Genomic DNA, 72,089 nt, shown 5'->3' with positions numbered 1-72,089 from the left:
CTTACTTTTCCTAATGTGTTGAGAATTTCTATCATGAAAGCATAATTAATTTTGATAAGTGCCTTTTCTGCATTTATGATCCTGTAATTTTTATTTTTTATTCTGTAATTTGCTATATTGATATTGTATAATAACATACATTAATTTTAAAAAGTTGAACCATCCTTATATATCAGGTATAAATCCCAATAATCATAGTGTATGATTCTCTTAATGTTATGTTGGACTTAGTTTGCTAGTATTTTATTGAGGAATTTTGTATCCAAATTTACCAAGGATCTTGGCTTTGTTTTCTTTTTTGTGATGCCTTTGTCTGGCATTGGTATAAAGGTAATGCTGGTCTCATAAAATGCATTTGAGTGTTCCTTGAGGTATAAAGTTGTTAATTAATATCCTTCCTCTTTATAATATAGTCATTCATACTGTCAACTGCCCTCTTGGTACTGCTTTCGCTTCATTTCATTACTTTTGGTATGTTGTGCTTTTGTTTTTGTGGGGGAAGGTAAAGCATTCTTATAGTTTATAAATCTGTGTGAGGTTTTGGGTACGCCTGTGCTTCAGGACTGTGAACTTCGCCAGTGATTCTCAGTACTTTTTTTCCCTTAAGTGAGACAGAATGGCTAGAGGGTACTGGAATTGGGTATTTCCCTTCCCCAGGTAAGTTAGACTCTGAAAAACAAACAAAACAACAAACCAAACAAAACAAGAAAACAGCAGGTTAGGCTCTGGTAAAATAGTTTCTCTTGAGTGCAGGCCTTTTTAAAGGACAGAATGCTATTGTGAATTCGAAATGTTTATTTTTTCCCTCCTTCACTGGAAGCACTAGGAGATTTTTCTCAGATATTCACTATGAGAACCTGGTAAGGTTCCTGGAGGTAAGACTCAAGAAGTGTGGGGATCTGCCTGTGGCTTAACCTCCCTGAAAATTTTAACTCTCAGACTGGTTCATACTGAGCCTCCAGCAATTAATCAGTTATAGTTCATTTCTAAGTACTAATTTCCATGGAGATTTCTGATCATGTGTTTCTGAGCTTGCGAAGCTCTGTATTTGCCTGTCTCTCCAATTTTGGGTGTTAATAGATTACCCTATGACTTCACTTCTCTGATGATCTAAGGGGAGTTATTGTTTATTTTGTTCAGGTTTTTTACTTGTTGGGATAAATTTGTAACTTCCAACCTCTTTACATGCTAGACTAGAAACCAGAAGCCCAAAATATACTTTTTTTCACTTAACAACAAATTATAAACATATTTCTCTCAATGAATATTTGTTTATTATTATCTCTAAAGGCTGAAAAGCCTTTCATCATTATTTACTTAACTTTTCCTCTCTGGTTGAACAGTTAAGTTATTTTCTTTAAAAAAATACTCTGGTTGTAATAAGCCACGCTATGGGAATATTCTTATGTCTAAATCCTTAGACATTTGTTCATTTGTCCTTTATAGGATACATACTTCTAAGTGGAAAGGGATGCACATTAATGTTTTCTCATTTTCTAAGGCCCCAGCAGTGCATGAATGTCCTCATTGTCCCACCCTTCCAACATAAATGATGATTTTAATTTTTAAAACTTAAATAGAAGAAAAATGCAGTTTATTTATTACTAGGTCCGTATCTTCTGACTCCAGAGATTCTTCATGTACCTTGTATTTTGATAGTATATAATAATGTTCTTGGTAATTTATTATAAATTAATTGTTTAGGATCAAAACAAATTGAGGTCAAACTTGTTTCATGACTTCAGTGAAACACTTTTATTAGCCAAAGATAGCTTGTATTTTCTACTAACTAAAAAGCCATTTTTTAAATTTATGATCCCTAAATACTTATTCTCTGAAGCTCACATCGACCCTATTGTCTTGAAATATTTTGTTTTGAAAAGCAGGGATTTCTTTGTGACAGCCTTATCAGTATTGAAAAGAAAATTGCCCCGCAGAGATAGTTTAGCCAGAGTGATAGTCTGAGTCCTGTTTGGGTCATACTCACAGGATTAAATTTTTTCTATTTCTATTTTTACTTTAGCTTCAGTCCAAAAAAAAAAGGCAGGAAAAACCACTAATCTCATATTAGCTTTAGGGCCACACTTTAATACCACTTTATCTAAATTTAGCTGCATTCCTTCCTCGTTAAAATGTTTGTTTATAGCAGCTAAAAAGTAGGCATAAAATGCTCATGGTTTTACTATGAAATATATACACAAAGATAATTAGTTCCTTTCTAATTTAGACTTTATAATGGGGACCAAATGACATTCAAAATATATTTTAAGAGAAATTAACAAGTGTGACAAAATACTAACTCCTTAGCCCCTTGTGTTGTTAAACTTTTGTTAAACTTTTTATTCCTTAACAACTTTATGCAAAAGATAGTAAAGGAACCTTCTTTAGACTTGTAGTAATTAGATATCTTTGCTACTAAACAAAATAAGCCATTTCCTTTTGTCAGTATATTATTAATAATATGATCAAAATGTCATATAAGGTGAAATTATTTACATTCGAAGTTTCCTTCTGTAGAAGTTTTTCTTTTAATTAAAAGTAATATGTACCATTTTATTAATTCTTATGGCCCTGGACAAAAATTATGTCACTTTTAAAAATAATGCTTTTAAAAATTTATTAAAAATCCCATTCCCAGAAAACTAGTCATTTGTTGAACACTATTTCAGACTTTTTTCTGTGCATCCACATGAATGCAAATTCTAAATATGTCATGAAACAGAGGTGCATGGTGGTAGGACAGAATAAACTAGGGAGACACCATACATTGGGTACCTCTAAAAACTCCCCCTGAGATAATAAATTAGATAAAGGAAGTTTATTTGAGAATTTATCCCTGGAGCATAAGTGAGGTAGTAGGGAAAGTGATCTAGAGAAGAAAACAATTTACTAAAAAGTGAGCTATCTCCATGGACAGCAGGAATTCATTCCTGCTAGAGACCCTTTAAAGCATTAAAGAACTCTGTGTAACACATATCAGAATTGTCCCACCAATATATGAGGAATCTGGGATAGTTTTCCACTGATTCTTTCTTTTTTCTCACTGGTCAAGATTTGCCTCTGGGGCATTGAATTCTAGGCACCCTCAGGTTGGTCAGCTCATAGGTTAAAAGCCCCAGTAGTTCCCAAGCAAGCCAGGAAAATAAGCAAAAAAAAGGACACAGGCACCTGAAGTGGGAAAAGATCAGTGTGCACAGAAACTGTCCACTCAGCTACAGATCAACTCAGAAGTGGATGGGGTTGTAATTTAACAATATGTGCTACAGGAAAATGGATCTAGTGATGAAGGCTTGAAAAGATTCCCCCAAAGGAGAAACATTGAAAGTAATAACAACATTCGTTTTTGTAATAAAAGCAATGGAAGCCATTAAAATGTTTTAATCAGTGGCTTACAATGAATAAACATGTATCTTGAAAACCTTAATCTGGCTTCAGATTGAAGATCCAACATGATAACAGCCAGAACCAATAAGTATATGCTCCTTCCAAGATTACTGTAGTTGCCTAGGCTGGAGGCGACTAGGTTCTTCGACTAATATAGTACGGAGTTTAAACATATATAGACTTGCACCAGTCTGCCCCGGTTTGTACCTCTCTGTGCTCCCTTGTAGTAACTCACATAATCTACTATGTCAAGATTCATTATTTGTAACATAGTAATAAAAGTAAAATTAACCTCACAAGTAGTTGAGAAAATTAAATGGGTGAGTGAATATAAAAAGCTTTTAGAAGAGTGCTTACACATAGTAAGGTGCTCTATTAATTTTAGCTATTACTTTTAAGGAGGTATAGTTGGAGATAAAATGGAAAAACAGGATATGTTTAGGAAGAGTAGTCAGGGTGACCTGATAGATGTGACTTTAGGTATAAGGAAGTTTCAAGACAGATTTCTGGGTTGTGCCTTAAATAATTGGATAACAAATGGTGTTAGTCATTGAGACAGTGAAAACAGGAAGAAAACAAGATTCAAGAGGAATATTTCCTGGCTATATTTGGGACATGCTGGATCTGAATTAAGCTGGAGATATCCAAGAGGAAACACCAAGTAGGCAGTTGCGTATAGAGGCTTAGCGCTTAGATGAGAGATCTGAGATAGAAATACAAAGACAAAGTTGTGAGTCATCTAGATAGAATTGGGAATTGAAAGGATGGTGTAGATGGGCTGAGTACAGAGAGAGAACAGAAAGCTGCATGTAACAAAGAAATGTTAATAGAACATAGCATTAGGTTTAGGCAAAACTGTGAAGTATGTACAATTTTGGGTTTTCTACTCAAACATTTCTATATTTCTTATTTCCTCCCTTTATATTGATAGCCCTTACAAATTTTTGAATGAATTCATATTGCTTTTAGCTACCCATTTATTTATTGAGCAAGAACTTATGGAACAACTCCCATGGACCAGAGACCATCCTCCATGCTAAGTATATAGCAATGGACAAGACAGAAATATTCTTTACTCTCATGAAGTTTGATAAATATCATATAGTGAAAAAGCTAAGCAGAGAATGAAAGTAAGGTGTGGTGGTAGAATATGACTGACTACATTAGTTTGGGTCAAGAAAGGTCTCTCTGAAGAGATGGCATTGAAGTAGAGATTTCAAGGATAAAAGAGATGGCATTTAAGCAGAGATTTCAAGGATAAGATGGAGGCTGGCATTTGTTCACCAAGTAGAAGACCATTCCATATAAAATTCATCCACTCTTAAAAACAAACTAGTGGACTAAAGGAGCAGAGAAGGACTATGTGGCTATAAGGAAAGAATTATGGGAAATAAATTTAAAAGGGTGGTCAAGGACTAGATTGTGTAAAGCCTTAAAAACAAGACGAAGAAGTATGATAATAAATACATACAATAGTAAAACAGTGTAGAGTTTTAAGCAAAAGAATGATGTGATCCAATTTATGTTTTAAAAATATCACTATGGCTGCTCTATGGGCAATATGTTACAGAAAAGATAGAAGCAAAGCAAAGAGACCATCTTAGAAGGCTAGTGTTATAATCCAGATACAAGGGATGGTAACTTGTACAAGATTGGAAGTATGCAGTGTAAAACAGAGAGAATTAAACAGAATACACTGAATAATTAGATTTAAAAAGGAGAGAAATCATACATAACTCTTAGATTTTAGGCATCTGTAACACAATGGTGCCATAGACTGAAATAGAGAATACTGCGGGAAAATTACCTTACCTATAGAGAGATATGGATAAGAATAACAGTAGATTTTTCAAAAGAAACTATGCAAGAAAGAGTGGACTGAAATATTTGAAGTTTTGAAAGAAAAAATCAACCTAGAATTCTATATTCAGTGAAATATTATCCTTCAAAAAGTGTACCTAGAAAACAAAGAAATTCATCATAAGCAGAATGCCTTTGCAAAAAATGTTGAAATTTCTTCAGGCAGAAGGGAAAAGATATAGGTTAGAAAATTTGATCTGTGTAAAGAAAGGCATGGCATCAGAGAAACAATGAAGAAGGTAAAATAAAATGTATTTTATTATTTGTAATTGATTTAAAAGATAACTGTTAGCTTAGAGCAATAGTAATAGTAAGTATTGGGTGATTATAGGACATGGTAAATCAAATGAATGATAGTAATGCCATAATAGATGGGAGGAAGAAATTGAAAATATGCTATTATCAAATAATTGTGCCGTATTGAAATGGTAGAGTATTTTTAAATGGGCTGAAATTAGTTAAGAATGTATATTGTAAACTTCAGGGAAACTACTAAAAAATCTTAAAATAATTACAACTGATATGGTTAGAGAAGAGATAAAATTGAAATAGTAAGTTTTTACTTAAGAGGAGGCATAAAAATGACGGGTAGGGGAAGAACAAGTAATAAATGTAATAAATAGAAAACAGTTACAAACAGAACAATTTCAATAATCACTTCAAGTCAATTAAAAAACAATGATTGTCAGAGTGGGGAAAAAAAACAAGACTCAACCATGTATTTTGTAAGAATCCCACTTTAAATAGAAATACCTAGTTACATTAACAGTAAACGGGATAAAGAGAAAAATACCAAGCTAACACACTAATCAAAAGCAAGCTGAAATAGTAGTAGTAATTTTAGACAAAGCCAAAATTCAGAAAAATGAAGATCACCAGGAATAAAGATAGGCATTACATAATGATAAAAGGGTCAGTTTTCCAAGTAGACATAATAACCCATATAATATATTTACCTAAAAAAATAAGTGTAAAAATACATGAGACAGTAACCGATAGAGCTGATATTAGAAATAGACAAATCCATGATTAAAATCAGACTTTAAAACACTTCTTCAGTGGTTGATAGATCAAGCAGGCAGAAAATCAGTAAGAATATACGTGACCTGAACGGTAGTATCAGTTAACGTTATCCACCTGACAATTACAGAATACTCCATTAAACAACAGAAGGATATGCATTAATCTTAAGTGAACGTAAAGTATTTACTGATACAGGCCACGTTCTCGTCCATAAAGCACACCTTAATGAACTGATGAATGAATTGATGTTTTAGCCTTTATTTTAGGTTCAGGGATATATGTGCCAATTTGATATATAGGTAAATTGTATATCATGGGGGTTTGGTGTACAGATTATTTCATCACCCAGGTAATAAACATAGTACCCAATAGGTAGTTTTTCAATCCTCACCCTCCTCCAACTCTTCATCCTCAAGTAAGCCCAAGTGTCTTTTGTTCCCATCTTTGTGTTCATGTGTACTCAATGTTTAGCTTCCACTTATAAGTGAAAACGTGTGGTATTTGGCTTTCTGTTTCTGTGTTAGTTTGCTTAGGATAATGACCTCCAGTTCCATCCATGTTGCTGCAAAGGGCATGATCTTTTCTTTATCCCATCTATCATTGATGGGCATTTAGGTTGAATCCATGCCTTTGCTGCTGTTAATAGTAATGAAAAGAACATACACATGCATGTAGAATTACTTACATACCTTTGGGTATATACCCAATAATGGGATTGCAGGGTTGAAAGGCAATTCTGTTTTAAGTTCTTTCAGAAATTGCCAGACTGCTTTCCACAATGGCTGAACTAATTTACATTCCCACGAGCAGTTTATAAGCATTCCCTTTTCTTCACAACCTCACCAGCATCTCTTATTTTTGATACTGTAATAGAATAGCCACTCTGACTGGTGAGAGATGGTATCTCATTGTGATTTTGATGTGCATTTCTCTAATGATTAGTGATGTTGAACATTTTCTCATATGCTTGTTGGCCACGTGTATGTCTTCTCTGAGAAGTGTCTGTTCATGTCCTTTGTGCACTTTTTACTGGGATTATTTGTTTTTTGCTTGTTAATTTGTTTAAGTTTCTTATAGATTCTGGATATTAGATCATTTTCAGAGGCATAGTTTGCAAATATTTTCTCCCATTCTGTAGGTGGTCTGTTTACTCTGTTAATAGCTTCTTTTGCTGTGCAGAAGCTCTTTAGTTTAATTAGATACCATTTGTCAATTTTGGCTTTTGTTGCAATTGCTTTTGGCAACTTCATTGTGATATTTTGCCACAGCTTGTGTTCAGAATGGTATTTTCTAAGTTATCTTTCAGGGGTTTTGTAGTTTTAGCACATTTCAAGAAATTTAAAGTAATAGAAAGTATACAAAGTATGCTCTCAGACAAGAATATAATAGAAAATATTAATAGAAAGATAGCTAGAAATTCCCCCCAAATAATTGGAGTTTAAACAACATACTTCTAAATAACATATGCATCAAAGAAATCTCAGAATAAATTTAAATCATATTTTGAATTAAATGAAAATGAAATACCACTTATTAAAATGTGTGAGATGTGGCAAAGTCATGCTTACAATAAAATTTATAACATTAATAAATATATTTTTTAAATAGAGATCTAAAATAAAAAACCTAAGCTTCTTTCTTAGGAACCTATAGAAAAAGAGCAAAATAGCATAATGTAAACAAAAGAAAATAAAAATTAGATAATAAATCATTAGAATTGAACAGGAAACAACAAAGAGAACTAATAAAACCAAAAAAAATGGTTCTTTGAAAAATGTAAATAAAAATTAAAGACCTATAGCTAGGATAATGAAGAAAAGACAGAGAAGGCATGACCTATAGCTAGGATAACGAAGAAAAGACAGAGAAGGCACGATTTGAAAACACTAGCAATAAAAAAGGCACTCATTCCTACTGATGCAATGGAAATGAAAATAATAATGAAAGAATGCTCTCAATAAATGTACATCCAAAAAATTGATAACTTAGAGGAAATGGACCAATTTCTTGAAAGATACAAGCTACCAGATCTCATACAAGGAAAAGTAAGCAATCTTAGTAGGAATACATCGATGAAAGAAATTTAGCCAATATTTATTATCCTTAAAAAAAGGCCCAGGTACTTTTGCAGGTAAATTCTACCAAGTAGTTGGAATAAATAATACAGATTCTATGTAATCTCTTCCACAAAATAGGAGAGAAATACTTTGTGACTTATTTAAAGAGGTCAGAATCATCCCAATACCAAAAGAAGATAAAAAGAAATCAACAGACCAATATCTTTCATAAATATAGGTGCCAAATTCCTCAACATCTTTTGTTTTTTGAGACAGAGTCTTGCTTTGTTGCCCAGGCTGGAGTGCAGTGGTATGATCTCAGCTCACTGTAACCTCTGCCTCCCAGGTTCAAGCAATTCTCATGCCTCAGCCTCTTGAGTAGCTGGGATTACAGGCGCAGGCTACCAAGCCTAGCTAATTCTTGTATTTTTAGTAGAGACAGGGTTTCACCATATTGACCAGGCTGGTCTTGAACTCCTGACCTCAAGTGATCTACCAGCCTCAGCCTCCCAAAATGCTAAGATTACAGGCATGAGCCATCACACCCGGCTACATTGTTTAATATCTATGTTGATGTATAATTTACATGCCCTAAAATTCCCCTATTTAGTATACAATTCATAGATGTCCAACCATCACCGCAATCTCAGTTTAGAGATTTTTGTCACCTCCAAAAGAAACACCATCCTCTTTAGCAGTCATGCCTGCTTCCCAAGCCTCCTAGCTATAGGCAACCACTAATGTACTTTCCAGTCTCTATGGATTTGCCTATTCTGGACATTTCGTATTAATGGAATAATATGTGATCTTTTATAATGGGCTTCTTATTCTGGACATTTCGTATTAATGGAATAATATGTGATCTTTTATAATGGGCTTCTTTCACTTAATATATTGTTTGCATGGTTCATACATGTTTCTACTTCATTCCCTTTTAATATCAAATAATATTTTATTGTATAGGTATATCACATTTTGTTATCCATTACCCAATTGATAGATATTTTGTTTTTTCCCCTTTTTGGCTGTTATAAAAATGCTGCTATGAATATTTGTTGTACAAGTATTTTTAATGCAGCATTGTTTATAATAGCAAAATTTGGCAATGACCAAGACTAAATAAAATATTCTATATTCCTGGGTTATAATAGAGTAGTTTTAACAAAATGAACAAAACTCTCATGAATACAACATGTAAATATAAATAAAATGAATAGAGAATTTGGTGGTTCTTCACTGTTCCAATTTGCATTTCTAACTTTATGTTAACTTGAGATTGTAAGTAAGAATATTATTGTATTTCCTAATCCATAAAATAGTGGATGGAAAGGGAAATATATCCCACCCTGAATAAAACTTTTTATTGAAGTTCATTGTTAACTGTTATGAAAGTGGTTTTCTTTACCACTTGTAATGGTAATGAAAGACTTTTATTTACTCAGAAAATGGAATGTTAAGGAATGTTAACGAAAATTTGATAGCATGTTAAGCTCTCAAGTGCCTTTGGGTTTTATGTGCTTTCAATTTATAGTGGCAACTATGTGCTTGGTTTAAACTGTAATATTACCAGACTTGAATATGCAAGCAAATCTTTGAAATACCCAGTAGATAGATACATAAATTTTTTCTTTAAAAACAATTTGTTATTTCACTTATTTAACCAAAACATATTTAGATGAAAATGAAACTAAGTAAAACTTTTGTATTATAGTGAAATAACTTATTTATTTGTTCTTAAATGCTTTTATTTCAGTATGGTTCTCTATCATTACAATTACGTGTCTCTCAAGAAGAATAATTAAATAAATTAAAGATCAGTAATCAAATACAAAATATATTGTTTCTCTTATTCATGATCACTTAAAATAAAATTTTAATTTATTTATTCCTGATATTAGAGAGCAATAGAATTGTTTTTCTTTCCATACAAGTGTTTTCAAGTTTTTAATAAAGGATGCCAATAAATACCAGAACCTATTGTTTTAGAACAAACATTTAATTTGAATCAGTTATACAGGGTAAATCTATGAATGGTTTTATGAGATTATTTCTATCATATGCCACATTCTTTCTGGAAACATGTGTCTCATATATAAAGAAGTATTAAAAAGAAGGAAATAGAAAAACTGAAAGGCAAATATATAAGTAACTATTTTTATCTGATTATCTGTATGCTTAAAAAAGGAGAGCTAATATGAAGTGTCAGATTCTTTGTAACAAGTTTATATATTCTTTAATTCTTGAAACTATCAACTCTCTTTTCCCTATCATTCATTTAACCATTTTTTTCTTTTCTTGAAAATTCTTAAATTGTAGTCTATTTCTAATGGACCAATGAAAGATGAATAAGGGAGTAAAAAAATGTTTGCAATAGGAAAAGAAGAAAGCTCAAAAGAAAAAAACTCTCATGCCCATAGATAACTCCCTTGAGGGAATATTCTTGGGATTTTGGATTATAGCATATAATTGCATATAATTTTCCAAAGCTGGTAATCAAGTTTCAAAAAATATTAAGATGCTTGCCCTGAGAGTTTTTTCTCTATGCTTGAATGAATTTATCCAATTTATTTCTTCTAACAAAAAATTCATAAGTATATAACTCATAAATATATAACTTCAGAGATATAGAGGATCTAAATTTCTATTTTTCTCATCACCAAGAGGCTTTTAATAAATAATTTCTTCCCAAAATCCCTAAGCCTGTTAAACATGTTAAGGAAAATACAGTCAAACAACTCAACAGATGCAGAAAAAGCATTTGACAAAAATCAACATTGTTTCGTGATTAAAAGCTCTCAACAAATTAGATATAGAAGGAATATATCTCAACATGATAAAGGCCATATATGAAAAGCCCACGGCAAATATTGTTCTCAGTGGTAAAAATCTGAAAGCATTTTCTGCAAGAAAAGTATGCCAACTCTCTCCAGTTCTATTGGGTAACGTAGTAACAGAAATCCTAGCTAGAGCAATGATAAAGGCAATAAAAGGCATCCATATCAGAAAAAAAGTAAAATTGTCTGTTTGCGGATGACATGATTTTTTATATAGAAAACTCTAAGAGTCCATAAAAATACTGTTAGAACTAATAAACAAATTTAGAAAGTTGTAGGATACAAAATCAACCTTCAAAATTAGTTGCATTTCTATATACTAACAACAAACTATCTGAAAAAGAAATTAAGAAAACAATCTCATTTACACTAGCATCAAAAACTAAAACCCTTAGGAATATATGCAACCAAGAAGATGAAAGATTTGTACACCAAAAACTATAAAACAGTGATGAAAGAAGCCGAAGAAGATTCAAATCAATGGAAAAATATCCAGTGTTTATGGATTGGGAGAATTAATATATTAGCATATCCATACTACCCAAAGTAACCTACAGATCTAATACAATGTCTATCAAAATTCCAATGACATTTTTCACAGAAATAGAAAAAAGAATCCTAAATTTATAAAAACCATAAAAGTCTCCAAATAACCGAAGCAATACTGAGCAAGAGGAAGCAGACTGGAAGGATCACACTATCTTATTTCAAAATATACTAGAAAGCTATAGTAACCAAAATAACATGACACTGACATAAAAAACAGATGCATAGACAAACAGAACTGAATAAGGAGCCCAGAAAAAACCCCACGCATTTACAGTCAACTGATCTTTGACAAAATATCTAGAACACACAATGGGGAAAGGGCAGCCTCTTCTAGTTAGCATTGAGAAAACTGGATAGCCATATGCAGAAGATGGAATTGGAGTCTCATATTATACCATATACAAAAATCAACTCAAAATGTATTAAAGGCTTAAATGTGAGACCTGAAACTGTAAAACTACAAGAAGAAAACATAGGAAAAAGCTTCCAGATATTGTTCTGGGCAATTGTTTTTTAGATATAACACCAAAAACACAAGAAACAAAAAGCAAAACTAGACAAATGAGATTGTATCAAACTACAAAAAGCATCTGCATAGCAAAGGAAACAATCAACAGAGTGAAGAGACAATTTACTGAACATGAGGAAATACTTGCAAATTGTACATCTGATAAGGGGTCAGTATAAAAAATATACAAGGAACTCAAACAACTCAATAGCAAGAAAACAACCCAATTTAAAAACGGACAAAAGACCTGGAAGACATTTCTTCAAAAAAAGAAAAAACTTACAAATGGCCAATAGTTATATGGAAAAATGTTCAATATCACTAATCATTGGAGAGATGTAAACCAAATCCACAATAAAATATTACCTCACACTTGCTAGAATGGCTATTATCAAAAAGACAAAATGTAAGTGTTGGCAAGGATGTGGATAAAAAGAAACTCTTGTAAACTGTTTGTGGGAATGTAAATTGGTACAGCCATTATGGAAATCAGTATGGAGGTTGCTCAAGAAATTTAAAATAGAACTACCATATGATCCAGCAATCCTACTCCTGGTTATATATTCAGAGGAATTGAAATCTGGTCTCAAAGAGATATCTGTACTCCAGATTCACTGTAGCCTTATTCACAATAGCCAAGATATGGAATCAATCTAATCCGACAATAAATGAATAAAGAAAATGTGGTATGTGTTATAGATGCACAATGGCATAGTATTCAGCCAAAAAAAGGAAATCCAGACACTTATTACACTGTGATGAACCTGGAGGACATTATTCTAAGTGAAATAAACCAGGCACAGAAAGACAAATACTGCAGGATATCATTATATGTGTGACCTAAAAAAGTGGAATTCATAGAAGCAGAGAATGGAATGGTAGCTTCCAGGGCTGTGGGATGGATGAAAGGGGAGATGTTGATAAAATGATACAAAGTTTCAGTTATCCAGGATAAATAATTTCTGAAGATCTAATGTACAGCAGGATGACTATAGTTAATCATACAGTTAACCCTTAAACAAATGGGTTTGACCTGGGCAGATCCACTTATGTGCAGATTTTCTTCTGCCTCTGCCACCCTTGAGACAGCAAGACCAACTCCACCTCTTCCTCCTCAGCCTATAAGACATGAAGACAATGAAGATGAAAACCTTTATGGTGATCGACTTTCACTTAATGAATAGTGAATATATTTTCTCTTCCTTAGAGTTTTCTTAATAATCTTTCTTCTAGCGTATTTTCTTGTTAGAATATAGTATATTATGCATATAACATAAAAAATGTGTTAACGACGCAGGAACAGAAAACCAAATACCACTTGCTCGCACTTATAAGTGGAAGCTAAACATCAGGTACTCATAGACATAAAGATAGTGACAATAGACACTGTGGACTACTAAAGTGGGGAGGACTACTAAAGTGGGGAGGGAGGGATGAGGGCAAGGGTTAAAAAACTAACCGTTGGGTACTATGCTCACTACCTGGGTGACAGGATCATTTGTACTCCAAGCCTCAGCATCATGCAATATACCCAGGAAACAAACCTGAACATGTACCCCCTGAATCTAAAATCAAAGTTGAAAAAAAATGAAATAAAATACAAATGTTAATGGACTGTTACATTATCGGTAAGGCTTCCCGTCATCAATAGGCTATAAGTAAAGTTTTGTGGGAATCAAATTTATATGTATTTTTGACTGCTAGTTGGGGTCAGTACCCCTAACCCTTGCATTATTTGAGGGTCAGCTCTACTACTATATAGTATACTTGAAATTTGTTAAGAGTCTAAATCTTAAATGTTCTCATCACAAAAATATTAACTATGTAAGAAGACAATTATGTTATTTAGCTTAATCTTGGTCATCATTTTACAATTTATATGTATGTCAAAACATCACATTGTATACCATAAATATGTACAATTTTGAATTGTTGATTATATCAATAAAGCAGGGGAAAAAACAAAGAACTTCATATAAGACATAAGAGAGTCTCAGATCATCACAAATCATGAGAAAGCTGAAAGAAAACATAATTAGTGTGGTAAATCCAAAAATAGAAAATAATGTTCTATATACTTGTCAAGGGCAATGCATTTTTTTTAATAAGAGAATTTATCAACTAGACAAAATACATCATGGAATTTATAGATTCCCCTTTTTCCTTTGATTATAATTATATCATTATTTCAGGACACAAATTTATCTTTGATTATCTTCATCAGAACATGATGTCACCATTTCTGGCAGTAAACAAACATTTTTAACGAATAAGGGTAAATATTTTCTAGCCTATTTGCTCTGCATTACCTAGAATTTGGGAAATCAAAGCTGGCATTTTCTACCTATTCTACAGTTTCTTTTATCTTTAGTACAAAAAAAGTAGATTATAGGTTTACATTATTTAGGTAATCACAGAGAGTATTAACTTTTACAGCTGCAGAGAAAACCAATTCAAATTTCAAAACCACTATGCCATTTCCCTACATTAGGTTACTCTCTTCCGCGAATCTGACAAGTTGGCATCCAAGCAAAATTTAAATGATCACCTTAAGTATCAGTTTCTTTTGTAAATGAAAAAAAATCACAGAAGATGAGTAGTGACGCAGCAAAGACGCAATATTGTCTTATTAAGGGTAATTTTTCTTGATTCATGGTCTTCCACAATTATCATGACCTACTTAGGAAAATTCTTGCAAGATGGTTGTAAACATGTGCTGAGGACAGGTTTATTTGCCTCAAATTATATATATAAAATTCTTCAGTCCTGTGTCAAACAGTGGTTTTAACCTTTCCCTGTAGGTAGGGTCACATGACTCCCAGTGCAGACTAAGCCACAGCCAAATGTTTAAAACTAATCTTGCCCCTTGGGCAAAGGGACTTGAAGAACAAAAGTCCATAATCACAGGGTAAGTATCAGTCCAGTTTTGCTGCCTGTCTGATCCTGAATTTATTTCCGGTTTGCCTTCTTCCCAAGTCCTAGTTTTTGCCCAATTTTTACAACAAAATGTCTGCTTTATTTTCTATCTCAGCCCCGTGACTTGGCAGCCTGATTTACCCTCTGTTTTACTATCAGTGATCTCTTTCCTAGAAAATGAGATTCTCCTCTGAAGCCCAGGTTAAAGACTAGTGCCCTCCAGAAGATCTTGAGATATGCCTATCTGATTGTTCTCTCCTTCTGGGTTCCCACTACTATGTTCTCCTTCCTGCCCCAAACCCTATGTGCAGTTTGAACATCTTCTAATTGCCCATTGCCAAGATTTTAAAATCATATTATAACTACTGAAATTAGCAGTTACAGGTAGCTTACTTATGTATTCATTAATTCATTCATCTATCAATCTATCCATCTACTCATAAATTAATTCATGTACTCACTGATTCATTTATCAAACATTTAAAATACGTCTGTATGCCAGGAATTTTGTTGGGACATTGGAGAGCATGAACTTGTTGACAGATCAAAAAAATTCTAGGAAGACCATAGCTATCTAAATGTTTTCAAAGATAATAGCACCATTAAGAATAACAGACAAGGGGAGAAATTCATTTTTAAAAAATAATAAAATCTATTTGTAATATGAAGAGTTTAAAGTGCCTCTAGACTCTTATTACTCAAAATATTGCTCATGGACTAGGAGTATTGGCCTAAATTGGGAGGGTTTAAAATGCACACTCTAAAACCTTCCTCTCTTCACCTGCTTAACCTAAATCTGCATTTCAAGAATATCCCCAGGTAATTCTTATGCACTTGAAAGTTTAAGAGGGACTGGTTTTCCAGACTGTTTAGGTTGCGGTGTTCAATAAACATCTTAAAGTAATAGTCTGAAATTCAGGAGATAAAGAAATGGAATTCATCAGCACATGGATGGTAACTGAAGTCCTGTGTGTGTTAGACAACCTAAAGAGAATGTCAAAAGAAGACAGATAATTGAAGGCAAAATTTCATGGTTGCCTTTTTCCATCTGCCCTTGAATCTTCCCATATTAGAGGAAAGAGAGATGATAAGGGAAATAAGATAATAAACCTTAATGTTTAATTAACGAATTAAGCATTCTTTAATTCTCTTCATCTTCTCCTTGACTATGGCTATTAACTAGCAAAAGCACTTGTTCTTTAAAGGAGAAAGACAGCATAACATGCAAGCTATAGACTAATGGCTTGGACTTTATCTCAGCAATATTCAAAGGGACATTATTAAAAGGGTAGTTTTTGAGCACTTAAAAAGGAAGCAATCATGAGGAATCAGCATGTATGCATTTAGAACAAGTCATAGTGGATATAGTTCATTTCTTTCTTCCATAGGCTTACTAAACAGAAATGTATTAAGAATGACATATCTGGGCTTCAGCAAACCATTTAACAAGATTTCTCATGATGTTTTTAAGGACAAGATAGAGAGAATGTGGCCAAGTACAACAGCAGTTAGGTTGCAAAGTACCTAGTTAGATAATCCTTCCCCAGATGGTGCTAATTAATGTCGGCCTGCCTAGTGGTTTCTAGTGGCATGTCACTCGGCCCTCCATCCTTCATTCTGTACCTCTGGCTGAAGATTCTGTTCAGTGATTGGGACAAAGACATATTTACCGAATTTCAACACACACAAACTGAAGATTTGCTGGTACGTTAGGTGACACAATTATGATCCAAAGAATCTTGGCAGATTGCACTGTTTAACTGAATCTAATTAGATGAAATTTAATACAAATAAATATTAGGCTGTATATTTTAAGGCAGAAAACCAGCTCTATAAGTACTATAAGTTGGGGAAAAGGAGGCATAGCTGCATTCTGACTATAGAACAAATAAAAAATACTGAATGTCTTAATTGACAGTGAGCTCATTAATCTACGTGCGAATAGGCCACAAAAAATGCAATCTAAATGTAGATGCATTAATGAATAGAGAGCACTGATATTGAAAATGTGTACATTGGATTCTGTTCTGCTCTGACCACTACTAAAATTTGAAATGTTATTATTTTATTATAAACAAAAAAAAAGGCACATTCATTGTTATTACTTAACAGTATTTATGAAGAGATATTTTCATTGCTATGGGAAATATCTGTCCATTGTTCAGGAACTAGGAGATGCAACTGAGATGAATAGTTAAATAGGCTTCTCTCTCACTTTCTTTAGGTCAAAACTGTGATGCACAGATTTTGTTAGCACTTCATATAAATATAAAATATCACTGTGAATTACATAACTTGATGGCTAATTATATAATAAAACGGAATAACAAGCAAAGATGAATAATGGCTTATGCAGTTTTCTCCTTTAGCCATACATTTTATCTATAGTCATGTGCCACATAATAATGTTTCAGTCACTGATGAACCACATAAACGACAATGGTCCTATAAGATTTTAATAGAGTTGAAAAATTCCTGTTGTCTATTATTTGCTATGCTATACTTTTTCATCTTATTTTAGAGTGTACTCCTTCTACTTATTTAAAAAGAGTTAACTGTAAAAAAGCCTCAGGTAGGTCCTTCAGGAGGTATTCCAGAAGATGACTTGGTTATCATAGGAGATGACAGCTCTATGTATCCCTGAAGACCCTCCTGTAGGACAAGATGTGGGGTCAAAAGACATGATATTGATGATCCTGATCCTGTGTCGGTCTGGGCTAATGTGTGTGTTTGTATATTTGTTGTTAACAAAAAAATTTAAAAAGTTAAAAAAATTAGAGAAAACTTATGGAATTGGGATATAAAGGAAGAAGTTTTGTACAGCTGTATAATGTATTTGTGTTTTAAGCTAAGTGTTATTACAAAAAAGTCAAAAAGTTAAAGTCTATAAAGTAAAAAATGTTACAAGAATCTAATTAGCTATTGAATAAGGAAAAATATTTTTTAAATAAATTTAATGTTACCTAAGTGTACCATGCTTATAAAGTCAACATAGCATACATCAATGTTTTAGGCCTTCACATTCACTCACCACTCACTCACTAACTCACTCAGAGCAATCTCCATTTATGGTAAGTGCCCTATAGAGGGGTACCACTTTTTTTCTTTTATACCATATTTTTACTGTACATCTTCTATGTTTAACTATGTTTGGATACACAAATACTTATTGTACTACACTTGCCCACAGTATTCAGTACAGTAATGTGCTGTATAGTTTTGTAGCCTAGGAGCAATAGGCTATGCCATATGGCCTAGGTGTGTAATAGGCTGTACCATCTAGGCCTGCGTATGTACACTCTGTGATGTATGTAACCCTATCATTAAGCGTGACTGCATTCTATTAACATGAATCCCGCCACATTTCAAAATATAACATTTAACATAATTTTCCCTTAGAATGGATATATTAATTAGAGTAGGCTCTCTGCTTTGCTGTTGACTTGAAAGGTATAATGGACTAAACCTTTGTTTGTTTCTTGTTTACGTAGATTCCATAAAAGGGCTCCTGATTAGTGGATGACTTTCCTCCACCTGGTCTTTCCCAAACTTTGTCTCCTTCTACTTTGTAGTCTGCCATCTTCAGCATATTCCAAGATCGTTATTCTTATCTGAATTAAGTGAAGAAGGGAAAAGAAAGTGAGAGATTTTTGGAACATGTGTATGGGAAGTAGCATGCATCACTCCTGCTTATAATCCACTGGTTAGAGCTCAGTGACATGGCCACACCCAGATGACAAGGGAGACTGAGGAATGTCATCTAGCTATAGTCTAGGAAAAAGAGAAAAAATTAGTTTGGAGAACAGCCATCTTGGTTCTGCTTCTATGTGGCTCTATAAACATCTTTTCTAAGGATAAGTAAATAAACTGGATAGAAAGGCTACTAATAGTTGCCAAATTATAAGGCAAATATATAATAAACAGTCTGTGTTGGTCCATTCCTGCAGTGCTATAAAGAAATGCCTGAGGTTGGATAATTTATAAAGAACATAGGTTTATTTTGGCTCATGTTTCTACAGACTGTAGGAAGCATGGTGCTGGCATCTGCTTCTGGTGAGGGGTATTAGGAAGCTCATAATCATGGTGAAAGACTGAAGAGAAGTAGGCCTACCACATGGTAAGAGACAGAGAGCAGGAAAGAAAGCGGGGAGGTGCCACACTCTTTTAAACAACCGGATCTCCCATGAGCTACCTGAGCAAGAACTCACTCATCACTAAGCGGATAGTGCTAAGCCATTCATGAGTGATATGTCCCCAAGATTAAATACCTCCCACTGGGCCCCATTTCCAAAATTGAAGGTCACATTTTAACATGAGATTTTGAGGGGACAGAGATCCAAACCATTTCACAGCCACATGGCCATTAGAATCACAGAATATGCCATATAAATAAAAAAAATTATGAGGAAGTTTTTATTTTTTATTTTTTTGAGGGAGGGTCTCGCTTTGTCACCCAGGCTGGAGTGCAGTGGTTGCAAACACAGCTCACTGCAGCCTCGACTTCCCTGGACCCAAGCAATCCTCCCTCTTCAGCCTCTGGAGTAGCTGGCCCCACATCCAGCTAATTTTTATGGGTTTTGTAGAGATGGGGTTTCACCATCTTACTCAGGCTGGTCTTGAACTCCTGAGCTCAAGTGATCCACCCACCTCAGCCTCCCAAAATTCTGGGATTACAGGTTTGAGCCACCATGCCTGGCCTGAGGCAGCTATTAAATAATGTAAAGAAAAATACCTCAAGAACATGACTTAATGGTAGGAGAGACTATCCAGGATATACAAAGAATTCCTATAACTTGAAACCCCCAAAACAAACATCCCAATTTAAAAATTAGCAAAGGACTTGAATAGACATTTCTTCAAAGGAGATATATACATGGCCAATAAGCCACATGTATAATGTGGCCACCTCCCTAAAGATGCTTAACATCAATAATCATTAGGGAAATGCAAATCAACACCACAATGAGATACCACTGCATACTCATTAGGATAGCTACTATAATTAAAACCAACAAACAGAAAATAACAAGTGTAGGAGAAGATTTGGAGAAGTTGGAACCCTTACACACTGTTGGTGGAAATTTAAAGTGGTTCGGTCTGCACTCAAAACAGCATGGCAATTACTCAAAAAATTAAAGCGAAAATTACCATATGATCTGGCAATTCCACTTTGGATTATGGACCCAAAAGAATTGAAAGTAGAGTCTCTAAGAGAGATACTTGTATAGCTATGTTTATAACAGCATTATTCACAATAAACAAAAGGTGGAAGCAGCCTGTGTCTATTGGTAGATAAATGGATAAACAAAACAGTATCTCATATACATATAATGGGATATTATTTGCCCTAAAAAGGAAGAAAATTCTGACATGCTATGGATGCGGATGCACCTTGGGGACATTATACTAAGTGAAACAAGCCAGTTACAAAAAGATAAATGCTGTATGATTCCATTTATACGAGATACCTAGAGTAATTATATTTGCGCAAACAGAAAATAGAATAATGGTTTCCAGGGGCTGAGAGGAGGAGGGAATGGGGAGTTATTCTTTAATAAGTATAAAACAGAAGGTTATATGAAGGAATAGTGGAAACTTCCTACAAGGGAATGTTGTGGAGAGCATTCAGAAGACAACAGAACAAGAAAGATACCTCTCTTTTTGCTATGCTTAGGAAGGATATTGGAGGAGAATGTTTTTATGAGGATATGTTTGGACATTTGACTCAGAGGGAAAAGGATCATTTCAAAAACAGAAAGTTGAATCTAAGGGGAAGATTTTTGCACCATAAGGGAGGGATTTCTTGGAGGTAGTGGAGGGATTGGCAGTTAGCTCAAATTTGCCTCTGTGTTCTTGGATTATTTATTTTCTATTTGATTCTGGTTTGTTTTCTGCCATATTATGGCCATGATGTGGTGCTTGTTTGATGCTGCAATTCATCTCGTTTTGACACTTTTTATTTTTGAGAGTGGATCTCCTTGACAAACATGCTGATAATGGAGACCATCTCTTACTGAATCTATCACTACTTGTTTTCAGTTTAAACATAAACTAAAATCTTTCTCCTGACTCCTATGATTGTATTAAACTTTTTCTGAAAGGTATTTGACATGTAAGAGAAATATTTATGGGACAAGCAGTATTCTCTCCTGTTCTTAGCTTGGATTCCACAGATTTTATACATGATGGGAGAAAACACTGCCCAACTTGATCTTTTTCAGTAGAGTGCTTACTCATGGGGATTTGTTTTTTCTCCTCCTGCTCTGATTTCAGAAATTTGAACTGTCATTCAAATTGACTTTAGCTGACAGAGATAACTTATCCCTTGTGGGAAGACTTTGGAAAACTCTAGGATTAAGGAGACGAAAGTCCAGTGCTTCTCTGACATATTAATCCAGTGTACCTGATTAATATTAAAGAGAAGCCATGTTTTATAAAAGCCAGAATTTTTTTTTTTAAGACAGAGTCTCACTGTGTTGCCCAGAATGGAGTGCAGTGGTGTAATCTTGGCTCACTGCAGCCTCCACCTTCCAGATTCAAGCAATTCTTGTGCCTCAGCCTCCTGAGTAGTTGAGACTACAGGTGTATGCCACCACACCTGGCTAATTTTTTTTTTTTTCGTATTTTTAGTAGAGTTGGCGTTTCACCATGTTGGCCAGGCTGGTCTTGAACTCCTGATCTCAAGTGATCCACCCACCTCGACTTCCCAAAGTACTGGCATTACCAGAATATTACCTCTTCTGAATTTTCTTAAGAAAATAAAAACTCCTTTCAAATGTTTTCAAAATACAGTATAAGAAAATATTGTACCTGTGCTAAATGTACTTTGATCTACTTAGAAATCAATATAGCCAGATGGAGGTTATATTAATTTTCAAAATGAGTAACAATAGTTCTTAGTAATATTAATGGATATGATCATACAATTGTTAACTGTGTGCCAGACACTGAGCTAAGAACTTTGCAGGCGTTACTTCATTTAATCCTTCAAGCCTCCTGCAGTATGGACTATTATCATACCTACTTCACAGAAGAAATTGAAGCTTAAAGAAGTTAAGGACCTCGTCCAAGGTCAAGGAACTCTTAAGTAGCAGAACCAATTACTTAAAAAAAAATGAAAACATAAATGTCCACTCAAATCTAAGCCCTTTAGTTTGGACTATGTCTTTGCCCATTACTTCTGGCTAGAAAATGGTTTTTTTGTGTTTTTGTTGTTGTTGTTGTTTTTTCCCCTCCCTGGGCAGTTGGTGAGAACTGTCTGAAAACAAAACAAAACAGAACAAAACAAAAACAATTTTCCCACCATGCAGCCTTCTATTTTAGGACTTTGTGTCTTGTGTTGTTGGTTTTGTTTCTCACATCGAGCTTGATTTCAGCCAGATTTGGTGTCTGTTTTCTCATCATATTTGAGCCTTCACTTTCCTTCATCATTGTTGACTTCATGATGTTCTGTTCCTTTAATGATTATTTTTAAGATATGATGCAGAGAATTATATTAAAAAGGAAAGCAGAAGGTATATGCATCTGAGAAGCGGGAAAAGAACTTAAACTTTCATCAGGAGAATCATGAATAGAGAATGATGACGAGAAAAGGAGAGTGGGATATATACAAGGTTATCTACACGAAAGAAAAAGACTGCTCACCTAAGTACTGGCAAGATCCAAAAGAAAGAGAGAAACTGGGGCATTTGACAGCACTCTGTTGTGTTACATACAGAAAGTTTAACATATTCTCAACAAAACCCACCAAAATGAAAGAAAAATCCAAGTTAAGAGATTTACAAAGCTACATTTTATGACCTACTTCTTGACAATTTACGTGTGTGATGAAACCAGAAAAAGATATGAAGGGCAAGATGACAGAGTGATTCACTCCATTAATCACCTCACCCAAACTCTACCAAAAACCAATAATGGTCCTTATTTACCATATAATGTTTACTCAATAGAATTAAATACAACAATCAAGAGCTATTGCTATGCCCATACTGTGAATCAAGCAAAATTAGGAGCGATGAAGTAATTTGTTCCAGATCATACAATTTGTCAGTGGTAAAAATGTCATATGAAGTTAGTTGGTGTTACATCAGAGCTTAATTTCTTAAAGAGTAGGCTGTTGATCAAGGGTCACTCACTTGATATTTCACTATTGCTTCTTTTAAGAGTTAGGTATAGCTAAACATCAGGTTGGGAAAAGTTGATTTTTTTCTGAATATGTAAACCTAAAAAATACTTTAAAAATTATCAAGGTATAAATTATCTGGAGACGAACACGTCATACTTACTTTTTACTAAAAGGGGCTGTAAATCACATTGCCAGATTTACACTGAAAAGCAAAAAGCTGATTCCTATATGCTTTAGGTAGAGCAGGATCTTAGGCTCAAGGGACTCTCCTACCTGTATACAGAATGGTACAGTATTGTTAGTCTAAGCCCCTGTGTTTTTGCATTGTTCTCATCCTTAAGTATGATAGGATGTAGAGTACTTATGTAATGAAACCCCTATTTCTTTCTATTCAACTATGAACTGAGTCAGCACAATTTTTCCTAGCCTGACATTTTTAATGCTGTTGTAGTTTTTGTGGTCCTACAGATATTTGGGTACAGTGGAAGGTGCCCAAATAGCGAGGCCGTAGTAGGCTATGCTGTTTGATGCTCCTAAGTGAGTAGGTTGAGATAAGGGCTGGGTCAGAGACCCAAGCAGCTGGTGAACTAATAGAAGTTGACTGGAGCAGAGAAAGCAAAATGGGCAATTCCATGCCATATTCCTTAAAGAAGATATGAGGAGGCATAGAAGGCCAAAAGAATAGGGATGCCAAAGTCAATTCCTTCACAGTTTTCTGGCATAAAACTGGTTTATTACAAAATTCTTTAGAAAAGTGACTCAATCTCACAAAAACAACCAACCTTAGCCAAATTGAGTGAAATTATATTAACATTTTACCAGTCATCTCTTTGGGTTTAACTGATGATGATCAATTCCTAGTGCATTTCCTTTCATTCTGACATATACTATAAAGTTTGGATGTTAACATAAGGATCAGAACCTCTCTCCAGACAATGGGCCTACAGAAATGAACTGTATCATTTTCAACAGCCATTTGTCTTTTCTAGCCAGAATCACAGTCCAACATTTTTCCTGTTGGTCAGGAAATAGCAAAGTACAGACTTTTATGAGGTTTTTGGCTATTTACTTTCCATTTTTTTGCCAGAATTTAAATATTCTAAATACAGGGATGAGAGAGATAGAGAAAATGAAAAAAGAGAAATGGCACATTTAAAAACTAGCAAAGGAAAAATGGAAGTCATTTGAAGTAGTAAGTGAAGAAGCTAAGAGGAATTTAGCAAGGATGTAAATGTTTTGAGTAGTCTCTGTTTTACATAATTTATATGGCTTAATCCTGGTTACGATTCTATAACATTGATTATTAACAACATTAGAATAAATATTCCCTAAAATTAAACAGTGAATTTTATCACTAATGTGTTTGATACTTTGGATCAATTTTCCTGGATCTTTTTGATAAGCATGATGGTCATTATTATAGCATACTTCAAAATGAGATAAAAGTGATAAGGATAATACTTTTAATATTTCCACCAAAGTGATATTGCCTTAAATCTTAGATAACAAAAGTCAACAGTAGAATCTGGAATATTTCCCAAGCATGCACTGTTTCTAATTCTTTATATCATCTCTGCCTGGAAAAGTTAGAGAATTATAAGTAAAATAGTCTCTAAACCAGTATAAAAAGGGCAGATTCTGAGCAAAAATTTGGATGGCAGACAGGCCTGGCAGCGCCACAAAAATGAAGAACCAGGGAATGCCTGGATAAAGCAACAGACTCGGTTCTAGACACTGTTAAACTTAATTTGGCAGTACCGTATTTGACTTGAAACTTAGTTAAATATCCTGCAGTGGGTGGTTCTGAAAATAAAAATCTAGTTAATCCATCTGGCCTTTTAGCTATGCAAAATATAGAACAATTTGCCTGGATTCTCTCTTTCCATTATTCCCTCTGATGACTTTCATTGCTGGAATCTATTTTTGGCATTTGTATATCAGAAAAAAATAGCTGAGCATGCTCTGAATCCTCCTCTATCAATAGACATTGATAGCAAAGCTTTTCAAGGCATAACACGTTGACAGCCATAGATTAATTATCTTTCTGGGGGAAAAAAAGCACACAGACATTAGAAAAGATGATATTTTTATACTTCCTTTTACTGTAACACAGCTCTATTTTTTTGAAATGAGGTTATATATAGATGCAACTTAGTGCTCTAGTGACTAGATTTTAAGATTCTATAAACTATCAAACCATTATGTAACCCACTCAAATAATGAGTCTTTTAAAATGGAAAACACCCAATCATAAAGTGACAACAATTGAAAGCAAGAATGAATTTAGGTAACATTCATATTTGATGGATATAAACCTCAATGTCTGTGGAACTGAATGCTAAATATAGTTAATCTAATTTACTAAGCAATCTTCTTTAAAGCAATTCATTCTTCTTCAGCAAATTAAATAATAAACACATATCTTTGGAATGCAGTTTTCCTTTGTTAAATGTATCTAGAAAAACCCACAAGGATTAACAGTGAATGAAACAAAACAGAATACATAATAGTCTTTTTAATTTCAGTCACATTTCTCATTTGCTGTGGGAAATGTCTTTTGGCTCATAAATATAAAAATATCTAATATCAATAATATTCAAAGAATTGTACATTTAAGCAATTAGAGACTACTTTAAAAAATCAACTTGAAAAAATATTAAAAAGAACATAAATTACTCAGTATTACTGACGCAATGAAGAAACATGCTTACCCACACACTGTTGGTAAGAGTGTGAAAGGGTAAAAAAAAATTCTGGAGTACTATTTGACAATAAAAATACAAATATTTTTTGACCCAGCAATTCCAAGTCTAGCAGTTTATCTTAATGACGTAACTAAAATAGTATATATGTGTGCATGTGTGTGTGTGTATATATATATATATATATGGCAGCAAGAAGTAAATATTATGTGTGTGTATATACACACATATACACACATGTATGGCAGTGTTATTTCAAAAAATTAGAAACAAGGTAAGCATAAATAAAATGCAATAAACAATGCATGATATAGCCAAAGAATGGAATTATATGAACCAGAAAAAAATCTTGATTTAAATATAGTTTTATTTACATGCTAATTTATTGATGATTATAGTATTGTATTAAGAAAAGGACATTTTGACATTTCCTATGACAATCTTCTGTTTTCGTGTGTGCGTGTGTGAGAGAGAGAGAGAGAGAGAAAGACAGAGGGATAGAGAGAGAGAGAAAAAAAGAGAAGTGGGAGGCGAATAGAAGAAACAGAAATGGTAGAATGTTGAAGCGAAGTAATGAGTACACGAGAGCACATCTTACTAATCACTCTACTTTTGTGCATGTTGGAAAATTTTTATAGCAATATTTTTAACACAAGGTTACACATCATTTTTTAATAGCAATATTTTAGGTGGTAGAATTGTAAAGGTTCCTTCTCTTCTTTTGCTTATCAGTGAACACAGATTACTTGGTAAATGTTGGAATTGAACAATGAGAACACATGGACACAGGAAGGGGAACATCACACTTCGGGGACTGTTGTGGGTTGGGGGGAGGGGGGAGGGATAGCATTGGGAGATATACCTAATGCTAGATGACGAGTTGGTGGGTGCAGCGCACCAGCATGGCACATGTATACATATGTAACTTACCTGCACATTGGGCACATGTACCATAAAACCTAAAGTATAATAATAATAATAATAATAATAATAAGAAAAGAAAAATAAATAAAATTAAAAAAAATGTAAAAGTAAAAATGAATAAAAATTAAGTCTATGGGAAAACACGTTTAGCTTTTTGTTTCCCCAAACCTGAGCTCCATTCAACTATTGTTGACAACTCTACCTCCTCTCTCAGACCTATCTGCTTTCCAAGCCAGTTCTTACCTAGGGCTAAATGGATACAGTAGGTTGTACCTCAGAAAAATCTTTGGTTGAGCATCAGTCTCTTTGCTGATGCTAAAATATTCATTTTAGAGTCAATATTAAATAATAAGAGGATCACAAAGCAAGAAAACTATGTATTGAAAGAATATGGAAGTTCATTCACTTCTTTAGTAAATGTCTAAACAAGTCCATCTCCTGCTGTTCCATTTCTTGCTGTTACATAGAACTGATACTTAATTCTTGGCAATTTCCCTAGGCTGAGCTCTTTTCCTTGTCTAAACACCAATATTCTGGTTTGTACTTCTGTGTGCAGAGTCAGGCACGTCTGCCTGCTCCTCTTCCCCTTAGTCAAACCTCATCCTCTCAAATCTATCCTCACATGGGCCTGTGGCCTTCTGATCTGGCCTTTGCCCTTTGTCTCCCTAGACTCAAGGCATCATTTGGTTTTACTCTTGTTAATTATCTTTACCCAACTGGTTTACACAGCAAGTTGTTCACATCTGTTCTACCTCCTACCTAACCAAACTATCACCATGGACTGCACTGCTCTGGGGCTGCTTAAGTAACAATGAAGCCAACCCTTCATTAGCAGAGAAAATAAAACCAAGCTGTGCCAATTGTGTATATCTGGTCTAGCATTTTTCAGCATCCTTATATTCTTAGAGATTTAGTGTATGATTGGAGGGAAAGGTTGACTGTAGACATAGACCACCTGGAGTCAAATCCTGGATCTGCAACTTGGTAGCTGTGGAAACTTAGACAAATGAAGTGCCTCGGTATTACCGTTTGTAAAGATGGAGTAATATTCTCTGAAGATTAAATAAGCTAATATAAATAAAGCCCTTAGAACAATACCTGATACATAGAAAGACTCAAATTAGTATTTGTTCTAATTACTTACTCTAATATTCATGTTTAACTCCTTTGAACATAGTCATTACTAAACAAATACATATGGGAAAATTTAGAGTGAAGATTAAATAATAAAATAACAAAAGTAAAAAAGTTATGTCTTGGATGAATGTGTAAGTTCATTCCCTCCTTTATTAAATATTTATTGAGTTTCCGTGATGAGGCAGTCACTGTGCTAGATACTGGGCAGATGACTGGGAATGAGATAAATGAAGCCTTTGCCCTTATGCACTTACATTATAATGGAGCTTAAATTTGAATTGATGAAGGAATACATCAATGGTTTTGTGAATGCCAAGGCATATGATTGTAACCTTTATTCTGAAGTGGCTTTCTCTTTGCCAGATAAGAAAAGGCATCTTCGGGCATGGTCAACTATTTTGGAAATTCTGCCTCTGTTCTTTGTGACCTTGGAAGATGATTCATAATTGTATATTTATTAATCATGCTAAAAGTTGCTGACTCATTTTATAAGATTCAATTTTAGTAATAAAATTTCATATGTGATGCTTCACATAGCAAATAAAATATTAGCCCTGATAAAATATTCACCTTTTTTTGGTTTTGCTTCGTTATTCTACAAAAAAAACCCATAATATTATTTTTAATTATTAGGTTGGTGCAAAAGTAATTGCAGTTTGTGCCATTACTTTTGCACCAACCTAATATATATTTTACAACACATGTTTATTGATAGACTTCCAATAATACATAAAATAATAAAGAATAAAATAAAACATCAATGGAAATCCTATTATCTTGAGATTTAATAAACATTATTAATATGTTGTGATTTTCTTTTCATGAATCCCTTATGCACTCAGGTAAAAATTTTACATAAATGGAATGATATTACATAAGAAGTTTTAGCCATTAATACTTTTCTTTACTTTCTTTTCTTTTCGATTTTGCCTCTATGAACAGTGTTGAAACAAACATCTTATGTGTTGATGCTTTCACTTCTTTTCTTCTTTTTCTTTTTTTCTTTTCTTTTTTCTTTTTTTTTTTTTTTTTTGAGACAAGAGGGTCTCATTCTGTCTCCCAGACTGGATTGCAGTGGCTCGATCTTGGTGAACTGCAACCTCTGCCTCCCAGGCTCAAGCCATTCTCCTGCCTCAGCCTCCTGAGTAGCTGGGATTACGGGCACCACCATGCCCGGCTAATGTTTGTATTTTTAGTAGAGACAAGGTTTTACCATGTTGGCCAGGCTGGTCTGGAACTCCTGACCTCAAATCAGCCATCCACCTCGGCCTCCCAAAGTGCTGGGATTATAGGCTTGAGCCACGGCACCCAGCCTGAGGCTTTCACTTCTATAGGTTAAATTCCAAAAGTAGGATTGCTAGGCCAAGGGGTATACATAGTTTTAATTTGTATTGACATTGCCCAGTCACTTTATTTATTTTTTTTTTTTTGAGATGGAGTCTCACTCTGTCACCCAGGCTGGAGTGCAGTGGTGTGGTCTCGGCTCACTGCAACCTCTGCCTCCTGGGTTCAAGCAATTCTCTGCCTCAGCCTTCCACGTAGCCGGGATTACAGGTGCCCACCACCACACCTAGCTAATTTTTTGTATTTTTAGTAGAGATGGAGTTTCACCATCTTGGCCAGGCTGGTCTTGAACTCCTGACCTCGTGATCCACCCGCCTTGGCTGCCCAAAGTGCTGGGATTACAGGCATGAGCCACCCTGCCCGGACTTTTTTTTTTTTTTTTTTTAAATGGAGTCTTGCTCTGTCTCCCAGGGTGGAGAGCAGTGGCCCGATCTTGGCTCACTGCAACTTCTGCCCCCCAGGCTCAAGCGATTCTCGTGCCTCGGCCTCCTGAGTAGCTGGGACTACAGGCCTTCGCCACCACACCCAGCTAATTTTTTGTATTTTTAGTAGAGAAGGGGTTTCACTATGTTGGCCAGGCTTGTCTTGAATTCCTGAGCTCAACAATCAGCCTGCCTCGGCCTCCCGAGGCATAAGCCACTGCGCCAGGCCCCCAGTTGCTTTTCTGAGTAGTCATATCCACTAACAGTCTACCAGCAATTTATGAGAGTTCTCATTGCTCCCTTGCCTTATTAATGCTTGGTATGTTGAGGCCTTTAATTTTTAAAAGCAATTTATTGAGTATAATAGTATCCCATCTTAATTTAGATTTATATTTCCCTGATTCAATCTTCTCTGAATTACCTATTCATTTTGGAGGAGTTCACTGAACTCTCTAAATAGAAGGGCTTTTGTCTTTCATAAAATCCAGAAAATATCTGTAATTATCTCTTCTAATGTTGCTTCTCTTTTATTCTTCCTCTTATATGCTATTAGATATAGAACTTTTCACTCAATCCACTATGCCACTTAACCTTTCATATTTTCTATCTTATTTGTCTCTCTGTGATATTTCTGTGTATTCTGTTCATACCTCAGTTCACTAGTTCTTTCTTCATTTATCCCTAAGCAAAAATATCCTTTCTATTAAGTTTCTAGTTTCAGTCCCGTAGTCCTTTTTAGTAGACTTACCTGATTTTTTTTTCAGATCAGCTAGTTAATTTTTGGTAGACTTTCAGTCTTCATTTTACTTTTAGTACCTTATTTCATCCCAATAAACACATTAGGCATTTTTACCTTATTTTGTAATCTATGTATGTTATTTAAAATCTGTAGTCTGTGTGTATTTTGTTTTGCAGAAATCTTTTTGTAATTGTAATCTTTTAAAAATGTTATTGGCAAGAGGAAGGTTAAGTATTTTGCCATATCATTGGCAAATAAAGATAATTTTTTAAATTTTTCCTAATATTGATACCAGTTATTTATGTTTCCTTCCTAACTGCATTTAGAAATAGCTCCAAAACAATATTGAATGTTATTAAAAATAGTAGCATTCCTCTCTTATTTCTGATATTTTCTCTATTTAATCATATCTCCTACTCCCTCTTGGAAATTCTGAGTGCTAACAGACTTTGTAAATAAACAGCTGAAATTCATCACAATCCACAAAATGCAAACAAAACAATTCATTTAGTATCTAGCAGTCATCTTCGAGGAATTGCATGTGCATGGCATCATTTAAACATTTTTAAATAAAGAAAATTAAAAAATACACAAAAAATTTTTAAAAAGTTATTTCTTCTGCCTTAAATTCTACACAAAAGACAAGAAAGATTGAAAAACATAAGTGCGCAAGGATAAAGCCAACGTGAGAAGACAGTACTACAACAGAGTTTTGGAAACTAGAAAGCAGGTGTATAAATTTCCTATGGCTACTTTAAACAATACCTCAAATTTGGTGACTTAAAACAATGCACATTTATTTTCTTACAGTTCTGGATATCAGAAGCTCAAAGGGTTTCACTAGATTAAACCAAAGTGCTAGCAGGGGTACACTTCCTCAGGAAGCTCTATGATGGAATCTCTTTCCCTACCTTTTCCAAATTCTAGAGCTGCATTCTTTGCATTTCTTGGCTCATCACCCCTTCCTCCATCTTCAAAGCTAGCAGCAAAGCATCTTCAATTCTCTGTTTCCATCATCATATCACCTTCTTCCTCTTTTGTGGTCAAATCTCTGTCCACCCTCCTCTCTCATGATTATATTTAGGAAACACCTGGAAAATTCCCCTCTCTGAAGATACTTAACTGAATTACATATGCAAGGCCCCCTTTTGCCATATAAAGTAACATTCTCAGGTTCCATGAAATAGATCTTAGATATCTTTGGGGCACATTATTCAAGTTATCATTGATGGTAAGAAGCTTAATACCTCAAAGCTGAAAACTACACTATCAGTAAGGAAAGCAACTGACTTTTTTTTTCACAGAAAAATGCTAACTGAGGCTTAGTAATTGAAGGCAGCAGCCAGGTACCTCTGCAACAGAGGGTAATGGGTGGTGTGAAAATTAAGAGAATCGATTAGCTATAGAAGAAGGTACAAGATTCCACAGATCACTCTCCCAACCCTTTTCTGTCAGGTCACTGCCTCTCTCCCCATGTCATGGAATCAGGGACACTGCACATTGCTAACAGAAAGGGTACCACATGGAAAAAAAGGATATTCATTAACCAATCATTGAAGCCCAGTCACCTTTCCCCAGTTGGATCTAAAAATGCTACATAAGATGTATCAGCCTATCAATAGTTGGCTAATAAATGAGTATTCTTTGATAGACAGAGGTTGGATAAGTATTCTTTGCTTGTGGAAATGTACCAGAATAGGAGAACAGCAGACACTGGGAAAGGCAGATCTCCTGATAAAACCAAATTAAGCATCATAGAGTAAATCCCACCAGTAGACAGGGCCTACACAGCCACACATACCTTGAAATCAGATTTTTATTGTCTCTGTCTTAAATCTGAATGGAAAGTCTCATATAGCCAGACATAGAAGCAAGCCTTCATTTAGAGGTCTGAAGCAAGGCTCTAACATAAAGGGTGAAGACTTAAGTAAAACAAAAGGTGGCAGGGGGAGAAACTCATCAAAGAAGCAAAAGAATTTTTAACTTTTCTCATAAAAAATGTTGGAACTTCAGAGAGGTGAGAGTTATTGTACTCATAAAATGAGAACATGAGGTAATTTGTTTTAATGTCATGAATCGAACCCAAAAATCTTGGGAAATAAAATTATTATAATGGTAAAATAAAGTTCAATAAGAAAAGTAAAAAACAAGTTGAAAAAATCTCTCAGAAAGAAAAAAATAGAAAACATTAGGATATTATTCTAGGACTTAAAACACTGAACATTTAGAATTACAGAAAGAAAGAAGAGAGAAGATGGAGAAGAAAAAAATAAAGAAAATGTTTAAAAATGTTTCAGGCTGAAAGATTTGAAGTTTCACATTGAGAGGGATCATCAAGAGTTCAATATAATGGTTACACAAGACCCATGGAAAACTACCTCACTGAGAAATTTCAGAACACTGATTACAAAGAGAAGTCCTAGAAGCTTCTGAAGAGAAGTCAAAAGAGTCCACATTCAGAAATCAGAATTACATCAGACCCTCAATAGAAATGTTAGAAGCTAGACAATAATGGTGTAATATCTTCAAAATTCTCAGAGAAAGTGATTTCCAACTAAGAATTGTATACCCAGCCAAACTATTTTTTAATCAGACACAACAGTTCAAATTAAGGCATGCAACTTTTCAATAATTTTACCACTGATGCAGTCTCTCTCAGGAAGCTAGAGGAGGATATAATTAACTAAAATAAGGTGATTCACTAAGGAAGAGCAAAACAGGTGACCCAAGCAAGAAAGGATCCATTAAAAATATTTCAAAATAAAGACATGATATGAATTCCAAAAAATATGGCAGTAAGAATCCTAGAACAGGTTTTTTCTTTTTTTTTTCAACTGAGGGTAATTTTGTCCCCCAGGGGATATATGACAATGTATAGAAACAGTTTTGTTATCACAAGTACCGGAGTGGAGGAGAGTGCTACTGTCAGCTAGTGGATTGGTGGACAGAGGCCAGGGATGCTGCCAAACATCCTACAATGTGCAGGACAATCTCCTGCAATAAATAATAATGCAGCTCAAAATGTCAATAGTGCCAAGGAAGTTGAGAAACCCAGTCCTAGTAAACAGTAGCTGTGCAACACAGTGAAACAGGAACCAGGGCAACTTAAGGGTAAAAGACTTAGAATTCATTTTGTGGTCAGTTTAGAACCACTGACTTATTAGAGCTAAGCCTCAGAAAGTAGCTTTCAACAAATACAAAAAATTATGACATAATGTGAGCAATGCGGTCAAAGAGCCAGGCAGAAAGAACTTGGGGACACAACTAAGCTATATTCCTTGGTCCTGATCACTTCATTCCTAATTTTTGGCCTAACATAAAGGATTCTTCATGATCTTGCCATGAACTAACATTCCAATTTTATCTCCTGTCAGTTTCTTCCACTATACAATTTATGGGCTTCTGAACACACATAAATTTAATTCTCCATCATTGCACATACCATTTTTCCTCATGAATATCTCTGTCTACTTTGTCCTCTCAAGGAATTTATCACCATCTCCAAAACTAAGCTCCAAAACTCAATAAGGTATGAATCAATTAAAAATGAATAAAATGGCTTCTAAATAATAGTACATTGTTATGTCATTTTGAATATTCATAATGTAAATAATTTGTATATGTATTAGTTAAGGTAATTTCAGCTACTATAATCAAGCTTTCCCAAAATGTACAATAGCTCAGGCAAAATAGAACTTTTTTGCTAAGATGAAATCCAAATCATTGATGAGTAGGATCCTCTCCTCACAGGAGTAATTCAGAGTTCCAGGTATGCTTTATTTTATAGTTCCACCCTCTTGACTTCTCATTTTAATTTGTTCATCAGCATTAAGTGAATGGATGGGTAAAAGTATGCAGAATAACGTGCAGGAGTTTTTATGGTCCAGGTCTGGGTTCATTGCACACATCACTTTTTCTCACTGTGTATCAGCTACATGATTGCACATAACTGCAAGGAAAGCTGAGAAATACTGTCTACCTGCATGCGCAAACGGAAGAGGAAATAGATGGTATATAGCTAGCCAGTCTCTGACATTGTGTGGTTCTAAAAAGCCTTTCTAGCAATGTTCAGAAACAAACAAATGAAGTACAAGGAAATTTGATTATGTGTAAGGCACATCTACAATAATTGACTGTCACATAGTTGTGGAAATCACAGGACAAAATGACAGTAAATGGAAACATTAAGATAGAAACACGAAAGAATATAGGAAAGGTCCCTGAGTTGCAAGATATAAAATGAAGGAAGCAGGACAGATGAGTAAATAGTGTCAATTTCATACACTGAGATGCTGTTAGAAATGGTGGACAGCTGTGAGTTAAATACTGCCATACATAGCAAGAGGATGCTCCTCTTCCTCCTGTGAGTCAGGAGCATTAGAGGAAAAAGCTTTATTGATTATCAAAAGTTAAAAAACAAAACAAAACAAAAAACTAGAAAGCCACTGTTGTCAAGGCGGTGAGAAAGATGCAAAAATGGCATGTAGATAATAGAAACATTGATACTATATTCTCTTTGTAGCAATTATGAAGGGGACTTTGCTCATGATTTGGCTTTCTATTATTGGTGTATAGGAATGCTTGTGATTTTTGCACATTGATTTCATATCCTGAGACTTTGCTGAAGTTGCTTATCAACTTAAAGAGTTTTTGGGCTGAGACAATGGGGTTTTCTAAATATACAATCATGTTATCTGCAAACAGAGATAATTTGATTTCCTGTCTTCCTATTTGAATGTCCTTTATTTCTTTCTCTTGCCTGATTGATTGCCCTGGCCAGAACTTTCAATACTATGTTGAATATGAGTGGTAAGAGAGGGCATCCTTGTCTTGTGCCAGTTTTCAAAGAGAATGCTTCCAGCTTTTGCACATTCAGTATGATATTGGCTGTGGGTTTGTCATAAATAGCTCTTATTATTTTGAGATATGTTCCATCAATACCTAGTTTATTGAGTGTTTTTACATGACGGGTGTTGAATTTTATCGAAGGCATTTTCTGCATCTATTGAGATAATCATGTGGTTTTTGCCATTGGTTCTGATTATGTGATGGATTACATTTATTGATTTGCATATGTTGAATCAGCTTTGCATCCCAGGAATGAAGCCAATTTGATCGTGGTGGATAAGCTTTTTAATTAATGTGCTGTTGGATTTGGTTTGCCAGTATTTTACTGAGGATTTTCGCATCGATGTTCATCAGGGATATTGGCCTGAAATTTTCTTTTTTGTGTGTGTCTCTGCCAGGTTTTGGTATCAGGATGATGCTTGCTTCATATAAAATGAGTTATGGAGGAGTCCCTCTTTTTCTGTTGTTTGGAATAGTTTCAGAAGGAATGGTACCAGTTCCTCCTTATACCTCTGGAAGAATGTGGCTAACACTCCGTCTGGTCCTGGGCTTTTTTTGATTGGTAGGCTACTCATTACTGCCTCAATTTTAGAACTTGATATTGGTCTATTCAGGGATTCGACTTGTTCCTGGTTTAGTCTTGGGAGGGTGTATGTGTCCAGGAATTTATTCATGTCTTCTAGATTTTCTAGTTTATTTGCATAGAGGTGTTTATAGTATTCTCTGATGGTAGTTTGTATTTCTGTGGGATCAGTGGTGATCTCCCCTATATCATTTTTTATTGTGTCTATTTGATTCTTCTCTCTTTTCTTCTTTATTAGTCTGGCTGGCAGTCTATCTATTTTGCTAATCTTTTCAAAAGAACCAGCTCCTGGATTCATTGATTTTTTGAAGGGCTGTTCATGTCTCTATGTCCTTCAATTCTGCTCTGATCTTAGTTATTTCTTGTCTTCTGCTAGCTTTTGAATTTGTTTGCTCTTGCTTCTCTAGTTCTTTCCATTGTGATGTTAGGGTGTCAATTTTAGATCTTTCCTGCTTTCTCTTGTGAGCATTTAGAAATACAACTTACAAGGGAGGTGAAGGACCTCTTCAAGGAGAACTACATACCACTGCTCAAGGAAATAAGAGAGGATACAAACAAATGCAAAAACATTCCGTGCTCATGGATAGGAAGAATCAACATCGTGAAAATGGCCATACTGCCCAAAGTAATTTATAGATTCAATGCTATCCCCTTAAGCTACCATTGACTTTCTTGACACAATTAAAAAAAAACTACTTCAAATTTCATATGGAACAAAAAAAGAGCTGGTATAGCCAAGACAATCCTAAGCAAAAAGAAGAAAGCTTGAGGCATCACACTACTTGACTTCAAACTATACTATAAGGCTACAGTAACCAAAACAGCATGGTACTCATACTAAAACAGATATACAGACCAATGGAACAGAACAGAGGCCTCAGAAATAACTCCACACATCTACAACCATCTGATCTTTGACAAACCTGACAAAAACAAGCAATGGGGAAAGATTTCCCTATTTAATAAATGGTGTTGGGAAAACTGGCTAGCCATATGCAGAAAACTGAAACAACCGTTTCCTTACACCTTACACAAAAATTAACTCAAGATGGATTAAAGACTTAAACACAAGATCTAAAACCATAAAACCCTAGAAGAAAACCTAGCCAATACAATTCAGGACATAGGCATGGGCAAAGACTTCATGGCTAAAACACCAAAAGCAATTGCAACAAAAGCCAAAATACACAAATGGGATCTAATTAAACTAAAAAGCTTCTGCACAGCAAAAGAAACTATCATCAAAGTGAACAGGCAACCTACGGAATGGGAAAAATTTTTGCAATCTATCCCTCTGACAAAGGGCTTATATCCAGAATCTACAAGGTACTTAAAAAAATTTACAAGAAAAAAACAACCCCATCAAAATGGCCAAGGATATGAACAGACACTTTTCAAAAGAAGACATTTATGTGGCCAACAAACATACGAAAAAAAGTTCATCATCACTGGTCATTAGAGAAATGCAAATCAAAACCACAATGAGATACCATCTCACGCCAGTTAGATGGCGATCATTAAAAAGTCAGAAAACAATAGATGCTGGAGAGGATGTAGAGAAATAGGAATGCTTTTACACTGTTGCTGGGAGTGTAAATTAGTTCAACCATTTTGGAAGACAGTGTGGCAATTCCTCAAGGATCTAGAACTAGAAATACAATTTGACCCACCAATCCCATTACTGGGTATATACCCAAAGGATTATAAATCATTCTACTATAAAGGCACAGGCACACGTATGTTTATTGCAGCAGTATTCACAATAGCAAAGACTTGGAACCAACCTAAATGCCCATCAATGTTAGACTGGATAAAGAAAATGTGGCACATATACGTCATGGAATACTATGCAGCCATAAAAAAGGATGGGTTCATGTCCTTTTTAGGGACATGGATGAAGCTGGAAACCATCATTTTCAGCAAACTAACACAGGTACCGAAAACCAAACACCACACGTTCTTACTCATAAGCGGGAGTTGGACAATGAGAACATATGGGCACAGGAAAGGGAACTTCACACTTTATGGCCTGTTGGGGGCTGGGGGGCTATGGGAGAGATAGCATTAGGAGAAATACCTAATGTAGATGACGGGTTGATGGGTGCAACAAACCACCATGGCACACGTATACCTATGTAACAAACCTGCACGTTCTGCACATGTATGCCAGAACTTAAAGTATAATAAAAAAATAAAATAAATATTATTAAAATAAAGAAATTTAAAAAAATAGAACATTGAAAGGGATTTTTTTAAACACATGAGAGATTTATTCATATGGTGTAGAATTGGGTAAGCTGAATTGTATGAAAAAGAACTGCAGGGTAGGGGAGGTAAGGATTCTGTGTGTGAGGCTTTTATTAAGATCATTTGCTTCATAGAGTTGGATGCAGTGACAAAAAAGAGAGGTGGAGTAATTTAAATTTATTTTCATGGTTTAATCATGTGACCTTTTATTGTGACCATGTTATTCAAAAGATCAAGTTGTGCATCTCAAATATATGCAATTCTTGTCAATTATATCTCAATAAAGATGAAAATTATTTGTTTAATTAGGAAACTTTTTTTAAAAAAAGAAATGCCTGGAATGCGCTCCTGCTGCTCCTGTTTCTCAGTTAGCAAACTTCCTTCTGATTGAAATTTGAATGTTACTTCACTGAAACCTTTCCTGATGCTCCTGATAATGTCTGGCATACAGGATCAGGACCCTATACCTAACCTTGAAGACCTACTCACAATGTTGATTGAACAATTACTAAATTAACTTATTTAATATACATATCCCATACTAGAAGAGCTCAGGACACTATCAGTGTTTTACACTATTATGTACTTGGCATCTAGTTATGTATTGTACCCACCAGAGACATTCAATGTAATTGCTGAATGATAAATGTTGGACAGAGTAGAGTAAGAATCCTCTGTTTCTCCTAATTCTGTTGAATAGTTTGCTTAACACTGTCGTTATTTCTTTATTTGGAACAGCTTCTCAGGGAAGCCATTTGGTTTTTGGAATATTCTTTAGGGAACATTTTTTGCCTGCCAACTTCATTTTTAAAAATATTTATAGAACCATTCAGCTTTTTAAATTTTTTCAGTAGCCAAATTTAGTAAAATTCATTTTGTAGTGTAATAGGGGACCTCACTTTTAAAAATCATGCACTTTTTGTTTCTTCTTTCCTTCCCCACTCACTTCCTTCCTTTGAGGGAATGCTCTAGACATTCCCCTCTTCTAGCAATTCATGCTTGCCTAATTATGCTCTCATTTAAGAAATACCAAAGGCTAATCTTAAATGAGGGAAGGAGACCCCATTGTGGAATCTTCCCGAGTAGGGGTAGTCATGAACAATGAGTCTACCACCATGCACGGAAGTCAAGGTAAGACCAACAAGCCCTCAGGAAGATCAATAACCCAAGATAGCCATAGGAACAAGACACACAGACCGTGGATCCTGCACTACTCTTGTATATCTCTCATACCAAGTTTCTCTTTTAAAATCCTATGGTAAATTTTAAAATTTAACATGGTTCTTTAGCATGATAGTTTACCATTTTCTCAGTATGCTGGCTCTCCAATTAAATCTGCTTATCCTCCCACCAACCGTCGCCTCTAATGTTTGCCTTGCAAGTAGTGAGCAGTGGAACCTGGGTCCAGTTACACCACTAATATTGTGGTTTTATCTATTTCTCCTTGCATATGAATTTCAACACCATATGAGAGTGTGCGTGTGTGTGTGTTGTCTTTATAGACATTAAGAATGTGTTACTAGGTATTGACATGGTTTGGCTGTGTGTCCCCACCCAAATCTCATGTTGAATTGTGATCCTGAATGTCGGAGGTGGGTCCTGGTGGGAGGTGATTGGGTCATAGGGGCAGATTTTCCCTTTGCTGTACTCGTAATAGTGAGTAAGTTCTCATGAGAACTGATTGTTTAAAAGTATGTAGCACTTCCCTTTTCCCTCTCTCTCACCTGCCATCATGTGAAAATATGTTTGCTTTCCCTTCACCTTCTGCCATTGATTGTAAGTTTCCTGAGGCCTCCCCAGCCATACCTCCTGTACAGCCTATAGACCTTGAGTCAATTAAAGCTCTTTTCTTTATAAATTATCCATTCTTAGGTAGTTCTTTGCAGCTGTGTGAGAATGAACTAATACAGGTATCTACAAATGTAAAAAGGGTTATATGTTTCTGTTGATGAGAAGCTTATTGTGAAGTCTTCACCTCCAGTAGTAGATTTCCTTTAACTTTTGAACATACATCCCTTCTCCTTTCACTTTAAACTTTATATTCCATGTTTCTTTTATAAGCAGTATATAGATTTTGTACTGTATTTTAAATTACTTTTTTTATAATTGGAGAAAATAATCTATTCATTTGGAAGGTAATTATTTATTTGTGGTTTCATCTATTTATTCTGTACTATTTCTTTTTCTCTCCTTTCTTTTCTTCTACTGGATTGGTCAAATATTTTATAAATATTTCAGTATTTTTCCACCCCACTTGCTTAAAGGCATTATCTTTATTTATATGCCCAATTAATGGTTACCATAAAAATTACAATATAATTTACTTACTTACTTTGTCAAAGTCTAAGTTCAACAATGTCTTTATTCTTCTCCCTGAAAATATGGAGACTTTATTTTCCTCCATTTAATTCAATACAACTTCTATATTATTTGTTTTGTTATTTTTATTACATTGTTTAAAAACCACAGAAAATTAATATCATTATTATTGACCACATTATTTGTTCTCCATTCGTTCTTTTTCTCACATCTTTCAATGGAATCATTTTATTTCTGCTTGAAATATATCCTTTTCAATTTTATTTATTTGCTTATTTATTGACACAGGGTCTCACTCTGTCACCCAGGCTTGAGGACAGAGATGCAATCATGGCTCACTGCAGCCTCAACCTACCAGGATCAAGAGATCCTCCCACCTCAGCCTCCTGAGACTACAGGTGCATGCCACCATGCCTGGCTAATTTTTGTAGAGACATGGTCTTACCATGTTGCCCAGGCTGATCTCAAATTCCTGAGTTCAAGTGATCTGCCTCACTCAGCATCTCAAAGTACTCGAATTAGAGGCTTGCGCCACTATGCCCAACCCTTTTCAATTTCCTTTAATGAGGCTCTGCTGATAATTAACTCTCTCAATTTTTTGAATTTTTGTATTTGTTATTTTTACATAAAAATATTTCTTAGCTCATTCTGGAAATCTATTTTGACTTGGTGTAGAATTCTAAGTTACAATCTTTCAAAACATTTCAAATATTTCTTTGAATTTTGACTTCCATTTTTGCTGCTGAGCAAATTTAATAGCTGCTGTCTTTTTACTCTGCTTTGAATTTGTTTCTATTTTCTTTGTTCTGTGAAATTTCAGCCTCTAGATGTAGATTTTATTTTATTTTTATGCTTGTTGTTTGTTGTGATATTTAGTCTGCAAATTGGTGTCATCAGTTCTGGAAGATTTTCAACCATTGTCTTTTCAAAGCCCCAGCGAAAATGGGATTATTTTCTTTCTGAGGCTGATTAATTATACTGTATACCTTCTCACTTGATATTCTTTCTTTTACCTTCTTCTCTATAATTTCTAACATTTTTTCATCCGTGCCGTATATTAGTTTATTTTTGTTTTTGATGCGTCTACAAGTTTCTAATTATCCCTTCAGCTGTACCTAATTTGCTATTTAAAATGTTCCTTGAATTATTTGTTTTTAATTTCTGAAAGTTTAATCTGCTGAAAATCTATAAACTTACATATCTGCTAAGTTAATATTTTAAGTTGCATATATTACTTGCATATATTTTCAAAATTATCTTTCTCTTATTTAAACATATAAGCATAGTTGTTGTTTTTCCTTCGATACAATAGCCCGTATCTGAATCTGAAAATTATAGTTTACAGGAATCTTTGTGGATCTCTTTTCACTGATGGTGCAGTATATCTTTACGTGCTGTGTTAATTTTGACTATTTGCTGTTTATTCTTTAAGAAATCAAATCATTTTGATAATTTAAAGTACAGATAAATGTACTGTAATATTTTCAAAAAGAAAGTACAATTGCTTTTGCTCGGTGCCTTGGTGCACCTCTAGTCTAGATTCACCTTAAAGCAAATGTGGAGCTGAGATTCCCAGACTGCCCAGACAATGCGAAACCATGCAGCAAGCCCATGCAGGGCTGGTAAGATTTTGGTTCACTCTTATCCTGAGGGTGCAGCCCTTTGCTGTCCTGGATGTTATTGGAAGTAGTTCTCCTCTAAGCCTTTTTACTTGTATGTCCTCTGAGCTTTAATTTATTCCCTTTTGACTCATAAGGCATCAAAGTAAAAGTAAAAATTTGCTAAAATAGGGAAGCATCTGTAATGTAACAGAAAATTCATGCTCTGCTTACCTTTCTAGGTTCTTGTTTTGCCTTTATTTGGCCTAATAACTTCTTACTATTTTGTCAGTAATCCACAGCTTTTGAGAAAGATTGTATCCTGCAAGTTTAGTCATAGATTGTGAGTGTGAATAACTTAGTTTGCCTTTACTAAAAACAAAATCATCTTCTAAAGTCATTCCCTACAGTCCACAAAGAGCCCACAGCTAGAAATAGATCATTTTTCCTTCTGAAAGCAGAACAAAAGAAAATGAAATATGTGATCTCCTGAGTGTCTTGTACAGCTGAATTTCACATGCCTTGTCTTTTTATCTTTCACAAGGACTATCAAAGTGTCTCGCACAGTAGATGTTCATGTTTACAATATGAGTAAATACAATTTACCATATTCATGTGGCTACATTTACCCACAGGAATTTTGATAAATACCTAGAACTATGTGATATGAGCTTAACATTAGATACTAATTTCCCTGGAATAGCAATGGTAGGAGGGGGAATCCCTGGGAGCTTAATTTAGACATATTACTAGAAAAGAGAAGTCAACTTTCTGACAAAGGGGAGGGGAAATTGCATTTTTAGGTTTGGTGAGAGAGTGAGAACCTGAACTCTCAAATTGGACAGATCTGGATTTGAATCTCAGCTCTGCCACTTCCCAGCTACCTGACCTTAGGCAAGTTATTTAATCTCTTATAAGGGAATGATAGTAATATATTTTTCACTAGGTGGGACTGAAAGTCAAATGGGGTAATAAAGGTAATTTTAAATGCACAATGACTGACTCGTAGAAGGTGATCAATAAATATTGAGATTATCATTTCATTTTTTTGTCCTGAGAAATAATTACCATCTCACAACATAATTTGTCACTACTAATTAGGCATACAGAAGCAGAGTAACAAAAATCTTTTATATTAATTACCAATTCTGGTAGTTAGCCATTGGCTGCTTAGAACACAGTGTTGAGAAAGATTCTGAGGAAAGCACATAATGACTGATTATCAGCATCTTCCATGAAATCAGTGATAAGAACCAGGTGCATCAGTGCCTTTTATGTGCCATAATTCACAAAGATTGTTAGAGGGATATAGGCAAACACTCCTATAATAGCACCTATACATCTATAATACAGTATCCTTCAGTCATGGCCAGGATTTACTTGTAAGTTTTTGCCCAGATTGTAACTTTTTCATATATGTAGGCTGTAAACACAGACTTTTTATTCCTTATTCATCAAATTATCTGCTCAGACAACTAAAAGAATCTGTCTGTGTCAGAGAGTTCAGGATATCATCCCAATGTAATCAGATCAGCAGAAGTGAACACTATCTAGCCTGGCCACTTAGCCATGTTTTCAATGACCTTTCCTCTGCTTGCTTCTCCAGTTGAAATTCCCCACTCAATTTGTCATATCCGTTGATTTGCACTGTATGTTGCTGCTACAAATCTATTACATGACTATGCATTTGACTATTTTTGTTTAATCATAGCCTTGATTAGGCCATGATACTATGAGGTCACCAAAAAGCTATCTCAATTTGCAGAAGGTCATTTACCTCTTGTATATGCCCAGAACCAGGCACAGAACTGAGCACATTATAGGCAATGAAAAGTTATTTGTTGCATTTATATGTGGGTAGATCAATAACTTAATTTCTATAGAACAATATTTTTTTGTTTGCTCTTATTGTAATATATTGCTTTTATTTAATAAGCCACAAAATACTTCAAAATGAGACTGCATTTTTTGTATACATTTTATACAGTAATGTAAGTAAGGCATAACTTTATTTGAATCACATTCCAACCCACAATTCTATATTTTAGTAGAAAAGAAGCTGAAAGTTTCAAAATCTCAGAAGGGTCTACTTTTGTTTGAATCAATGCAAAGGCCATGAGAATCTGACATCTTGATCCATCTGGTCAGACATAAATGTCCTTATAATGATACTTTGGAAAGTTACTTTTGAATTCCCACTTGGTTAGACTATGTAATGAGAGTGGCACCAAGGGTTGTGTAGTCTGTATCACATCCTCATTCCCCAGAGATGGATCTTCTTTTGAAGCACTTAAAAACTTAAAAATAGATTTTTATATAGAAGTCCCATTATCCCATCTCATATCTTTACCAAAAACTGGAAGTTGTCGAGATTGGAAATTTTGTAGGTCTTTTATTCTGATTTGTTATAGTAGTTTGAGAGTGGAAGTGCCTTTGCAGATGTTAGGGAAAACACTACCCACTCAATGGGTAAAAAAAAACAAATCTCCCTTCCACTGGACAAGATACTTACTTCATTGAAACCAGGCATGATTCATTGCTATTTTCAGCAATAAAACACCAGTGAGGTAACTGGGCATAAAATATTACTATTTTCTGCTGTTTTTAATCATCATTTGAACCCATGTTCAAGGGGAAGGTAGAGGTAGGAATGAGGGAGGAAGGGAGAGACACAAAAATGAATTGAGGGAGACACAAAAACTACTATGACTGTTCTTTTGAGCTGTGTTGTCTCTAAAGTTAAATATTTCAGTTTATTTCCTCTACAAATCAATCTTACGCCTCTGAAGTCTGGTGCATTCACTTGCCTTTTTGATTATTTATTTAGAACCCAAACTCAAAGATAAGCACTTTTGGAGAAAACAGCTAAACAAATCCATCACTTGCATTATGTCTCTTCAGCATTTACAACTCTTTCAGACAGAAAATTCAGTCCACAGAGATCACCCTGCTGTGTTGCAGATGTTGCAAATGTCATTTCTACTGGATATTTCCCTCTAGGAGTTATTTTGCTTCTCCATAGAGGAAAATGGTTTCCCAAATACCTTCTTTGGCCTAAGCAGTCTACGGGCATTTTAAATCAAAGGCACTGTCTGTGCTGAAGGAGGCAATAATGGCTCCCACTTGTTAAGGGAAAAGGAAGATTCATAAGCAGTTCTAACAAATGCAAGGTCCAACTAGAAGCCTTGGGCTAGAATGACTTTTGCTTGCTGTTGTGTCAGCCAAAGGCTGTGTTGCTTCAGTGAGCTCTATTTTTGGAATCACGGAGCTGATGCTACAAATCATCATGAGGTTGTCTTACTAACTGTACTAAAATTTCCATTCCTTATATCACTTAGGAGCTAGTCATTGCAGTTAAAACATAGCAAGAATGCTTGTTTGACAAAGAGCAATATAACTATAATTATTAACAATGAAATGATTATGCAACCAAAACAACAGATTAAATAATATCAGGAAACCTAGTGATTTTTTAAAGTTGTTTTTGTTTTGTTTTTCGAATCATAATTAGGGCACAAACCAGAATTTAGTTCCCGGCTCCCTGACATAGTAATAAAATTTTAGGAGTCCCCTGTTTAACATTCCTGGGCTTCAGTATCTTCATGTTAAAATGGGAATTGTATAACATTTCAAGAGGTTGCTGCAAGATGTAAAAGAAGAGGCAATGTATGCAATGCATTTGCAGAATAACTGACATATATAAAGCACTCAAAAACACTTCCTTCTTTGTTGAGAAATCATGGCTCATATTCAAAAAGAGTCTCTTACTGGACAGGAGATGACTGAAGTCACTGATCATTTTTAATGGTGCTGCTTAATTTGTCTCTAGTGTTTTTCTTCATTTCCCCATTGTGTGGTTCTGGTAGATGGAAATAACATGATGCTTGGGCTACTGCTTATTGTGACATTTTGATACAGTTCTGACCAAATATTTGAATAGAAAGACCATGAAATATAATGTGCTAGTTTATCGATTTCAAGAAAGTTTCATTTTTTTAATTAACCACTGTGAAACACTAGACTAAAAGTTAGGAAGCCAGTCTGATTCACTGTGTGTAGTGTCTTAGAATTTGTGCAAATCATTTCACAAAACCTTTCCTCATTTGATTTTCATAAAAACATTATAAGGGTATGCAGGGATTTTTCCCCCTAAAGTGGTATGCAGGGATTTTTTTCCCCTAAAGTTAGTAAACTAAGGATCCAAGTGATGAATTCACTTGCATAGGAACAAACACTAAGTTATAAGATTAGTAATTCAAGTCTCCTAAATTGAAAAAAAGAAAAAATGGATGCTCTTTTGCAGCACACAAGCTGTCTTCCCATTTAGCTGGGTCATCTTGAGCAGATCACAAAACCTTTCTGTATTTGAAGGAGGACAATTATGCCTGGCTAAATACTTTACTAAAGTATTAAGAGGATCAATGAAGACAATATATATGAAAGAGTTTGAAAAGCTTAAACTTATAATTACCATTATTATTCAGGAAAGAATTGACAACATAGTTCCTCCTAGACAGTTTCTCCCCTACAATTATATGGGTCACCTGGTCATGTCTTCTGGTCAGGAAGGTTTGTGTGGAGTTGGCTTTATTCCCATAACAAGGATCTCCACTGGGACAAATCTCCACTGGGACAACTAGGATGGCTGGGGCTCCTCTCTAGAATGTCTGTCATCGGCAAGGCCAGCAGTGTTGTTAATATGGTGGAGCAAATGTTCCCTGGAGCAAGAAAGTCCAAGCCCCAGTGATGCAGGATTTTTCTCAGCCCCTTCACCAGACTCATAGCAGGGTTGCTGCGTCTACTCAGCCCACTATGCTCAGCCCCTTGCAGGAAGGAGCACGTGAGTGAGTGTGAGATCTGGCCAGCCACTCTGGGTACCGACACCCAAGCAAGCTTTGTGCAGGGCCCAAGGCCAGACCAGGCATGTCACCTTGAGGGGAACACATCGGTGCCCAGGTGAGGGTGCCACAACCCTGAAGCCCAGAAGGAGTGTTATAGTGCTCCTTTAGTTCTGCCATCCACAAATGGCAGTGCATTAGCAGCTCATTTGGCCCCTTGCCTCATTGTGTGGGGTGACTGCCCTCTGCTGGCAAGGGCAAAGGGCCAGTGAGACAGATTTTCTGGGTACCCGCACTTGGTGGGTCACAAGCTCTTGTCCAGAGTCCAAAAAGAATGAGGTCACGTGGACGATTGAAGGATGGTGAAGGTAGAGAATGTTACTGAGTGACGAAAACATCTCTCAGCTGAAAGGAAACCTGGAGAGGGGATGGGAAGGGCAGGTCATCTTCCCCTAAGTCAGGTTGTCTCTTCCCTGAAGTCAAGTCATCTCCTCCTCTACTGAGTCTGGGGTCTTTATAGGAACAGGATGTGGAGTGTGTGCTGATTGGTTTGTGCGTATACAAAAAAGTTTAAAGAGAAGACACCACTCAAACATGGGCATAACAGTGTAGAAAACCAATTAGGAAAGGGTAGGTATATGTAAAACAGGTGAACGGTGGGGATTAATCAGAGAAAAGCGGGCCAAACAAGAAGACAAGTTCTCATCCAGTCTGAGGATTTAACTTGTAGCTTGGCTTTCAGGCTTTAAACTGTCTTCATCTTAGAGGCAGGGTTTCACCAGGTACCTGTCCCATCTGCCTAGGCATTTGGCTGCCTCCTGTCACTGTCATCAAGTCACAAGCACTTCCCAAGCTTCTGCTTGTATTACTTTACCAAATTGGCCAAAGTTAGTCACATGGCCAAGTTCAGAACCAAGTAAAAGAGGAGACTACACTAAGGGATTGGGATACCCAGTTTAAGGTTTTTGACTTTGCTTGTGATGTTTTTCCATACAAAATTTTATGTTTAATACAGCATAATTTATCAATCTTTTTATTTATTGCATATGGAGCTTGATTCCAAAGTTTCCTTCTCTCCTCATAACCATGAAAAAGTAATTCATCCTTTTTATTTCTATTGTTCATATGTCTTGCTTGCTCTTTCTTTCTTTGTTCTTTTTCTCTCTATTTAATTTGAAGTCTGTTGTGGTATATGTTGAGATCTAGATCCACTTTTATTATTTTCCCAAATGTCAGTTAAGTTTTTCCAATATAATTTATTTTTTAAAAAACTGTATTTTCCCCAGAGATTTCAGGTATGAACATCATCATATACTTAATTTCAGATGTAACTGAATCTATTTCTCAACTTTCAATTATCTTCTAATAATTTGTCCATCAACCACTAAGTCAATATATTAGATTGGTGCAAAAGTAATTGTGGCTTTTGCCATTAAAAGTTTTGCACATAGAAGTTTGCATTTCTGTACCAACCTAATATTAATGAGCCAATATTTTAGTGATAAAGGCCTTATAATATATTGAATATCTCTCAGGACTAGATATTAAAGACCCCTAATTGCTGTCCTTTCTCATGGTTTCTATCACTGCAATCTTGTTCTCATGATTTTCTTAACTATTCTTCCATGCTAATTTTTCCATGTATACTTTAGAATCAATATGAATAGCTCCAGAAAATAAATTGTTACTATTTGATGTTACTTTTATGATGTTGACACATCATATTCAAGAACAAAGAATGACGTCTTTCCATTAGTTCAAATCTACTCTTGTGTCTTTCAGATGTGTTTTAAGGATTTCTTTATACAGATTTTGCAAATCTCTTAAGGGTCTAATTTATATTTTTATTGCTATGGCAAATTATGATTTCTATCATATTATATATATCATATAATTCTATCAAATTATATGATTTCTATATAATTTTTGTATGTTAATTATGTTAATTTCATATTACGTTAGCTTAATAGACTCTTCCATTATTTTTGTTAGGTTTAATGCATATTGTTAGATTTTTCAGGTATAGTATCATATCATTTGCAAAAAGAGATAGTTTTCTTGTTTTGATGGGGTTTTTGTAGTAGAGAGAATATTCCCCACCCCCATAAAATATTCACATCCTAATTTCCACAGTCTATGTATGTTATCTTACATGGGAAAAGGAATTTTGCAGTTGCGATTAAGTTAGTGATCTTGAGATGGGAAGATTACCCTGGATTATATTGGTGAATCTAGTGTAATCACAAGGGTTCTTAAAGGAGAGAAAGGCAGCAGGGTCAGAGTCAGAGAGGAAATGTAACAACGGAAACAGAGGTTGAGGTGATACACTTTGAAGATTAAGGAAAGGACCGCAAACCAGAGAATATTGGCAGCCTTTAGAAGCTAAAAATGACAGGGAAATGAATATTCCTTTTGAGGCTCCAACAACTTGATTTCAGCCTAGTGTGACCTGTCAGATTTCTGATATTGAAACATGGGTTAATAAATAGGTGTTGTTTTAAGCCACAGAATTTGTAGTAATTTGTTACAGCAGCAATAAGAAACAAATTCCCTTCTTCTTTTCCAATTCCTACGTATCTAACTTCTTTCATTTGTATAATCACATTGGATAATACCTCTAATAAACTGTTATGAAGATACTGGAAATCTTACCTTGTTCCTGAACTACTTAGGGGAGATGCCTCTTTTCCATGTATCAACCATGGAGTAAGCAATGTAATATATGTATATTTTTATAATTAGTATTTATTATTGGGATCATTATATTTTTAGAATCAAAGTGTCTAATTCCAGAAAGAAAATTTATCTACTGACGTCCTTATGATGTTGAATTATCTCAACACGGGGTAAGCGCTTGCCCTACAGGAAGAGCCTATATTGAATAATACCTGGCTGACCTAGTCTGTCTCCCTTGGAGAGTTTGAATTCAAAATGCAAGGAAAGTCTACACACAACGAAAGAGACAAAGAGTAAAGAAATTCATACAATAGATGTTAAAAGCACAGGCCATGAAGTGTTAGGTGCTGTACACAAAGGAAAGTCATGAGGAGACTGAGATTGTGCAAGGAGTAAAGATGTCCTCTGCTCATCTCTTCATAACATGCGTTGATGTGCCTTGAAAATGTAATAATTCATTATCCTAAGTGTTCTAATCCTTTCTGGATCTGCTACCTGGAATTTGAACAGTGGATAATTATTATGCCAACAAATGAATGTGTCATATAAAATAGCATTCACATAACTAAAATTTATTTTAAAAATTTTAAAAATTATGAAAGGAAGAATAAGGTTGAAGGGATCGCCAGATGAAGTATTTCTAAGCATGGAGATCTCTAAATGTATCTGCTATCTTCTCAATACCCAAAAGAGAGAAATATGATCTTCAACCATAGAGGAAGAGTCTACATTGCTCTAGATTTAAGCAAAATGTTGCATAATTTGCATTTCAAAACAGATGGTAGAAGGGCTGTTGGGGTATGATTGAACATGAGTCCCATTTTGAAGCAAAATGGCAGAATACCAGTGGTTAATGATTCATCCAAAATCTGGGAAAGCTCTATTTTCCTTTCCTTCTCTTTTCTCAATCTGCTTCTTTGAATTACGCATTTACTGCATTTCTCACACTCTCACATTTCGCTTCTAAATAGTTCAAAGTGGCATAAACCAAGACATATTCTTAATGTTTTTGTTGTTACGTAGAGAATAAAGTAAAAATAAGTACATGCTTAAAGACATTTACAATTCTGGCAGGTTTTTTGTTTGTTTGTTTGTTCATTTGTTTTTTGATATGGGGTTTCGGTCTGTTGCCTAGGCTTGAGTGCAGTGGTGTGATCTCGGCTCAAGGCAGCCTCTGCCTCCCGGGCTCAAGCAATTCTCCCACCTCAGCCTCCTGAGTAGCTGAGATTACAGGTGCACCACCACGCCTGGCTAATTTTTGTATTTTTAGTAGAGTCAGGGTTTCACCATGTTGGCCAGGCTGGTCCCAAACTCCTGACCTCAGGTGATCCACCCTCCTCGGCCTCCCAAAGTGCTGGGATTGCAGACGTGAGCCACTGTGACTGGCCTAATTCTGGCCATTTTTGAGGTTGTTTTTAGAAGGAGTGAGGGTGAGCAGTGGTTATACAGGAATGGGTTACCCATTTTTATGGTTATTTCATGATGATCTGCTTAACAAGGGGTGGATCATTCATGCCTCCCCTTTTTAGACCATATAGGGTAACTTCCTGACATTGCCATGGCATTTTTAAACTGTCATGGCACTGGTGGGAGTGTAGCAGTGAGGATGACCAGGGGTCACTCTCATCACCATTTTGGTTTTGGTGGGTTTTGGCCAGCTCCTTTACTGCAACCGGTTTTATCAGCAAGGTCTTTATGATCTGTATTTGTGCTGACCTCCTATCTCATCCTGTGACTTAGAATGCCAACACTGTCTGGGAATGCAGCCCAGTAGGTTGCAGCCTCATTTTACCCAGCTCCTATTCAGGATGGGGTTGTTCTGGTTCACACACCTCTGACAGTGGGTAGGTGTGTGAGGATAATGGTAGGTGCCATTATCCTCAGGTAGCACCCACCGTAGAATGTCTCTATTAAGCTGATTCTCTGTCTTGTATTAGGAGCGCTATACTGGAAATGCCACTTAATATTCCTTAATTGTAGTTTTCTTATCTGGGCAATATTAACATTGTTAATTAGGTTATATTATGTCATGTTTTCCAAACTGAATATTTACAGAATTATAATAACATTAATTTATGTGTATATATACACATTTATATATACTAACATATATTATTTAAAATTTTTATGCATATATAACCATTTATATCATGTATATTATTTAAATATATATAGTATTATTTAAACACATAGAATATAATATGTCAGGCACTTTTGAAATGTCTTAAAATATAACTCATTTATTATGAATTAATTTAGGATTTTTCCAAATATAAGAGTCATTGAAAAATGTAACTAAACACACTGAGTGTCATTTTATACATATGTAACCTTCCAAGGGAGCATTTTGTGTGCTGTATTGGGTGTATTGGTCATTGAAGGAGGCAATGGTAATAGTATACAGCATCTTTCATGCAGTTTCCTCACATAGCCTTCCCCCAACACCTGAGGCAGGCTAAGAGATTGGGATCAAACATATTATTCCAAAACTAATTATTTTGAAAAGCAGTCAGCAACTTTCATTTAGACTTGCATTAATTCTGTTTCTCTAGTTATGCATGCCAAGTTTCAAATTTTTAAAACGTTTTTCCTTTAGCTCCTAAAGTAGAAAATTTAGGAAAGTGATTATTTTTTATAACTCAAAAATATATACATCCACCTGTCTAAGACTCAACATAACAATTGATCTCAAATTAAGCTTAGGCAGTTTCATTCCTAAAGGGATCTTAGGGGAAAGGAAACAATCACAAGGAAATGAAGATCACAGATGGTCAGAAAATAGAAATGAGTATTTGTTCAACACATTCCTTTTTGTACCTTAAATCATTAAGAGGCTAATATCACTGAATTATTGAATTCATCTTACATTAATCATTATGAAGAAAGAGAAGGAAAAGAAAAATCTCTTTTAGTAGCAAAAAATGTATAGAGAGATCCCAGAGAGCTTAAATTTCCATGGAGTTGGAAGGAGACAGAGCTGGTGAGAAGTCCTAAGTCATACCCAAGAACAGAGTTTCTGAAGAGGAAACTCCAACTCAGGGTACATAACTCCAGGGAAGGTTCCTGCAACTTCAAAATAATTACATGTATGGGAGCTAAATGCAGTGGCTCAAGAGGAGGCAGTTTGGTAATACTATGTAACAAAGAGAAAGTTAAGCACTCAAGAAAATTTACTGAAACTAGAGGATGCTGAGCTGCTATTAGGCATCTTATAAGCAAAGAACAGTAAGACCGATAGGGAGCCCCAAACTGAAGGAAGTAAAGAACTAGGACCCCTTTGTCAAGTTTTTGTCCAATAATCCTTCCTGCATAATCAAGCTATAATTTAGGATGTGGAAATTATCCCAGGAAACCCTGAATTATCATCATCGCTCTTGACATTAGAAACTGTTGCCTTTCTATTTTGAAATAGACTTTCTTTTTGCTTGTTGAGATAAGTTTTAGCCTTATAGCAAGCATTCAATAAAAGAAGGGTCTGGATTATGTGAGTTATTCAGAATGATTTTTAATAATTTATTGTTTTTCAGTACTTTACTGAAATATGAGGGTAAATGTCCAAGAACCTTGATAAAAGATGAGTTTTTCACGGTGTTTTATTAAAAGACTACAACAAATAGAAAAGTGCTGCCCTGTTATACAAATCATTGTCTGAAGGTTTTCCAAAATAAGGAACTCCCCAAAATCTGTGCACTCGGCTGAATTAATGTGAATCAAATGGCAAAAAAACAGACAAGAAGAGGAAGAAAGGCTGAATAAGCACACAGTTTAATGTCCAGATGGCAGATCAATTTCCTGAGACCATAAGGGTAAAAAAAAAAAAGGAAATACCATTATTAATCTTATTCTGTGTGCCAGACACTCTATTAGGCATTTTAATATGCTACAATTTAATAATTTATAAACAAGTATTTCTTTTGAATGGCATATATTTGCTTTTTAGATTAAGATTTATTTTTTAGAACAGGTTTAGATTTAAAGAAAACTTCAGATAGCACAGTTTCCATATATCCTGCACCCAGCCCAATGGGCTTATACTGAAAAACAGCAGTTTCCTTTCTCAACTTCTCTTCAAATTCCTCTCTGCAGAGGTGGCAAATATATAACAATCTTAGCTATTTTTTATACTACCTTATTATTTTCAAATTCATACCTATATATTGTGTTTTAATTTTCTATTTTTAAATATTATTTTTTTGTCTAGAATGGAATATATGGATTTTTCTATATTATCATCCTCTTTAGAAAATAAATATTTCACTCTGATACACTTTCCCTGGCAGCTTCCGCCAAATACACACATTTGTAAAAACTCAACATTCGAGTTTACTTTTATTATTGTAACTCTGTAATGTTCATTGGTGAACCATGTGCTAGACAATGATTCCATTTAATTCTTTGAAAGCTTTTTTGGTGAGGTTAAGAAATAACTGCTTTTGTTTTGCCTTTTAGAGGGAAAAAGTATTTTTTTCAGATTAAAAAAGAGATTTCAGATTATTTTCAGATTAAATATTTCTTTTAAATATTAAATATATTTTCAGATTAAAAAAGGCTACAGAATTCTTTGCACATGCATGTGCATGATGAGAAACACTAAAGTCTTCAAATGTAAGAGAAATGATTCCACATAGAAGTAGAGAACTGTAGAAAAGAATGAAGAGTGCCAAAAAGGGTAAATATAGGCAGATTTAAACAAATGTTGGCTGTTTCAAATGCCAATAATAGTAATAGTACCCCACGGAGTATATAGGATATGCAGAAAGAAAATATGTAAACAAGAATTATACAAAGGGTTAAGTGAGGAGTAAGCACATGGAGTTGAACTTGTTAGGGTCCTTAAATGTGTAAGAAGTGGTAAAAGCACTAGTTTAAGGGTGAATGTAGTAAGTCACAGGTGTACATTATAATACCTAGGGTTACCACGAAATGAATAATACAATGTATATGATATATGATATAAAAAGCTAATAGAAGCAATAAAATAATAAATCATTAATTAAAAGATTAATAAAACCAATAACTTCATTAATAAAAAGAATCCAAGCAATGAAAAATAAAAGGAAAAGAACATATGAGATTATTAGAAAGCAAATAGCATAGTGGTTTATTTAAACTCAACTGTATCAGTAAATAATAATAATATATATATGATATATTTTATACTATGGTATATGTAGTATATATATATAAACTTAAAAAATAAACTGGGCTTTATAAATATTAGAATGATTTAAAGGCAAGAGCTATTATGAAAGAGAAGCAGGAAGCTTTAAAAATCATTACATACATGCACAAAAGAGTTGCATTAAAAAATGTAAAGCAAAAAAACAGAATAAATTTGGTATAGAAATACATAAATCCATAATTATAGTTGAAAACCGTAACTCAGCAATTTCATAAGCAGACAAAATAATCACTAAGTTTATAGAAGATTTAAACAATGGAACGAATTCATTTGACCCAATTTTCATGTATTGACATCACATAAACAACTACAGATTGCAAGATCCATCCCACAGCACATAAAACAATCTTAAATATATTGTGGCAGCCATGGAGGGATACCACTCAGATCTCTTTTCAAGGAAGAATTTGCCATTTTGCTGCAACAAGAGCAGTTAACTAATAGTCTCCAGCTATCAACCCCATCAGGATCAGTCTCAGCTTTCTAGCTGAAGCCAGGCTATTTCCAGGCAGCCCCCAGGTAATGACTGATCATAGCTGGGCATAGGACCTGGCTGTGTGTGCCCATGAAACTTCTCTAACAGCCAATCTTTGTACTGAAACTCTACTTGGGTGTGTTGGAGATTCACCAGATCTTCATTGTAATCTGAAACTCTTTCTCCACAATCCTGCTTTCTTCCTCCTTTCCTATTACAGAGGTTGGATCAGATCTGTGTCTTAAATGAAGACATCCACCCAATTCTACATTTTCTTCCTTTTATTATTCATGGACATTACCAGTCTGTTCTATTTTTCTTATACTTCAAACTATCTCAGCATATGCTTTATGGAGAATTGAATTATGCATCTCATCCCAGCGCAAAATAAGAATGCATGTCTCCCTGTTCAAAAAGTATTAAGCATTTTAATAAAGCAAGAAAATCAGAGCATTAAAGTAAGCATAGGGCCCTTCTAAGCATAGGGCCTGATGTGACCTACACAGGCCACATGCTCTGGTATCAGACGTGGTGTAAGAAAACAGATGAAAAAAAAAAAACTGTTTTGGCATTGGATTGCTCACTGCCTACCTGGTAATAAGCAATCCATCCTATGTGGTATGTGGAGCACAGACAGTCTCTGGTACAGTGTGATAGCCTGATGCTAAAACTGATGCTAATTTGAAAGAATGTTCTGGTGGAAGGAATTACCCTGAACTATGTAATGATTCAAATAAATCAGGATTTTAAAAGTAAGGGGAGGCTGAGCACAATGGCACATGCCTTGTAATCCCAGCACTTTGGGAGGCCAAGGCAGGTGGATCACTTGAGCCCAGGAATTCAAGACCAGACTGGGCAACATGGCAAAACCCTGTCTCTACAAAAAATACAAAAATTAGCTGGATGTGGCCCTGCATGCCTGTGATCACAGTTACTTGGGAGGTTGAGGTGTGAGGATTACCTGAGCCTAGGAGGTTGAGGCTGCAGTGAGCAGTGATCTTGCCACTGCACTCCAGCCTGGGTGACAGAGTGAGACCCTGTCTCAAAAAAAATTAGTAATAATATAAAATAAAATAGAAGTAAGGGTATGGGGGGGGCAATGTATATAAGATAATAGTATCGATTATTATTAAATGACATTGATGTCCTACATAGGGATAATGAAAAGCAGAGTGAAGTTAATAAAACATTAAAAGTAAAGTTTGATGAGCACAGGGCCATTTGGTAGCATACAAAAGGCTTTATCTCTTATATTTAGAGAAATAAAAATGTGAAGACCGAACCTAGCTTTTAGATAGAATTATCAAGTTACTAAAAGGCAAGTCAGGCCAGGCACGGTGGTTCACGCCTGTAATCCCAGCATTTTGGGAGGCCTAGGCAGGTGGATCACAAGGTCAGGAAATCGAGACCATCCTGGCTAACACGGTGATACCCTGTCTCTACTAAAAGTACAAAAAATTAGCCGGGCATGGTGGCACGTGCCTGTATTCCCAGCTACTCGGGAGGCTGAGGCAGGAGAATGGCATGAACCCGGGAGGAGGAGCTTGCGGTGAGCCGAGATGGCACCACTGCACCCCAGCCTGGGCGACAGAGCAAGACTCTGTCTCAAAAAGACAAGTCAGGGCTCTCACTGGGAAAACCTGAACCCTGAAACATCTGATGAGTATATCTGAACATGTGATGCCCATTCAGTAGTAGGCCCCTCTCTATTAAATTTAGCACTCAACATACAAAACAGCAAGTAGCTATGCATTCTGAATTGCTTACCTTGAGTTGGTTTCTGTTGAACTCATCAAATCAGAAAGTTGCACAGGTCAAGAAGCAATCTATATAAAATGCAAATGGTACATATGAGATAAAGCCTAAGCACGAAAGCTGTATAAATTGGTAGCCCAAACCTCAATGTTACCCCCTACATTTCATTACTGCCCTCCTCTCTCTCAGGTTACACCTGTGGCCACATGGAGGAGTCCTAAATGACCAACTGAAGGAGAAGCAAAAAACCCAAGCATGGCTTATAATGGGCCTGCTCAGTGTTTAGGCGCCAGCCAAAAATGGGCAGCAGCTACCTTGCAGCCACACTCCAGGGTGAACTCACAAGACTTTAACAAATGGTACATCTGGTCAGATACTTTGTGTAGAAGGAAGAATGATCTGAGGTGAGCTGAAATTATTTTGATTTTTATCTGATAGAGGACAGGGGCCATATTTTAATAATTTTCATATCCCTACCACCAAAGAAGGGCTCCACAAATGTTTGTATTTGAATAGAGTGCCTATTTATGATTATCTCATTGAATAGAAATATATTTGCCATTTTAACAGAAAGTAATGTAATGATGTCTTACTTCCTACCTCCAAGTTTTTATAATCTTGGTAATAAAGGCAAAGGTGTAAGATGACTTGCCTGAAGAGAAATGTAGTTGTAACAGCATTTCACTTAGGTTTGAGTGAGTATGTCTGTCCTAAGAGTTTTTGTGAACTATAAACTTCTTTAGAAGAAGAGACTTTCCATATAGAATTTTTCTTACCCCCCAAAAAAAGCATAAAAATGAAACATAAATAAAATGCTCTATCCATGAGGGGCTGAAATTAGAATGTAGATCCTCCGATTCAAGTTTGGAGGTTAGACTACCCCCACTGGGCTTTGGAGAAATCCAAGTGCAGTAACAGAAAATAGCTCTTGCCAACTTCTCAGTACCTTTGACTGCTGGGTGCAAAGAACACAGCTCATCATTATGCTTTCCAGAGAGGGAGCTGGAGTTGGAGAGCACAGTCTCCACTTTCCTGTTGGTAATTTCTATTCCTGTGGAGCAAAGGAATGACAATGACCTATAAGGTCCCTGGTGGTGTGAGACTAGGGCCAGAAGGTCAGTGAGAAAAAGAACACTGCATTAGTTTGAATCTATATGGAAGGGATGAAAAATGTAAGAAAGTCAAACACTCTGAGTCTTATACCACAGCATGCATTTAAAATAAAATAGTAATGAATATGTATTGTTTGAAAGTTTAGAATAGTTTTGAACATATCAATTTATTTGATGTAATCTTCAAGACATTTCTGTGTGGCAAGTATTGTCATTTCTAATTCTATGAGTGGACTCAGAGGAGCTAATAACTTTCTCAATATCATCCAGCAATTGAATAGTGAAGAAAGCAAGAATAGTAGTTTCCATCAAGATCTTAAATTTACATCTTTTCTTTCCTTTTCTTTTGGCAATGGGTAAATGTAAACAGGGGAGTACTGGCAGTAATTGTGGTTTTAGAACAATGTGAGTAACTTCATGAACAAGACAAGATGGATGTCACCATTAAAAATAAATATAGTAGAAAATATAATCATTCCTTTGGGCCATTTATACTTAAATGAAAGAGTATAGAAAATTTAGAGTCATGCATGTGAGCCCAGACACTAGATTATTCCAATATGTACATATTTGGGAACATCTACATTACTAATTGCTCTACTGGCTTCCAAGTGGAGAAATTTTATCCAAAAGTTGCTTAGTAATTACTTTATCTTTGAGAATTGGCATTCCTTGATTGTCTGATATGCTTTGTTAATAATGAAAATACTTCAAAGAAGAGAAAAATTGTGAAAGCTTGTGACAGTGTGTGAAAGCAAAGATTTGTTGCAGATGTATCGAACCCAATAATTCCTACACAGGCACTGAAAGTATGCCACCAAGCAGGAGACGATCCAAACTGCCAGCAAAGCAACCAAAATAATACATATAGGTTGATCTTCAATAAACACTTACTTATGAAATGAATGAATATTTACATCACAGAGGCATCTTATCCTAAACTAAGATTTTAGGATTAAATACTCTAATAATATCTGTTGTTTTTGTAGGGCAAAATTGGTTGGATATATCTGTGCCATACATACCTTTAATTATTGAACCAGTTCTGTCTCCTATTTTCAAACTTTGTAAATTTCTGCTCATCCTGATCTTTGTTGCACATTTATTTTTCTAGTAGATAGCTTTTTTTCTCTAAAAAATTATAATAATAGATACTGTTTTCCAAGCACTGGGTATTATGCTGAATAATTTTAGACAATTTCTTATTTAATTATCCTACTAATCCAGCAAGTTATTATTCTCACTTTACAAACAAGGACATTGAATCTCAAAGAAGATTAAGTAACTTACTCCATGAAATGGAGTAGTAAGCAACAGACCTAGCATTTCAATATAGAATTAAAGTTTTGAGGGTGAAACAGTATGTTTTGTATATCTTCCATATCAGTGTGTGCATTAGAATCACCTGAAAAACTTAACAAACTTTCCCACTTCATACCCTCTAGAGATTCTGCTTCAGTTGGTCTAGGAAGGACCATACAAATCTGCATTTCTAACAATTCCCTTGGCGTGATTCTTATGCAACCAGTTAAAAGTAGTGCTATATATCACTATATCACTATATCAATGCCTTCCATATACTAAAATATATTCACATAAATGAATAAATTTCAGATATCAAGCTGGTGTTTTTTGTGTGTTTTTGTAAGATTTAAAGATATTGTTGATGGTGGAACACAACACAGTGACACTCAAATAGATGAAAGGCAGAACACTTCATTATTTAAAGCTCAGGACTGCTTTGTCTATTTGAGGTCTTTGTTTCCATATGAATTTTAGTATTTTTTTATATTTAAATGGAGAATGTAATTGTTATTTTAATAGAGACTATATTAAATCTATAGATTGCTGTTATTTGGTCATTTTCACAGTATTAATTATTTCAGCCCATAAATATGGGATGCCTTTTCATTGTTTCCATTCTCTTCAATTTCTTTGATCAGTATTTTATAGTTTTCCTTAGCGATCTTTCACTTCCTTGGTTAAATTTATCCCAACATGTTTTATTTATCTGTAGCTATCATAAATTGAATTGCTGTCTTGATTTCTTTTTCTACTAGTTTATTGTTGGTGTATAGAAACACGACTGATTTTTGCATGTTGATTTTATATTCCACAACTTTACTGAACTTGTTTATAGGTTCAAAAAAGTTTTTTTGGGTGGAGGTCTTAGAGTTTTCAGTATGTAAGATAATATCTACATAGGGACAATTTAACTTTCTCTTTTTCAATTTGGAAGTCCTTTCTTTATTTCTAATTGCTCTGGCTGGATCTTCCAGAACTATCTGAATAAAAGCAAGGAAAGCTGGCATCCTTGTCTTGTTCTAGATGTTAGAGAAAAAGCTTCGGGTCTTCCCCATTCAGTATGTTAGCTGTGGGTTTGTCATATAAACCTTTATTATGTTGATGTATGTTTATTACCTCAACCTCATTTGTTGTGAGTTTTTATTACGAAAGGATGTCTTCATTCTCCATGCTACATTTTGAATTTGCTATTGTCTGTCCTGGAGTTAACTTCAGCACTTTACCTTGTTTTGCACATTAAAAAAAAATCCTGAACACACTCAGACACACAGATGTAAACATACAATAGCACTTATAGTGTGCATTGTGTGTGGAGCATACTTTGATAAAAATTTGGAGTTTGAATTTAAAAGTTTAAATTGTTGCGGTAATAACCACTTAACATAATCATTACACATATCTGTTTCTAAACTTCTTGGACAATTTCACAATGTTGCCCAGTAACTCACTTTTTCTTTTAACTTTCTGCTCTCTGTGTCTGTGAATTTCTAATATGAAAGAGCTTTGGTATTTCTTCTGTTTCCTGGACTTCCTTTAAACCCTCTTCTCATGGTCTCATATTCCACTCCATGTAATTTATCTGCGTATTTTCCTAAAGACAGAATGTTTCCACTGGAGCCAGCTATTAATATTAGTATTTATTTTCACTGTTACTGAATACATTTGCCTTCTCATGGGAAATCTTCATTTCACTGAAAGATGTCATATAAGGTCTATAATTCAAATTATCCTCCTAAGTAGCTTCATTTTGTATAATTTCCATAATAACTGTAAAGTAATTACCTTGATTTCTACTCAGTAGCTTCTGGGAATAAAATAGGGCGGCCAGAGGATGATGACTGCTGTTTCTGCTTTCACCACTAAATTCCATGTACACTGGAGGACATTTAGCTTAAAATAGATTTCACTGAATTTCTGTTCCACAATTTACAGGTCCAAAGGTAAATAGTGACCAAAAAATCAAACTACACAATTAGATAATTAGTATGAAATAATTGCTAAAGTAAGGGCCGGGCGCAGTGGCTCACGCCTGTAATCCCAGCACTCTGGGAGGCAGAGGCAGGTGGATCACCTAAGGTCGGGAGTTCAAGACCAGCCTGACCAACATGGAGAAACCCCATCCCTACTAAAAATACAAAAAATTAGCCAAGCGTGGTGGTGGGTGCCTGTAATCCCAGCTACTCGGGAGGCTGAGGCAGGAGAATCACTTGAATCCGGGAGGTGGAGGCTGCGGTGAGCCGAGATCACGCCATTGCACTACAGCCTGGGTAACAAGAGTGAAACTCTGTCTCAAAAATAAATAAATTAATTAATTAATTAAATTAAATAACAAATTGCTAAAGTAAGGAGGGGCAAAAAATTAAGGAACATACAATGTTTCATTTTGCTCAAGTGAAAACAGAATCTTTCTTAACCTTCTTCTGTTCTCAACTTCACAATTTTGACTGTGCCAGGGCTCAGTTAGCATATTTAGTCTACTCCCTCTGTCTTCACTCCTTAGGTGATTCCATCCAGTCCTATATGCTGTCCAGCCTCATTCCTCCAGTGAAGCCTGCCCAATTTCCCTTGTGTTTCCCTTAGATGCCACATAAGCACTTCAAGCTACCATGGTCAAGGCAGGATTCTTGATTTTTTCTTCTAGCTCCCCAAATTTTTTCAGATTAATCAGTGTCCCTACCATTTACCAGATAAATCTTTGATTTATTGCTTTCACTTGCATTCTTCCAATCCATTAGCAAATCCTAATGGCTTTGCCTTCAAAATACACACTGAATTTTACCATGTCTCATTGTTTCTGCCAATATTACAGGCTTCCATTATCTCTTGTATCAACTACTGCTAAAAGTACCTACTGCTTCTGCTTGCCTTTTTCATCATGCCCTCTACAGTCTGCCCCTCAGCTGTCAGAGAGAAGGTCTTTTAAAGTATAAGTCAGATCAAGGCATTTTCTATTCAAAATCCTCTAATATCTCCTTATCACATTTTGAAAAATGTAGTGAGGACTAAGCTCTGAATTTTATCTTGCCCAAATTCCTATCTATGGGATCTAGGGAGTCGTGCCCTACCAACCATAAATTCTCATCATATGGGTTTCATTTGATCCTATATAGCATGACTTACTTTTCAATCTGATTCTGGCATAACATTATGAGACAAGAAAAAAAATATTTAACCCCAAATTATATTTCCTTACCATACCTTGAAATTGCCTTGCAAAGTCTCTTGTGGGAAAAATCCACATCCTATAGGGAATCCCCTTCCCCCTTTGTTTTCCTTCCTTTCTTTCCACATCCAGGAGATAATCAACTAAGAGCCAGGTGCACTTTTAGGTCTAATAAAGAAACATTTTGCAACCTACTCTTTCTCTGATGTCTGCTGAGAGATTCCTCTGCACGATAAAACTTGGTCGGCACAATCCTATATCTTAACCTGAACATTCCTTTCTATTGATCACAGGTCTTCAGATAAAACTCAACCAATTGTCAACCAGAAAATGTTTAAATTTACCTATAGCCTGGAAGCCCCTCCACCCCCACCCATGTTGAGTTGTCCCTCCTTTCTGAACCAAACAAATGTATTTCTTAAGTGTATTTGATTGATGTCTTATGCCTCCCTAAAAATATACAAAACCAAGCTGTACCCCAACCACCTTGGGCACATGTTCTCAGGACCTCCTGAGGGCTGTGTCATGGTCCACGGTCACTCATATTTGGCTCAGAATAAATCTCTCTTAAAATATTTTACAGAGTTTGACTCGTTTTGTTGACAGTAGAAATACGTTGTTTTGGCTTCTACCTCTACATAATCTAGCCCCTTGATTCCCTCTTTGACTACATCTTTGATGGTTTCATCCCTCTCATCCTCAGCTACAGAATCCCTGGGATTCTTTTAAATCCTTGAATATTCCAAGTTGTTCCTCCCTAAGAGGCTATATAATTCTTACACCCATGACTTGCAATGAACTTCCCATACCTTTTCTATTTCTTCCACTAAATTGCCTATACCTCATGATGGCATGGACTTTGTGTATCTTTTTATATGATAAGTTCAGTGCTTGAAAAAATGCCTGGTACACATGAGATGCTGAATAAACATTTGTAAAATGATTACATGGGCAAATGAATCTATTTCTAAAATCTGAAGTAAGTAGAGAAGATTATATACGTTAAGCGATAAATGTACAGATAATAACTAATTCTTAAAACAACAATTCTAGGTTGGCAGTTTCTATAATATAATCACAATAAGCAATATTTACTGAGCATTTAATATTCCTCCCACATTAAGCTAAATACCTTTGGTCATCATCTCATTTATATATAACAATAACAATCTGAAGTAGTACTCTTAGTTCTCCTATATTTCAAATGAATACCGTGAGGTTCATAGAGGTTAAGTGACTCAATTCCCATTGTCACACAAATTTTAAACAATGAAGTTGATACTGGAACTTAGTCAAATTCCAAAGCTTATGCTTGCACTAACTATATCACACAAAGGTAACATGGTAATTATTTTTAAAGCTAGACTGTCTGAACTGATGTCTCTATTACTTAAAGGCACTGACAATCTAATAATTCTGTAAAAGAATCTGCTGCTGATAAATGTATGAATATACGAAAAGCAGCATGAAGAAGGGTAATGAGAGTGCACATGGTACTAGATGAAGGTTCAGAATAACTGGGTTCTAGTGCTTTGTTGGCTGCTCTCTAGTTTAAGAAACTGGACTTCACTCTCCTTTTCCATAAAAGACAGAAATTCAACTAAAATCAAAGGTTTGAAACTAGATTGTGCTTGAGCAAAAATCAGTTCACAGGCATGTTTTCTTAAGCTCTCGCTGTCCTTTTTATAATCTTAAATTATTATTTTTATTGTTTAAAATTGACATAAAATTGTATGAATTTACGATATACAACATGATGTTTTGACATATATATGCATTGTGGAATGACTAAATCTAGCTAATTAACATATATATTGCTTCACATAGTTATTTTTGGGGTGAGAATGAAACCGCCTTTGCAAAATTGTAACTGGAAATTATGACAGTGAAAGAAATCAGACCTAACTGACTCCATCTTGCTTCTAACCATTAAGCTGCCCTTGCTCATTCCTGGGCATAGGCCGAACTAACATTGGGAAGGAATTCAGTTCATAGTTTGACTCTGAAAAAAAATTGATAACATCCCTTTCCCGAAAAGACCACTTTCTTGCCTGGGAACCAATCTGCCTTTGCAGGACTAACAAATTAGCTACAAGATTAGAAATTACAGTTTAGGGGTCTGCAGCCTCTGGCTCCAAGAGTCTGAACTTCCCCAATTTGCTCCTGGGGATAACATCACTATGGTAAAACCTAAGATCGGCGCTTAAGATATTTTGCAGACCCTGCACTCAGTGGATCAACTGACACCACCCAGACTCAATCAGTTCTGCCATCCCACCCAGGAACAGAAGACAGCAAGAAAAACTCACTTCGATTCCCTGTGATTCCATCTCCAACCTGATCAATCAGCACTCCCCACTTTCCAAGCCCCTACCTGCCAGATTATCTTTAAAAACTCTGATCCCCGAATTCCCCAGGGAGACTGATTTGAGTAATAATAAAATTCCTGGTCTCCTACACAGCCGTCTCTGCGTGAATTATTCTTTCTCCATTCCAATTCCCTTGTCTTGATAAATCAGTTCTGTCTAGGCAGCAGGCAAGGTGAACCCATTAGGTGGTTACAAGAACACTTTACATCCACTATCTCAGCATTTTTCAAGAATACAATATATTTATTAACTAACTGTAGTCACCATGTGGTACAATAGATCTTTAGAACTTATTCCGCCTATCTAACTGAAATTTTGTATCCTTGACAAATATCTCCCCAACCTCCCCACATCAACTTTGAAAAGAATGTCTGTATCCCTTTTGGTAGGGAATTTAGTCCACTCACATCCTGTCCCAAGGAGTTCCTATTGTCTTTCATCCATTCCATTTAACTCAACAACACTTAAAAACTTGGTCTCTCAGGACATTTGCTTTTGTGATATCTGAGGTAAATTTCATGGTGTTCCATCCCTTTTGAAGTCAAAGCATACATATTGTTAATGGAAAATTCAATGAGGAGCTACCAATTTCTAAACAAAATTTTAAAAGCAACTTTAATAGTAGAATCATCATTTTTAATTGTCAGTCAAAGCATATGTCATTAGATATGTTTATTAGATAACATATGGATAACATTTATCCATATCCTGCACAGCTGTAAAAGAACACAAGTACACTATACACTTATAATCAATTTATTTAAATATGATTGTCAAACATCACTTTAGTTTTGACTTGACTGATATGTGAAAGACATATAATTTGTTTCATTGCTGTCATTTTGAAATCTTTTGCATTCTAAGGAATTGGGACAACAAATGAGTGTTTCATATTAACAGCCAAGAGAATATGTCTATAGTAGCAAAAATCCTCATGTAAAGTGGAAAATCCAGTCATGTGATATTTTCTTTACAGAATGTCAAACATCTCAAAGGACATTATATAATGCTTAAAGGATTAATCCGACAGGAAGATATCACAATCCCAAATTTATATGCATCTAACACTTAAGTTCCTAAATTTAAAAAACAATTACTACTAGACCTAAGAAAAGAGATAGACAGCAACACAAAAATGGGGGGGACTTCAATACTCCACTGACAGCACTAGATAGATCATCAAGACAGAAAATCAACAAAGAAACAATGAACTTAAACTATACCCTAGAATAAATGGACTATGTAGATATTTACAGAACATTCTTCTCAACTGCTGCAGAATATACATTCTTCTCATCAGCACATGGAACATTCTCCAAGACAGACCATCTGATGGGCCACAAAACAAGTTTCAATAAATTTAAGAAAACAGAAACCATATCAAATATCTTTTCAGACCAAAGTGGAATAAAACTGGAAATCAATTCCAGAAGGAACCCTCAGAACCATACAAATATAAATTAAATAATCAGCTGTTAAGTGATTTTTGGGTTAACAATAAAATCAAGATGAAAATTTAAAAATTATTTGAAGTGAATGATAATAGTGACACAACTTACCAAAACCTCTGGGATATAGCGAAACCAGTGCTAAGAGGAAAATTCATAGTATTAAATGCCTACATCAGAAAGTCTGAAAGAGCACAAATAGACAATCTAAGGTCACACCTCAAGGAATTGAAGAAACAAGAGCAAACTAAAACCAAACCAGCAGAAGAAAAGAAATAACAAAGATTAGAGCAGAACTAAATGAAATTAAAACAAAAAAATACAAAAGATATATGAAACAAAAAGCTTATTCTTTGAAAAGATAAACAAAATATATAGACCATTAGTGAGATTAACTAAGATGAAAGAAGATCCAAATAAGCTCAATTAGAAATGATAAATGGAGATATTACAACCGATGCTACAGAAATACAAAAGATCATTCAAGGATACTGTGAACATCTTTACACACACAAACTAGAAAATCTAAAGAAGGGTAAATTACTGGAAATATACAACCCTCCTAGATTAAATCAGGAAGTAATAGCAATCCTGAACAAAACAATAACAAGCAGTGAGATTGAATTGGTAATTTAAAAATTGTCAACAAGAAAAGTCTAGGACCAGATGGATTTGCAGCTGTATTTTATCAGACATTCAAAGAAGAATTCAAACCAATCTTACTGAAACTATTCCAAAAGATGAAGAAAGAGGGAATCCTCCCTAAATCATTTTGTGTAGCCAGTATTACCCTAATACCAAAACCAGCAAAGGACTTAACAAAAAAGAAAACTATAGACCAATATTCATGATAAGCATATTAATAGATGCAAAAATCCTCAATTAAAATACTAGCTAACTGAATCTAACAGCATATCAAAAAGATAATATAACATGATCAAGTGAGTTTCTTACCAGGGATGCAGGAATAATTTAACATATGCAAGTCAATAAATGTGATAAATCACAAAAACAGAATTAAAAACAAAAACCATATGATCATCTCGTTAGACTCAGAAAAAGCATTTGATAAAATCCAGCATCACTTTGTGACAAAAACCCTCAACAAAATAGCCATAGAAGGGAAATGCCTCAAAGTAGTAAAAGCCGTATGTGACAAACCCACAGCCAACATCATACTGAATGGAGAAAAGCTGACAGCATTCCCCCTGAGAACTGGAAAAAGACAAGGATGCCCAATTTCACCACTTCTATTCAACACAGTACTGGAAGTCCTAGCCAGAGCAATCAGACAAGAGAAAGAAAGAAAGGGCATCCAAATTGGAAAAGAGGAAGTCAAAGTGTCACTGTTCATCGATTATATGATTTTATACCTAGAAAAAGACTCAGCCAAAAAGCTCCTAGATCTGATAAACAAATTCTGCACAGTGTCAGGATACAAAATCAATGTACACAAATCAGTAATACTGCTATACACCAACAATGACCAAGCTGAGAATCAAATCAAGAACTCAATTCCTTTCACAACAGCTGCAGAAACATAAAATAAAATACTTAGATACTTAACCAAGGAGGTGAAAGATCCCTATAAGGAAAACTATAAAACACTGTTGAAAAAAATCATAGGTGACACGAACAAATGGAAACACATTCCATGTTCATGGATGGGTAGAATCAGTATTATGAAAATGACCATACTGCCCAAAGCAATCTACAGTTCCAAAGCAATTTCCATCAAAGTACTATCATCATTCTTCACAGAATTAGGAAAAAAATCTTAAAATTTATATGGAACAAAAAAGACCATGTATAACCAAAGCATAAGCAAAATGAACAAATCTGGAGGCATCAAATTACCTGACTTTAAATTATACTACAAGGCTATAGTTACCAAAACAGCATGGTACTGTATAAAAATATGCATGTAGATCAATGGAACAGAAAAGAGGATCAAGAAATCAAGTCAAATATGTACAGCCAACTGATCTTTGACAAAGCATATAAAACCATAAATTGGGGAAAGAACACCCTATTCAATAAATGGTACTGGAAAACTGGCAAGTCACATGCAGAAGAATGGAACTGGATCCTCATCTCTTACCTTATACAAAAATCAACTCAAGATGGATCAGAGACTTAAATCTAAGACCTGAAACCATAAAAATTCTAGAAGATAACATTGAAAAAAACTCTTCTAGACATTGGCTTAGGCAAAGAATTAATGACTAAGACCTCAAAAGCAAATGCAACAAAAATAAAAATAAATAAATGTGACCTAATTTAAAAGCTTCTGCACAGCAAAAGAAATAATTAGCAGATTAACCAGACAACTCACAGCATGAGAAAATATTCACAAATCAAACAAATCACCAAGAAAAAATAAATAATCCAATCTAAAAGTGGGCAAAAGACATGAATAGACCATTCTCAAAAAAGGATATATAAAGATCGAATAAACACGAAAAATCTCTCAATATCAGTATTAAAACCACACTGAGATACCACTTTACTACTGCAATAATGGCCATAATTAAAAAGTCAAAAAATAATAGATGTTGCCATGAATGTGATAAAAAGGGAACACTTTTACACTGCTGGTGAGAATGTGAAGTAATACACCACTATGAAAAACAGTATAGAGATTCCTTAGAGAACTAAAAGTAGAACTACCATTAGATCTAGCAAGCCTACTACAGAGTATCTATCCAAGGAAAAGAAGTCATTATATAAAACACACACACACGTTTATAGCAGCACAATTCACAATTGCAAATATATGAAACTAACCTAAATGCCCATCAACCAATGAGTAGATAAAGAAAATGTGGTATATATACACCAGGGACTACTACTCAGCCATGGGAAAAAAAAGAAATAATGTCTTTTGCAGCAACTTGGATGGAGCTGGCGGCCATTATTCTAAGTGAAGTAATTCAGGAATTGAAATCCAAATATCTTACATTCTTATTTATAAATGGGAGTTAATCTGTGAGGATGCAAAGTCATAAGAAGGATATAATGGACTTTGGGGACTCAGGGGGAAAGTGGGGGAGGGGGGTGAGGTATAAAAGATTATCTGTTGGGTACAGTGTACCCTGTTTGGGTAATGAGTGGACCAAAATCCCAGAAATTACCACTAAAGAACTTATCCATGTGACCAAATCCCACATGCACCCCAAAACTATTGAAATTTAAAAAGGGACTATCCTTTCCCACACTGAACTGTCTAGGTACTTTTGTGAAAAGTCAATGACAACAGACATAATGTTTATTTCTGTACTCTCAAAAAATAATATCAAACATCTGGAGGTTTGGGGAGAACTTCACAATTACCTAAATATTTTATTTCTTATCTGGATATTTATTTTCCTGTAGCTGCAACTAATTTGGCATATTGTCATATGCCTGGTGTAAAGAGTGTTGGATTCTAGGGGAAAAACAATATTTTTTCTCCAAAGAACTAAAAATATTATTATTTTTAAAATGTCTTCAAAGAATTTTAGTCTGATCGAAGGCATTACTTAGGTTTTTAATTCACAATGCTTTACGGAGAAAAGAGCTATAATTGTATAATCTTTTTTTCTTGTTAAGTTTGCATTAATTCATCATTACTTCAATTACAATGGTATACACAGAAAAATTTAAAAATACAAAGAGAAAAAACTAAATGTAACTGTTTTTTTTTTTGTTTTTTTTTTTTTTTTGAGACAGAGTCTCGATCTGTAGCCCGGGCTGGAGTGTAGTGGTGCGATCTCGGCTCACCGCAAGCTCCGCCTCCCGGGTTCACGCCACTCTCCTGCCTCAGCCCCACGAGTAGCTGAGGACTACAGGCGCCTGCCACCAAGCCCGGCTAATTTTTTGTATTTTTAGTAGAGACAGGGTTTCACCGTGTTAGCCCGGATAGTCTCGATCTCCTGACCTCGTGATCCACCCACCTCGGCCTCCCAAAGTGCTGGCATTACAGGCGTGAGCCACCGCGACCAGCCAATGTAACTGTTTTTATTAGATTGTTTAAGATTTCAGATGGTTTCCTTTTTTATAAATGTTCTATAATGGATTAGTATTATTTAAAATGAAAACAAATGAATATTTCAGATTACTACAAACATGCATAGATTAATTTTTATAAAAAGAAAAACCTCATTCTAACTGGTGAGAGATGGTATCTCACTGTGGTTTTGATTTGCATTCCTCTAATAACCAGTGATGATGAGCTTTTTTTCATATATTTGTTGGCCGCATAAATATCTTCTTTTGAGAAGTAAATGTCTTTTCATATCCTTTGCCTACTTTTTGATGGGATTGTTTTTTTCTTGTAAATTTGTTTAAGTTCCTTGTAGATTCTAGATATTAGCCCTTTATCAGATGGATAGATTGCAAAAATTTTCTCCCATTCTGTAGGTTGCCTGTTCACTTTGATGATAGTTTCTTTTGCTGTGCAGAAGCTCTTTAGTTGAATTAGATCCCATTTGTCAATTTTGGGTTTTGTTGCCATTGTTTTTGGTGTTTTAGTCATGAAGCCTTTGCCCATGCATATGTCCTGAATGGTATTGCATAGGTTTTCTTCTAGGGTTTTTATGGTTTTAGGCCTTACATTTAAGTCTTTAATCCATCTTGAGTTAATTTTTGAATTAAGGTGTAAGGAAGGAGTCCAATTTCAGTCTTCTGCGTATGTTTGGCCAGTTTTCCCAGTACCATTTATTAAATAGGGAAATCTTTCCCCATTGCTTGTTTTTGTCAGCTTTGTCAAAGGTCAGGTGGTTGTAGCTGTGTAGTGTCATTTCTGAGGCCTCTGTTCTGTTCCATTGGTCTATAACTCATTTTTTCAAAATCACATTTTAGCTTGTGTTCCTGATCAACATAGTTCCTATGAAAGAGTATCCAAGTTTCTGGAATCTGAGCAAACGAGAACCTGCTAATATTTAGAGTGCATTGATTGATGTCTAATACCAAGTAAAAAGTATAATATGGCTATTTCTCACAAATGAATGGAAGCTAACATCCTAAGGAGCATATGACTCTCAAAATACTATATGGACAAATTACCAAGGGATTTTTCATTAGAAGTCTTAAGAAAATAATTCTAAACAACAACAAAAAAACCCTAAAGAATTTCCATGAGACTGGTCTCGATTGTTATCCTCTTCATAAAAATTAACTGAGATTCTAAATGTATTGAGAAATAAACAAAGAAAAACATTAGAAACACCTGAAAAAGGCCTACCATTAACTCAGATAACTGAATGCTCAATAAAATAATCATCATTTATTGAAAGATTATTTTCTTTTATTCAGTTTTTCTTAAGCCAAAAGCTACAAACTATTCACTGTACTAAATAATTCCTTATAAAAATAATGCCTTATCTTAAGAGGAGTTGCCTATTTTCATACTCCGGGAAGACATGCTATTTAATAAACTGATGAGTTGCAACCTGTTGGTCTTGTGGTAATAATATCTGGCAGTAAATCAATGAGAAAACACAAGAATCATCAGAATGGACTGCCTGGAGATGATTCCCAAATCTTCTACAATACTCAGCAAATTCACTGCATTCAGCGAATTAAGCAACTATATTACAAAGAAAGCTGTAGAAAATGTGATTACATTTGGCTTGTTCATTAATTGGCTCAGGCTGCCATAACAAAA

The sequence above is a fragment of the Pongo abelii genome, chromosome 6 (assembly GCF_028885655.2).
Source record: "Pongo abelii isolate AG06213 chromosome 6, NHGRI_mPonAbe1-v2.0_pri, whole genome shotgun sequence".
In the NCBI taxonomy this organism is placed as follows: Eukaryota; Metazoa; Chordata; class Mammalia; order Primates; family Hominidae; genus Pongo; species Pongo abelii.
Note: the sequence above shows the minus strand (reverse complement) of the source record.